Here is a 72,089-nt window from a genome sequence, read left to right as displayed (position 1 = left end):
AATTGGCCTTAGGATGATGCCCATACACACAAAGGAAGGGAGAGATCCCTGTAGCAGAGTGAGCCGCATTGTTATAGGCAAACTCCGCCATGGACAGATGAGCAACCCAGTCAGTATGACACTTGGAAACATAACATCTGAGGAACTGCTCCAAGGACTGGTTCACCCTCTCAGTCTGCCCATTAGACAGTGGATGGTAGCCTGACGACAAGCTCACAGAAATCTGGAGATCAGAACAAAATGCCCTCCAGAATTTGGCCACAAACTGGGATCCACGGTCAGAGACCACATCAAGTGGCAACCCGTGGAGGCGCACAACATGCTGCATAAATAACTTAGACAGGCATCTGGCCGATGGCAACCCAACCAGTAGAACGAAATGCGCCATCTTCGAAAACCTGTTAACGACAACTCAAATGGCTGTCATCCCCGAGGATTTGGGCAAGTCCACCACAAAATCCATGGAAATGTGGGTCCATGGCTTAGATGGAATAGAGAGTGGATGTAATGGGCCGACAGGAACCCCTCTAGGAGTTTTATTTCGGGCACAAACGTCACATGCCCGAACCCACTGATCCACATCCCTAGCCACCGAGGGCCACCACACCGCCCTAGACAGCAACTTCCGAGTTCTGGCAATACCCGGATGCCCTGCCGACCTCTTGGCATGGAATTCCAGGAACACTCGCTGTCTTAACCTAGGAGGCACAAACAAGAGACCTACCGGAAGGTCTGGAGGAGCCTGCTCCTGTGCTCTAAGGACTAATGACAAGAGGTCCTGGGTAATACCCACTTTAAATACATGATGGAGACACAATGGGCAATGGCTCCTCGGTGGTCTCTTGGACTGGAGCAAAACTCTGCGAGAGCGCATCAGCCTTGATGTTTTTTGACCCAGGGCGATAGGTTATCAAAAAATTAAAGCAAACAAAAAACAAAGCCCATCGTGCCTGCCTGGCATTGAGCCGCTTCGCTGACTCTAAATATGCCAGATTCTTATGGTCGGTGAGCATTGAGACCACAAACTTAGCCCCCTCAAGTCAGTGTCTCCACTCCCCGAGTGCATCCTTTATAGCCAACAATTCCCGGTTACCCACATCATAATTCATCTCGGCAGACGAAAATTTACGGGAAAAGTAAGCACAGGGATGAAGGTAAACAGAAAAAAGCTCAACAATAGCGCTCAGTGTAGTTTCATGAAAGATAACTGAAATAATGATACTTATAGTCCATATAAACAATACTGGTCTCAAGACAAATCCTCCTGTAGGGGTCCAGGGACAATCTTCTGCTCCAAATGGCGTGTCAACAGTATATGTGAACAGAAGAAATACATATCATGGTGTAGTACTTCTTAAAAGATGTTATGAATACATAAAGCAGCCCAGATTGACTATCAAACAAGATGGATGGCGTACCCCACTCACAATAATGGGAATAATTCTCCACACATAAGGGTATCTTTAAATCCACCAAATGGTCACAAGTGGGGTGTAAGGTGCAGTGCGTACCGTTACTCACTCAGGGTATGCTGCGAATCCTCACGTAATGGTATCTTTATGCCGAGCTCCAGAAATGGCACCAGGAGTAGATAAATAAAATCACTTTTAATAACATGCAAATACAAACAGTGGACCTTTACACATGCATGGTACAGGGCGGACAGTGAAAAAAATTGCTGATGGGGCTGCTGGCCGAAAACAGCACCACCTAGCAAGATGGTAAAACCACAAATCCAACCTCAATAACCAAGTCGTGCAGGAACCACCTGTATGCACTCATCCAACGCGTTTCTCCCCGCAAATGGGGCTTTTTCAAGGATCAAGAGTGCTATACTAGTCAACATATTTATAGGGAAAAAAACGGAAATTGAAAAAACGGAAATCAGGGACAAGAACAGCTGATTGCAGGTAACAATCACAGTTGTCATGGTAACACGTTTCCACGTGTACCCAGCATCCTATGCAAGTGTGAATTGACTGCTAGGATTACTGTGGCCGTCGTAAGGACACTTCCGCCCTCAATGAGGTCACTTCCTGACCAGGTTCCCATAGCTACCACTCGCAAATATGCAAAATAAAAATGAAAATCAATTTTAGCAATCAATAGTGAGAAACAACTTTGATTGCCCTAGTAGCGCGTTTAAAAGTGGGTGTATTCACCTATATAAATAAAAACGGCTTTTGCGGTGATTATCCCCGTAGTGAATGGGCACTTCCGCCCTTACTGAGGTCACTTCCTGGCCTCGTTCCTATGGTAACCGCTCGTAGCAACGAACGGGCCAAGGGTCCCTAAGCTACCTCTGTGTCCTGTTTTAACTATTGTGTCCGTTCCTGTATGGTCATAAACACTAAAGCGGACATGGGCTAATCTTTATAATAATCAATTTCTGTATGATCGCCTACACTAAGAAGCGGACATGGGCTGATCTTTATAATCATATATAACCCATTTTAGATGGGCACTTCCGCCCACACATGGTTGCCCTAACTTACTGAGGTCACTTCCTGGCCTCGTTCCCATGGTAACCGCTCGTGGCAACGAACGGGCCAAGGGTCCCTAAGCTACCTCTGTGTCCTGTTTTAACTGTTGTGTCCGTTCCTGTATGGTCATACACACTAAAGTGGACATGGGCTAATCTTTATAATAATCAATTTCTGTATGATCGCCTACATTAAGAAGCGGACATGGGCTGATCTTTATAATCATATATAGCCCATTTTAGATGGGCACTTCCGCCCACACATGGTATCCCTGACTTGACTGTCATAAAATAAAAATAATTGTGAGGATATAGTACGGAGTTTCGGAGGTTGGCTCATGATACCCAGTGGAATGACCCAGCCCTGAGAAACCAGTACCGAAGGGGCCTCTCTGACCAGATAAATGACCAACTGGTACAATATCCCTCGCCTGATAGCTTGGATCAGCTCATGCAGTTATCCATCCGGGTGGATAGACGGCTGAGAGAGCATAGGCTTGAAAGGGAGACAGCAGTTTCCTTTTTTCCCAAGGGAACCTCAGACTCTGAGGAATATTCCGAGGAGCCTATGCAGATTGGGGCGTGAGAAGACGCGGAGGAGACAGCAGGGTTTGTGTTTGTACTGTGGGAATAAAGGTCATTTTGTAGTATCATGCCCAGAAAAGCTGGAAAACTTCAGGGCCTGAGGGTGATGGGAAATATCCTGTCAGGCCAGAAGTCAGAATTTCCCAAAAAGACTTTTCTCATTCCGGTGACTTTTGAGATCCTCGGTCAAACTGTCAAGACTGAGGCCTTTGTTGACAGTGGGGCCGATGGGGTTTTCATGGACCGTCAATTCGCCCTGGAACACTCTGTTCCCTCAGTACCTTTGGCATCAGAGATTGAGATCTGTGGGTTAAACGGGGAACCATTATCCCAGGGTAAAATTACCTCCTGCACCAGCCAAATTCCTTTGTTTATTGGAGCCACACACTCTGAAAAATTGTCTTTCTATGTGACTGTCTGTTCTTTTGCCCCATTGGTTTTGGGGTTACCCTGGTTAAGGGCCCATAACCCTCAATTTGACTGGGTCTCTGGGGAGATTCTTAGTTGGGGTAGTGATTGTTTCAGGAGTTGCTCAAGCCTTCCAGTCAGGCTCTCGCAGCTAAGTTTGCCAGGATTGCCGGGATGTTATGCAGATTTTGCGGATGTGTTCTCCAAAAAAGTTGCGGAGGTACTACCTCCCCATCGCCCCTATGACTGTGCCATTGATTTATTGCCGGAGGCTAAGCTTCCCAAGAGCAGGTTGTACTCCCTGTCACGTCCTGAGACTAATTTCAGGAGAACTTGGCTAAGGGATTTATCAGACCCCCACAGTGGCTGTCACAGTGTCCCTGTCAGCCCGTGCTCTGTACTCCACAATTATCTACAACAATCTGTGAGCGGCGCTGCTGACAGCCACTCTTTCCTCTCTTCATACGGCATTTGGATCCAGAGAGGTGGATGCTCCTTCTCCCTCCGCTGCACCAGATATTGGGAAGTTTATTGCTATTGAACTCCAGCAGCGGTGAGCATCAGATTTACTTCTAAAAAACCATCATTCTGTGGAACTCTATTCAAACATAGTAGAAAAAGCTACCAACATTTGAGACAGTGATTGATTTACAGGCAATTACCGGATCAGTTACAGGTTGTGGAACCCTCTGGGGGGGTGTCAAGCACCAATAATCAATTTGACTTTTTAGAATAACCTTTTAGAATAACTTTGTTTTTAATTTTGTCTAATATATGTTGTGCATGTATTAAAGTATTTACTATATTTTTAATTGCAATTGCGCTCTCATTTATTTCCAAATATTGGGTTTATTAGATTGTTTCCTACTGTAATGTCTTACTGACCTATAGTTTCCTTCTGTATTGTCTTACTGACCTATAGTTTCCTACTGTATTGTATTACTGACCTATAGTTTCCTACTGTATTGTCTTACTGACCTATAGTTTCCTACTGTATTGTCTTACTGACCTATAGTTGCTTACTGTATTGTCTTACTGACATATAGTTGCTTACTGTATTTTCTTACTGACCTATAGTTTTTACTGTATTGTCTTACTGACCTATAGCTTCCTTCTGTATTGTCTTACTGACCTATAGTTTCCTTCTGTATTGTCTTACTGACCTATAGTTTCCTTCTGTATTGTCTTACTGACCTATAGTTTCCTTCTGTATTGTCTTACTGACCTATAGTTCGTACTATATTGTCTTACTGACCTATAGTTTCTTAAGTCTTTAGAATGCTGACGTGATGGAGAATGAGAATAATTACACTGTCACTTTTGCCAGAGAAGTTTAGTATCACCTAATTTGTCTCCAGAAGACAGGGCCCCTATAAATGGGTATCAGCCAGGTATTTTATTTGACCAAGCATCTGCTGCCCAGGTGCTTATATCCAGGTTGTTTCCCTAGCCCAGGGGCTTATAGCCAGGCCCTTCCCCTAGCCCAGGGGCCTATATCCAGTTAATTTCCCTAGCCCAGGGGCCTATAGCCAGGCCCTTCCCCTAGCCCAGAGGCCTATAGCCAGGTTGTTTCCCTAGCCCAGAGGCCTATAGCCAGGCCCTTTCTCTAGCCCAGGGGCCTATAGCCAGGCCCTTCCCCTAGCCCAGAGGCCTATAGCCAGGTTGTTTCCCTAGCCCAGAGGCCTATAGCCAGGTTGTTTCCCTAGCCCAGAGGCCTATAGCCAGGCCCTTTCTCTAGCCCAGGGGCTTATAGCCAGGCCCTTCCCCTAGCCCAGGGGTCTATATCCAGTTAATTTCCCTAGCCCAGACGCCTATAGCCAGTCCCTTCCCCTAGCCCAGAGGCCTATAGCCAGGCCCTTCCCCTAGCCCAGAGGCCTATAGCCAGGCCCTTCCCCTAGCCCAAGGGCCTATAGCCAGGCCCTTCCAGTAGCCACTCTAGCTGATGCTGTAGATCCGAAAATACAAGGTGCTCAAATAAACCACTGACAATGCTAAATTCCTTTGTCGTATAAACAACCCTTTATGAAGCTAAGAACACTGTACGCTGTTTGCCTAAGAAGTACCGTAAAGGTACGCTATTTGCGTAACGATCGCTCAGCAGTAAGCGAGACGCTCAAGCGTCACGTTCGCTCACGGCCCAGTGATCACAGGACACGTTATTGGTTATGTCTAGGGGAATGATTCGCTGTAGCGTAGCGTACACTCGAGACCAAGAGGAGGTCACCAGCGATGCAGACGCTCACAGCACTATAACTTTATGTTAAGACCTTATACCAATGAAATACACTGAATACCTTAATGTGAGTACAGGGTGTAAGTGCAACCTTGTGTAACCTGACTAACTACAAAGCTGCTTGTGCGTCACCGACGCTCAAGTGAACACTTAACACTATAGAAAATACACAGATACTGGTTTAGGTTCCAAAGCCTATTAACTGTATTATATCTAATATACTTGTAAAAGGGGATAACAGTACAAATGATACGCTACAATATAACAGAGACTTCCTAACCACAGATCTAAACAATAAATACAAAAAGACAATACTACACTGACCTAAATGCAATACAATACGATGCTATAATACTATGTGATATATAAGAGAAAAGAGGAGAGAGATATAGAAAGAGAGAGAGAGAAATTGGCTCACAGAAAGACAATGATTATGGAGAGAAACTTACGCACAAAGGGTATGATCGCCTGCGCCTCGATATCCAGCTCCCGATTATCAGCAGATAACCGTTGGTGAGAGTGAGAGAGTTGGATATGGTCGGCCTGCCTATTTATGCCCCACACACAATGCAATCTCATAGTCCCTACAATCCCATTGTCCATTGGCCGAAGGAATTCGGCCCTGCATCATAACAAAAGGTCATAGGGTGATTCATACAGGTGGGCTGTGACGATTTCCAACAGCTCAGGTGGGTGGGAAACTGGGTTTCCCGCCGCATACCTGAGTATGTGCAAATCATAGAAATGGACATAAACTTCTTATGTCCATAACTATTCGCACGAGCGATTAATACGCTCCAAACCAACACCAGAATATTGCTAATTAAATACTCTTCCGATGGGTACCAAACACTGCAGTATGATTCCTGTTAGACCCTTCGTACGATGCAAAGAGGGATTCCTCAGGTCTGGGACATTGTATTTTAACCAAACTTTCAGAAACTATCAAAGGGATCATGATCTATAAACTACATTAATTGTGAACTTTTGTAACGAATGAGTCGCATGCTACGATCACATAAACTCTACCGTAAATACGCATACCGCGCCTGCGAGTGCACGCTATTGCGGGTATGCGCTTCCACGGGAGAGCGTACGCACGCGCAGCACGGACCAGTGTGCGGTGCAAATATGGCAGTGTGCATAGAGACATTTTTCTGACTTTGACAGTCCACCCTTTGGCAGTCAATAATAACTGCCACAAAACATTTAAGGAGAAAAATGTAAGTCAGGGGTTAATTGATTTCCATGGTGGGGTAAGGAAGAAGAGAGGAGTAGGTGTGAAAAGGGTATGACCTAGTGAGAAAGCAGAAGCATGTGTGTATGAGTCCATGTTTGGGGGGTCATGTATCATCGTGCCGTACGTGTGGTAAATCAAGTTTCGAGGTATTGCGAAGTATACATTTGAATTCCTTCTTATCCCGTACTAAGGGTCTGTGGATGGGCTGTCAAACTCTACCGAGCTCATTTCGGCTATGGTTGTAACAAAATGGGGATGCACATTTTAGTTGATGATACATGAATGGGGGAAGTATGTGGTTGCTGATATCTGTGCCTGTATTCCCTATCGACTATGTGTGTCATTACCTGAGGGTTGTAGAGATGAAGATAAAGAACACTTATGGAAAATGCAATGGTATTCTATGTCAGGGAAATGTACATCTGTCGTCGAAGTTGTTTTCGGTATCTGTTGAGAGTCGTCTTCTTTGCGCTGTATTGCTCCTTGGGCATGAGCAAATAGCTTTGTCTAAGCCATCAGATTTACAAAAAAATGTTGGGCTAGCGTGAGTTTAAAAATACTAGGGAAACTGGGGATCCATGGCAAAGTTCATCAAGTGTCCATTTCTCAAGTGGTCAAAATCCTTCATCTTTGGTCTTGTCTGTTGTCTTGTCTGTATACCGTCTCGTCAGCTTCCTCGTCCAAGGGGGTCTTTGCATCTTGGAGAAAAGCAGAAAAACAGGTGAAAGAAACGGACCGTATAATCGCATTTTCATCACATTCTGGTTTCTATCATTGGGTCATAAATCAAATCCAGGTTAATTACGGTTTCCTCACTCCTCAAGCTCATCACTTTTGTACTTTGTTTGCACCTCATCAAAGCCTGCCCGCATCTAAATATCAATCCAAACGATATAACGACACCCAAGATACAAAGTAGAAACTTTCCAACATTCATTATGACTCCTTGAGCCCATTCTCCCAAACCGGAGAACCAATTTCGCGGGTTCAACCATGACACCCAACCAGTCAGCTCATTACCTACAGCAGCAAGGGTGAGATTGTGTTTTCGACGAAATTCCCACTTCAATTGGAGAATATCATCCATCTTTTGGTCTATGACCTCTACCGGATCCTCGGTGCTATTTGTGATATACGTGCAACACTTTATGCCGTACTGTGTTGCCAATGTAACACAATATCCGCCTGTTACTGCTGTAAGATAATTAAGAACCATCCTATGCTGAACTAGTTCTGTTTTATAAGCTTGAAGTTCTCTTCCAGTGTATCTAAACGTGTCATCATACATTTCAGTGATATTATCTAACAAATTGGCGAGTGCGGAAATGTATCTATAATTCATCACTCCTCGAGCGGTACGAGTGAAATCTAACGCTACCAGAACCTGAATCCCGGTGGATTCATGGATAAGATCAGAGGCCGGATGCTCTAACCTTTCTGACAGTTGTCTTTTAACTCGGTGCTCGTAATGAGTGTGAGTATAAGGAGCTTGGGCACCACGGTGTATGTCCTTCATTTTGTCATGTGTAACAGTCATCACTTCAGGCAATACTTTTCCAATATAACACAATCCTTCAGAGTTTGGGGCAAGCCATTTGTACGCCTTTCTCCCGCATATGAAATATGCATCATCGGGGAGAACATAAGGGACGGAGAAGGACATGACCATGTTACAAACCTTCCAGGTGAAATCTCCTGACCCTAATTCTTCCATCTGCTTAATGCACGTATCAGTTTGTACGATATGTGCACAGTATCCTGGTGATACCTCTCCAACTCTAGTAATCCTATTTCCTAAGGTATATCGATACCGGAAAGATTTTCCTCTACTAGCTATGTGGCGTACGAGCTCTGTATCTGTAGGCATTCTATCTGCTCTATGTGAAAAGGTCATGGTTTGGTTGCTCCATGACACTTCCCAATTTCCCGGTTTTCTAGGATTGGAGATGTTAAAACATAAGAGGGACCTATCCACATGGTATTGGTGGAGTTTCAAACTAGGGGGGCTGGAGATATTAAACCTCCGGTCCACCGGTCTCCCACCACTTAGCTCAAGTACCTCCCCTAACGTTAAAGGAAATGGTACTAGCCCTGATTTGCTGTGACCCTGAGGTACTTGAGAGCATACCCAACAATCTGTTTGGTTCAACACGTTACCCACTAGAGAGTGATAGTCACTCAATGGATGCCGGTCCATATGGATATTAAAACTAGATTGGCATTTCTTTATGCATCCATCTTCAACCAGATTATCACAGAGCCTACAGATACAATTTTCCTCAGCTAACAATCCATCACAATTTCTTCTATCGGATCGTTTTCTGATACTCGCCTTTGCTTGTTGGTTTGGTTGATCTTGGAAAACTACGCTTCCATCATCATAATCGGAACCCATTCCAGAACCTTTCTCGACCTCTATGGTACTCTCGCCGGAACAGACTGCTCTGGTCAACATCATGGTTAACATCAAAATCCGGATTACAGTCTCTTGGGGCAAGTCCATCTTTGAGGAGGAAATAGAGAAGAATGAGAAGGGGGAAAAAGAAATTTTCAAGGGAGAGGGGATGGGAAGTGGAAAAAAACAATAAAAGGGAGAGGGGAGTCGACAACTGCTTCCGGTCTTCAAGGCTCAGGTGCTGCCTCAGTCCTCCTGGAACAGACACTCCAGTGATACAACCTCTACCGTCTGTTCCTTATCACGGGACTTCTCTGGATCAGCAACCTTTTTGCAGTGGGATGAATGGACCCAAGTCTCTCTCTCAGCAACCTTCAATGCTGTGGTGCTAGTCAATAAGACCTGGTATGGTCCTTCCCATCTATCAATAAGACAACCTGAGCGTAGAAAATTTCGTATCATTACATAATCCCCAGGTTCAATGTCATGACAATTACTATCTGGTAAATCAGGAATCACCAACTTCAGATTATCATTTTGATTCCTCAACTGCTTACTCATGTTAATCAAATATTTTACAGTTACTTCATTGTTACATTTCAAATCATCCTGAGGGTTAATCATGACATGCGGTTGTCGACCAAACAGAATTTCAAAAGGAGACAGATTAAGAGGGGACCTGGGAGTGGTTCTGATGCTATACAAAACAATGGGTAAAGCTTCTGGCCACGTCAATCCTGTCTCTGCCATTACTTTACTCAATTTATTTTTAATAGTGCTGTTCACTCTTTCGACCTTCGCGCTCGCCTGTGGACGGTACGGAGTGTGCAGCTTGCTATCAATTCCCATCAACTTACACATTCCTTGAAAGACATCACCTGTAAAATGGGTACCCCTATCACTTTCAATAATTCTAGGGATACCATATCTACATACAAATTCCTGTACAATTTTCTTAGCTGTAAACATAGCAGTATTTGTAGCTGCTGGAAAAGCTTCGACCCAATTCGAGAAAACATCTATACAGACAAGTACATACTTCAAATTTCTACATGGGGGCAATTGAATGAAGTCAATTTGTATTACTTGGAAAGGGCCGCCGGCAGGTGGGATATGGGATGGTTCTGTAGGTATTGCTTTTCCAATATTCTTTCTCAGACAGGTAAGGCATGACATTGCTCTTTTACCCGCATGAGAGGAGAATCCCGGGGCGCACCAGTATGCTCTTACCAATTTGCACATCCCTTCCTTGCCTAGATGAGTCAGCCCGTGAGCTGCTTCAGCCAGACATGGAAGGTATGCCCTGGGGGCCACTGGTTTACCATGTCCATCCGTCCAGAGCCCTGAGGACTCCTGGCCATATCCCTTTGCCTTCCAGACTGCTCTCTCCTGAGTGGAACACAAATTCTGCATCTCACACAACTTTTGTGTGTTGATGGTATTAAATACCATCAATTGTGTGGTGTCTGTCCGTATGGGGGTAGCAGCTGCAAGCTTTGCAGCTTCGTCTGCTCGGCTGTTACCAAGGGATACTGGGTCTTGGCTATATGTATGTGCTTTACATTTGATAACAGCCACTCTGTCGGGTTCCTGTATCGCTGTTAGAAGCCTTTTTATATGAGCTGCATGCGCTATCGGTGTACCAGCTGCCGTCATGAAATTTCTGAGCCGCCATAGGGCTCCGAAATCATGGACTACCCCGAACGCGTATCTAGAATCGGTGTAGATATTGGCAGACTTACCCTTAGCCAATTCACATGCTCTGGTTAGGGCGACCAGTTCAGCAACCTGGGCTGAGTGAGGTGGGCCTAGCGGTTCCGCTTCTATGGTGTCTTGGTCATCTACGACTGCGTATCCAGTACACAAGTCTCCCGAGTCTGACTGTCTGTGACAACTACCGTCCGTGTAGAACGTAAGTTCCGCATCTTCCAGTGGATTGTCACTGATGTCAGGCCTTGCGGTAAAATTTTGGGTCAAATATTCCATACAATCATGTGCATCTTCCTTTGCATTAAATCCTCCTTCCCCATCACTCTCACCTTCCACCCTTTGTGCCTGACCAGGCACACCTGGGAGAAATGTTGCAGGGTTTAATGCACTGCATCTCTTTATGGTGATGTTTACGGGGGCCATTAATGCCAATTCCCATCTTGTAAACCTTGCTGATGAGACGTGTCTGGTTTGGGCAGAATTTAATAAGGCTGATACTGCATGTGGCGTATGGATTGTGAGGTTGTGGCCTAGCACGACATCTTCGCTTTTTGTCACTAGCAATGCTATCGCCGCAACGCTACGCAAGCATGTGGGGAGGGACCGCGCTACCGTATCTAGCTGAGCGCTGTAGTATGCAACTGGCCTGCTGGCGTCACCGTGTTTTTGTGTTAGTACACCTGCTGCGCACCCAGCACTTTCTGTTCCGTATAGTTCAAAGGGTTTCCCATAGTCTGGCATACCTAGTGCTGGTGCCTGCGTTAGACACTGTTTGAGTCTCTCAAATGCTGTTTCAGATTCGTCTGTATGCAAAATCCGATCAGGTTTGTTTGAGGAGACCATTTCCTGCAAAGGTAGCGCCAATATGGAAAACCCTGGGATCCAATTACGGCAATACCCACACATTCCTAAAAACGTTCTGATCTGTTGCTGGGTTTGTGGCAGTGTCATGTCTCTAATGGCTTGGATTCTATCAGCGGTCAGGTGTCTCAGTCCTTGTGTTAGACAGTGTCCCAAATATTTCACCTTAGTCTGGCATAATTGCAACTTGTCTTTGGAAACCTTGTGACCTGTGTCTGAAAGATGAAACAGAAGCTGTTTCGTATCCTTCAGGGAAGCTTCCAGTGAATCTGAACACAGCAGTAAATCATCCACATACTGTATCAATACTGATCCACTCTCTGGTTGGAAAGACTGTAAACAATCATGCAAAGCCTGGGAAAATATACTTGGACTATCTATGAAACCTTGGGGTAATCGAGTCCACGTGTATTGGACTCCTCTGTATGTGAATGCAAACAAATATTGGCTGTCAGGGTGCAGAGGTACCGAAAAGAAAGCGGAGCAGAGGTCAATAACAGTGAAAAATTTGGCAGTGGGAGGAATATGCATTAGGATGACAGCTGGATTAGGCACTACGGGGAACTGACTCTCGACTATTTTGTTAATCCCCCTTAGATCCTGCACTAGCCTGTAACCCCTCCCCCCACTCTTTTTAACAGGGAAGATGGGACTATTTGCTGTGCTGGACGTTCTTACTAGAATGCCCTGTTGTAGCAAGCGCTCTATTACGGGAAAAACTCCTAGCTCCACCTCTGGCTTCAGAGGATACTGTGGGATTTTTGGAGCTGTCCTACCATCTTTTACTTGTACTACTACTGGAGCTACATTTGCCATTAATCCAGTGTCCTGTCCATCTTTTGTCCAAAGTGACTCTGGTATCTGAGATGTCATCTCTTCTACCTGGGATGGGTTCTTATTTGTTATAATGGTGTGTGACATTTATTTTGATGGGGAGTCTAACATGTCTCGTACTTCCTGAGCGTGATTCTCAGGTATGTCCAAGAATACACCTTCGGGAGTACAATAAATGACGCAACCCATTTTACATAGTAAGTCTCTTCCCAGGAGATTGGTTGGTGCCGATGCAGCTAGCAAAAAGGAATGCTTGGTATGCAAAGGCCCTATTGTAATCTCGGCTGGTTTGCTAACAGGGTAGTGCTGGACTACTCCTGTTACTCCCATGGCTGGAATTGTCCTACCAGTGGTTCTCATGCCCACTGTCGAATTTATCACTGACTTGGCCGCCCCTGTGTCTACAAGAAAGTTTAAAGTTTTACCAGCTACATTGATTGCAATCTCTGGTTCGCTTTCGAGACTGGCAATCAATTTAACTGGCTGCAGATTACAGGTATGGCCACACCCCTAGTGGGTATGCTGACCTCCCTGAATCCCATTGGCAGCAACTACTTGTGGGGGAGTTAGCTGGGAACTACCAGAGGCATGCCAGTCTCTGTTCGGGGGATATCTTTTTGTTTCCCCTGTATGTGGCTCAAAACTCCGCCTCTGTGGACCCTGCTCCCAATGTCGTGTGTTGTGTTGTTGTCTAGGGGGTTGAAAAGATCTTTGTACATTCTTTGTTCTACATTCTCGTGCAAAGTGTCCCGGTCTGTTACAAGAAAAACATGTTATTACACTTGCCTTACCCACAGGATTCGGTGGTACATACGCAGGCTGTCTTGTGGTCAGCGCCTGTATACTTACGGACATCAACTTATCACTTTGCGCCTCCCTATGCCTAGTGATATTTCTGTCGTGATCAATAGCAGCCTCTCTCAATGTGGACACTGACAGACCTCGCCAGCATGGTTGCGTGGTCTGTACCCTAGCTTTTAATGTTTCTTTCAAACCATCCATCAGTACAGATACTGCTACTTCTCGATGGTTTGGGTTGGTCTTTATGTCTTCTATACCAGTGTACTTTGCCATTTCTAATAGTGCCCGGTGAAAATATTCTATTGCCGTTTCGGACTCCTTTTGCTTAATGGAGAATATCTTGTTCCATTTAACAACGGCTGGGAAATACTCCTTTAGCTGTAAATTTATCCTTTTTACATTATCCTTGTTGTACACGTCTGTAAGCGGTACATCTTTATCCAATGCACAGTCAGCTAAGAACTGAGTTGCATCAACATTGGAAGGTAAACAAGCTCTTAGTAGTATCTGCCAATCCTTGTTGTTGGGTTCTACAGTGTTGCCTAGATCCCTAATGTATTTTTGGCTAGCAACTAAGTCCTTCCTGGGGTCAGGAAATTCGGACACTATTGTTCTTAATTCCATTCTTGAAAATGGAGTGTACATGGCAATGTTCCTTATGGGAGTGGCTCCAGACACATCTGTTTTTCCATTGGGAACTGCTATTACCCTTACAGGAGCAATTCTAACAGCCTCCTCATTCTGTATAGATTCTACAACTTGTGGTACAATTGTTTCAGTGTAGTGCATGGTGCCGTACTTACCCGTTGACACGACCTCACCTATCCCTCCGCTAGGGGCTTTCACTAATCTCGTGGGTGTTGCAGTGCCTACTGTGGTCTCTGCTATGGTGGCCGCAAGAGAGAGAGCCGAAATTGTTGCCGAATCTTCTTCTTGATCACACTCCTGAGGAAGGTTCAAAACAGGGTACAACTTGCACGGGTTAATACTTGCATGAGTTATTTGGTTAACATCATTAACATTTACAGTGTTACTAAGAGTTTGTGTTTTACAACCCAGTGCGTTTCTCTCCACAATCAACCTCTCTCCTGCAATGTATGGTGGAGGAGGAGCTGTGGCTATCAACTTCCTGACTGCCCCAGATCCCGCCGCCAGAGCCAAACCTCTCTGTATCTCACCTTCCTGGTGCCATAACTGTAAGTAATCATGATGCTGAATTCGTCTCTTTGTTGATTTTACGAGACATATCCTCCTCCTTAAATTTTGTAACACCTCTGGACTAAAGCTACCTATTCTTGGGAATTTGTCCCTGTCTTGTACAGTCATTCTCTCCCATTCATCACATAAAACCTCTGTGTGACTACCGTATTTTTCACACATGATGTATCTTGCCGACCCGACTGGTCGGTTCTCTGAATCAACCTGAACCTGGGTTGATCGCCCCCTACCTGAGCAACTGGCCCCCATAGTCTGTAGGTGTTGCTTACTACTCCTTGGATTTCTGTATCAAGGTTTTCAGCAAGCCTTTACAGACAACCAAATTACTCCACAGTAGGCCGGCGGTGGCGGTTTACCGAGTACCCCACTCACTCGCCCACCTCGACCAATACGACCTGTAAACACCGTTATGATGCCAGCGTACTCGATACAGGGCCCCTATGGAACCTTCAGTTTACTGGAACATATGAGGGTTACCCGCAGGACACTTACTCTTTCCAGTAAAGTTGGGGTTGTTAGATAGTTCCTGAGTGACCAGCGAACTTCCCTTCCAAAAATAAAAAATTACACAAATCACGTCAGAATGTACAAATAGCGTTTGTGACCACTTTACTCTAATGGTATTAGGTCAGATTACTAACTACTGCACACAATTACGTGTGGTCCAATCGTTCAGTACACGAGCACTACTTGTCATGTACTGAAAGATCAATGGAATCGATGTTTCCGGCCGCGATTCCTTCAGCAAGAGCTTATGGCCTATATGGGTTCTGCACCAACACCCCAGGCGTTGTGCCACTGGACTTTTATAGCGGACCTTTTACCTTACGACCTCCTGGTCTTGTTACCTTATGACCTCCTGGTCTTGTTACCTTATGATCCGCTATACTCTAAATGCTCAAATATTATTTAACCAGGGATGCCTCCCTAGCCACCGTATATGTCACTTACACGTATGTACCTTGACGAGTACCCGGCTTTTCTTTTGGTTCCACCTTAAAGTTGTATACAAAACCACACTCACTCAACACATGTACACTTTGTTTCTATATCTATTTCTGCGCAGAAATTGTCTTTAGGCCAAAAGTGTTACCAATTAGGAGCAGGATCTGTTAAACTAAATTTCAGATTTTCCAAAAAATAGACTTGCGTTATTTACCGCGTCGCGTTATCTACCGCTGTGCGTTACTTATCGCCTTTGCGTTACTTCACTTTATCACCGCTTGAGCTACGTGGGCGTAACCAGACGCTACGTTGCGTAATGTACGCTGCGTGCGTCTGCCTTTTGGATTGCGTACGCTAGTCTTTGTTAGCGACACGTGTACGCAATGCAAAGAAATCCACCGTAACACAATATATTTTTATCAATGTAAATGATCCTTGATCATCTACTGCAATCCACACTGGCTGCCTCGTATATCAGACAAGCCGTGTGTTGTTCTATACTTTAACTATCACCTCTACTATGAAATAACAGCAAATCTCTTTTAGCACTTTCTATCAACTATAAAATTGGCAAACAGGAATAGTGATATACGAAAATGAAACAGAAAATGCAGATATATGTATGCGTGCGTGTATACGCAAGGCAGAAGAGAAATAAAACAGTTTTAAAAAGACACAAGCGTTTTGTTCTTACTTCCGGTTACCGGATTCCTTCAGCACTCTTTACCTAAGCGAAGCAGACGCTTATCCCGTCAGCAACTGCGAGACAACCTCCCACCCTTTTGCTGGAGGGATAATGTCTGCTGATCTACCCAGTGCAGATATGAGAAGGATCGGACGAGTCCCCAATTGACAATGCTAAATTCCTTTGTCGTATAAACAACCCTTTATGAAGCTAAGAACACTGTACGCTGTTTGCCTAAGAAGTACCGTAAAGGTACGCTATTTGCGTAACGATCGCTCAGCAGTAAGCGAGACGCTCAAGCGTCACGTTCGCTCACGGCCCAGTGATCACAGGACACGTTATTGGTTATGTCTAGGGGAATGATTCGCTGTAGCGTAGCGTACACTCGAGACCAAGAGGAGGTCACCAGCGATGCAGACGCTCACAGCACTATACCTTTATGTTAAGACCTTATACCAATGAAATACACTGAATACCTTAATGTGAGTACAGGGTGTAAGTGCAACCTTGTGTAACCTGACTAACTACAAAGCTGCTTGTGCGTCACCGACGCTCAAGTGAACACTTAACACTATAGAAAATACACAGATACTGGTTTAGGTTCCAAAGCCTATTAACTGTATTATATCTAATATACTTGTAAAAGGGGATAACAGTACAAATGATACGCTACAATATAACAGAGACTTCCTAACCACAGATCTAAACAATAAATACAAAAAGACAATACTACACTGACCTAAATGCAATACAATACGATGCTATAATACTATGTGATATATAAGAGAAAAGAGGAGAGAGATATAGAAAGAGAGAGATAAATTGGCTCACAGAAAGACAATGATTATGGAGAGAAACTTACGCACAAAGGGTATGATCGCCTGCGCCTCGATATCCAGCTCCCGATTATCAGCAGATAACCGTTGGTGAGAGTGAGAGAGTTGGATATGGTCGGCCTGCCTATTTATGCCCCACACACAATGCAATCTCATAGTCCCTACAATCCCATTGTCCATTGGCCGAAGGAATTCGGCCCTGCATCATAACAAAAGGTCATAGGGTGATTCATACAGGTGGGCTGTGACGATTTCCAACAGCTCAGGTGGGTGGGAAACTGGGTTTCCCGCCGCATACCTGAGTATGTGCAAATCATAGAAATGGACATAAACTTCTTATGTCCATAACTATTCGCACGAGCGATTAATACGCTCCAAACCAACACCGGAATATTGCTAATTAAATACTCTTCCGATGGGTACCAAACACTGCTGTATGATTCCTGTTAGACCCTTCGTACGATATAAAGAGGGATTCCTCAGCTCTGGGACATTGTATTTTAACCAAACTTTCAGAAACTATCAAAGGGATCATGATCTATAAACTACATTAATTGTGAACTTTTGTAACGAATGAGTCGCACGCTACGATCACATAAACTCTACCGTAAATACGCATACCGCGCCTGCGAGTGCACGCTATTGCGGGTATGCGCTTCCACGGGAGAGCGTACGCACGCGCAGCACGGACCAGTGTGCGGTGCAAATATGGCAGTGTGCATAGAGACATTTTTCTGACTTTGACACCACCAACAGGAATTGTCTCCCTCTTTACATGATCCGCACTCTGTACACAGGGATGGTCTGGATACCTTCTCCAGGACATCCGTACAGAATGCCCATAATCATTGGTTTCCTCATGAATTATGAAGCAAATCTCTACCTATGAGGTCTCTATACTAGCAATGCCAGTACCTTACGGACCAATTTTGTATTTCTTCATCCTTTAATGTATACAGATGTTACATACAGGTCCCATTACTCTGCTTTAGAAATTGGGAACTATGAAGCGGTTCTGGGTCCTATCTACAGTATAGTCCCCTGAAGCCAGCGACCTCCCATGGTGCATTGTGCATGCATGCGCAGAATACCATTGGCGACATCCAGGACTGATACAAAGATCGGACTGGTGATCTCTGGTAGTGAGCTCAGTTCTCGGTTTGCCTTCATGTGGCAGAGAACCAACAAGTAAGCTACAGAAAAAGGAGAGTTATGGTAAAACTTACCTTTGTTTACTCTCTTTGAGGTCCATGGGGTCCACAGGGATTACCATGGGGGATGCAGGTGGTGAAGGACCTGGGCAACAAGCAGTTACGTTTCTGGTATCTCAAGAAGCATTGGTCCTTCCCCCCTATACCACACCTCCATACTCAGGCATGCTCAGTTTTGCCAACAAGCCCAAGGCAGGAGCAGGACAGGAGAGAAGGGAGATTGTGGCACACACAAGAACACACACTTTCTGATAAGAGTAGGGAACCGGTGACTACGAAGAGTCGCCCACAGAATCCAGGTGTGTCAGGGTGGGCAACCTGTGGACCCTATCGACCTCGAAGAAAGAATTAACAAAAGGTAAGTGTGGCCGGAGACCCTGGGGGCCATATGGTTAATGGCGGCCACGGCACATAAGGGGTTAACCCTTAAGTGCAGAGCGCCATTTTAAGGACAACTGGTGCTAGGCACCATATTTGAAATGTACTAAGGGCGCTGGGCGCGGACTGCTTAAAAATATGTTTAATGATGTGTTTTACCATGTTATATGTAGTGCCCTGTGCACAGTTGTAGGATTGCATGTTTACATGTATTTATATGTAAGATGTGGTCACATGTATTTTAAAGGGAAAAATGCACTTACTATATAGGACTGAATAAGGATCCCCTACCTTCTGTGATCAGGAAATGGGCTGATAATTGCCCTCTCCTAGCAGATCTTGTGAATGAAAAACGAGTTTTATGGTAAGAACTTACCTTTGTTCAAACTCTTTCTGCGAGGTACACTGGGCTCCACAAGGATAGACATTGGGGTGTAGAGTAGGATCTTGATCTGAAGCACCAACAGGCTCAAAAGCTTTGCCTTCTTCCCAAAATGCATAGCGCCGCCTCCTATATCACCCCGCCCCCGTGCACAGGAGCTCAGTTTTGTTACCAGCCCAATGCAGTAGCAAGTAAAAGAGACGACAACTGCCAATTGCAACAAACACACTCACCCGACAGAAGAAGTGTCAGCGGCTAATGCCATACCAACCCAAAGAAGCTCAGTGCGTCAGGGTGGGCGCCTTGTGGAGCCCAGTGTACCTCGCAGAAAGAGTTTTAACAAAGGTGAGTTCTTACCATAAAACTCGTTTTCTGATGCGTGGTACACTGGGCTCCACAAGGATAGACATTGGGGATGTCCTAAATGGGAGGGGACTCACAGTAGCGGGCACAAGAACCCGGCGTCCAAACGAAGCATCCTGGAAAGCGGCGGTATCGAAGGCATAGAACCTAATGAAGTGTTCACTGAGGACCACGTAGCCGCCATGCACAATTGTGCAAGGGTCGCACCACGGCGGACTGCCCTAGAAGGTCCAACAGACCGAGTAGAATGGGTCATAATGTGAGCAGGAGCTGACAGACCAGCCCTCACATAAGCATGTGCAATCACCATTCTAATCCATCTCGCCAAAGTATGCTTGTGGGCAGGCCAGCCCCATTTGTGAAATACAAACAGAATAAAGAGAGAATCAGTTTTCCTAACAGAAGCAGTTCTCTTCACATAGATACGGAGAGCCCGTACCACATCCAAAGACCGCTCTTTGGGAGACAAATCAGGAGACACAAAGGCCGGAACTTCAATCTCCTGATTAAGGTGGAACGAAGAAACCACCTTAGGTAAATATCCGGGACGAATCCTAAGAACCGTCCTGTCACGGTGAAAAATCAGATATGGGGAACTACAAGACAAGGCAACCAAATCCGACACTCTTCTAGCAGAGGCAATAGCCAGCAAGAACACCACCTTAAGGGAAAGCCACTTAAGGTCAGCTGAACCAAGAGGTTCAAATGGAGGCTCCTGCAACGCCTCCAAAACCACTGGCAAGTCCCATGGAGCCACAGGCGGGACATAGGAAGGTTGGATACACAACACACCCTGAGTGAAATATGAACATCAGGCAAAGTCGCAATTTTTCTCTGAAACCACACCAACAAGGCAGAAATATGAACCTTTAGGGAGGCCAGACGCAGGCCAAAACTCTAGGCCTTGCTGCAAAAAAGCCAAAAGCTTGGCTGTACTAAACTTGGAAGCATCATAATTGTTAGATGCGTACCAAAGTAGGAATGCCAGACCCTATGGTAAATCCGAGCAGAAGCTGGTTTCCGGGCCCGCAACATAGTTTTAATGACCTCTTCAGAAAGCCCTTAGCCCTCAAGATGGAAGCTTCAAGAGCCACGCCGTCAAAGACAGCCGGCTAGGTCCTGGTAGACACAGGGGCCCTGAACAAGGAGGTCTGGGCGTTGTGGAAGTAGAATAGGACGCTCTGACAATAGACCCTGAAGGTCTGAGAACCAATGCTGTCTGGGCCATGCCGGAGCTATGAGAAGCAGATTTAGTTTTTCTTGTTTGAACTTCCGAATTACCCTGGGCAGGAGTGACACCGGAGGGAACGCATACGGCAGCCGAAACCTCCATGACACCGCCAGCGCATCCACGAATGCTGCTTGAGGATCCCTTGTCCTTGCTCCGAAGACCGGAACCTTGTGATTGTGTTGAGACGCTATCAGATCCACGTCTGGAAGACCCCACTTTTCTACGAGGAGTTGAAACACTTCTGGATGGAGGCCCCACTCGCCGGCATGCACGTCCTGACGACTGAGAAAGTCTACTTCCCAATTCAGGACTCCCGGAATGAAGATTGCCGATATGGCCGGTAAATGGGGTTCCGCCCAACGTAGAATCCGTGAGACTTCCTTCATTGCCAAACAGCTTCGAGTGCCGCCTTGATGATTTATGTAAGCCACCGTGGTGGCGTTATCCGACTGTACTTGAACAGGATGGTTCTGAATTAAATGCTGGGCCAGGTTCAACGCATTGAAGACTGCCTGCAATTCCAGAATGTTGATCGAGAGGAGAGATTCCTCCTTGGTCCACCGACCTTGGTCCAGCACCATGCCCCAACCTCTTAGACTGGCATCTGTCGTCAACAGGACCCAGTTGGATATCCAGAAGGGACGACCCCTGCACAATTGTAGGTCCCGGAGCCACCAGTGTAGCGACAGACGGACCTCCAGAGTCAATAATATCATTTGAGATCTGATTTGGTGAGGCAGGCCGTCCCACTTGGCTAGAATCAGCCTCTGGAGGGGGCGAGAATGGAATTGAGCATACTCCACCATGTCGAATGCAGATACCATTAGGCCCAGCACCTACCTTGCCGAATGTATCAACACTTGCGGACGAGAAAGGAAGCTACAAATCCTGCCCTGAAGCTTCAGGACTTTCTCCTGAGACAAGAACAACCTCTGGTTGTGACTGTCCAACAACGCTCCCAGGAGCACCATGCTCTGAGCAGGGACCAGGGAGGATTTCTTCCAGTTGATGAGCCACCCGTGGGCTTGTAGAAACCGGACCGGCATATCCAGATGACGTAGGAGAAGATCTGGGGAATTTGCCAGGATTAGCAAGTCGTCCAGATACGGCAGTATCCTGACCCCTTGACGGCGGAGTACCACCGTCATCACCGCCATGACTTTGGTGAAGACTCGCGGAGCCGTTGTTAAACCAAAAGGTACCGCCCGAAACTGGTAATGGAAGTTGCCAATAGCGAACCTCAGGTATTGTTGATGTGACACTGCTATAGGAATATGCAGGTAAGCATCCTGTATGTCCAGGGAGACCATGTAGTCCCCAGGTTCCAAGGCCAGAACTATAGAGCGAAGGGTTTCCATACGGAACTTGGAAACCTTCACAAACCTGTTCAATGCCTTGAGGTTGAGAATGGGCTGGGAGGACCCATTCGGTTTCGGGACTAGAAACAGCGGAGAATAGTACCCCCGGCCCCTCTGAGAAAGAGGCACCTATACTACGACTCCTGTATCCAGGAGGGTCTGTACCACCGAGTGTAGAGTTTTTGCCTTTGTCTGGTCCAAAGGGACGTCTGTCTGGAAAAATCGATGAGGGGGTCGGTATTTGAAGGCTATGGCGTAACCCCGAGTGACGACTTCCCGTACCCTGGCATCTGAAGTGGTCTTCAACCATTCCTGGGTATACCCTAGAAGCCGGCCCCCCACCCTGGGATCCCCAGGGGGAGGCCCGCCCCGTCATGTGGCAGGCTTATCGGTCTTGGAGGCTGGCTGACGGGCAGCCCAGGCTCTTTTGGGCTTCGGCTTACCAGGTTTAAAAGTACGGGCCTGCTTATGGTACGCCTGACCTTTTGCTTTACCTGAAGGACGAAAGGACGTACCTTTAGCCTTTGACACAGAAGGAGCGGTATTTGGCAGACAGGCAGTTTTGGCAGTAGCCAAGTCAGCCACTATCTTATTTAAGTCCTCCCCAAACAGAATATCTCCCTTGAAAGGGAGTACCTCCAGGGTTTTTCTAGAATCCAGATCCACAGACCAGGATCTCAGCCACAATAGTCGGCGAGCCAGGACTGACGTAGTAGAAGCCATGGCTGCCAGAACACCGGCATCAGAAGCCGCCTCTTTAATATATCAAGAAGCTGTGACAATATATAACATTGTCTAGCATGGTCAGAAGAGATTTCAGCTTCTAACTCTTGGGCCCATGCTTCAATAGCCGCTGCAGCCCATGTAACTGCAATAGTGGGCCTTTGTGCAGCACCCGTGAGGGTGTAAATCGCTTTCAGACAACCCTCCACACGTTTATCCGTAGGCTCCTTTAGAGACGTGACGGTAGTGACAGGTAGAGCTGAGGAAACCACCATCCTAGTCACATGTGAGTCCAATGGAGGAGGTGTTTCCCAATTCTTAGACAGCTCTGGCGCGAGGGAATAGCGAGCCAGTATCTTCTTTTGAGGTACAAACTTCGTACCCGGGTTTTCCCAGGGTTCCTGACGTATATCCACTAGGTGATCAGAGTGAGGTAAAACTTGTTTAACCACCTTCTGACGCTTGACAGCAGTGGATTGTGAGGAGATAAGCGCTCGCTTAGAGGACCTCTTGGACTTAGGCGAGCGTTGGTCAGACTTTTTAGTAGTTAAGGACTGGTTCAACTTCTTTAATTGAGCAGATAAATCGTCCGCCCACAGCGGGTTAGCTGCAGGGACCACATATGGTTGTACCAGCATTGGGGGTCCCCTAGGGGTAGTTAGTTTATGAACTAGCATATGCAGAAGCGTGGAAAAAGCGGCCCACGGTGGGTCAGTATGTGCCTCCGTTGCCACAGTCCCACTGGGGGGCAAGGAGCCCCCAGAACCAGAGCCCACAGCTGCTATATTCTCCTCATATGGCCCTGTGGCTTCAGCAACACCAGCAGTGTGTTCAGCCCCAGAACCGTTACCCTCAGAAGCAGACATGATATAACTTGCAGTATAAGGTAACACAGTACAATTATCAGCAGCACTATACCTCTAACCCAAACCCCTGCGCAGTGTAGTCAGCACCAGCAGAGATAAAGGAGAGATATGGTGACTAAATCACAGAGAAAAATACGTAATACAGTATATCTTTGTGAAAATCCGATATTAGATAACACCTGACGCACCAATCCCCCTCAGGTTATAGAATATAGGGATAGCAGGTTGAGTGAAAGACATGAAATGGACACCACTCAGCTATCAATGCACACACAGAAAGTCACAGTCTATACAATGCAGAGGTTATTACTGACAATAATACTGCACTGGACTAGGTTACACAGCCATATAACAATAGATATAACACTACACAGTATGAACTGGATGTATATCACAGGGTAATTGTACTATAAAACCCTGACTAAATGCACTCTTTCTTACTAACACTGACTAATAGGCAGGTAGAATACTTAAGTGTCATGTAAAGTCACAGCGCTGACAACCAGGCGGCTTTATACAGGAGGATTTGCTCAAGCAGTCCCAGGAACAGTGAGCTGAGGGATAATGGCGCCGCAGACACTGACAGGGAGTGAGGAAAGGCAGAGATGCAGCTCCAGGGCGGGAAAACTTGCTGGAAACGGCGCCCTGGGGCTGGGGGAGGGGCTTCAGGTCTAAGCCCTATCCCCTCTGCTGGCAAAACCACCGGGTACTGTGGGCGATAATAAGAATTTACTCACCGGTAAATCTATTTCTCGTAGTCCGTAGTGGATGCTGGGAACTCCGTAAGGACCATGGGGAATAGCGGCTCCGCAGGAGACTGGGCACAAAAGTAAAGCTTTAGGACTACCTGGTGTGCACTGGCTCCTCCCCCTATGACCCTCCTCCAAGCCTCAGTTAGGATACTGTGCCCGGACGAGCGTACACAATAAGGAAGGATTTATGAATCCCGGGTAAGACTCATACCAGCCACACCAATCACACCGTACAACCTGTGATCTGAACCCAGTTAACAGTATGATAACAGAGGAGCCTCTGGAAAGATGGCTCACAATAATAACCCGATTTTTGTAACAATAACTATGTACAAGTACTGCAGACAATCTGCACTTGGGATGGGCGCCCAGCATCCACTACGGACTACGAGAAATAGAATTATCGTTAAGTAAATTCTTATTTTCTCTGACGTCCTAGTGGATGCTGGGAACTCCGAAAGGACCATGGGGATTATACCAAAGCTCCCAAACGGGCGGGAGAGTGCGGATGACTCTGCAGCACCGAATGAGAGAACTCCAGGTCCTCCTCAGCCAGGGTATCAAATTTGTAGAATTTTGCAAACGTGTTTGACCCTGACCAAGTAGCAGCTCGGCAAATTTGTAAGGCCGAGACCCCTCGGGCAGCCGCCCAAGATGAGCCCACCTTCCTTGTGGAATGGGCAGCCGTCCTGGAAATATATATTTTCAGGGCCCTGACAACATCTAGCAGCTTGGAATCCTCCAAGTCCCTAGTAGCCGCAGGCACCACAATAGGTTGGTTCAGGTGAAAAGCTGACACCACCTTAGGGAGAAACTGAGGACGAGTCCTCAGTTCTGCCCTGTCCGAATGGAAAATCAGATATGGGCTTTTGCAAGACAAAGCAGCCAATTCTGACACGCGCCTGGCCTAAGCCAGGGCCAACAGCATGGCCACTTTCCATGTGAGATATTTTAAATCCACAGATTTAAGCGGTTCAAACCAATGCGATTTGAGGAACCCCAAAACTACGTTGAGATCCCAAGGTGCCACTGGAGGCACAAAAGGAGGCTGTATATGCAGCACTCCCTTGACTAACGTCTGGACTTCAGGAACTGAAGCCAGTTCTTTCTGGAAGAAAATCGACAGGGCCGAAATTTGAACCTTAATGGACCTCAATTTGAGGCCCATCGACACTCCTGTTTGCAGGAAATGCAGGAATCGACCCAGTTGAAATTCCTCCGTTGGGGCCTTCCTGGCCTCGCACCACGCAACATATTTTCGCCAAATGCGGTGATAATATTTTGCGGTCACATCCTTCCTGGCTTTGATCAGGGTAGGGATGACTTCCTCCGGAATGCCTTTATCCTTTAGGATCCGGCGTTCAACCGCCATGTCGTCAAACGCAGCCGCGGTAAATCTTGGAACAGACATGGTCCCTGCTGGAGCAGGTCCCTTCTTAGAGGCAGAGGCCACGGGTCCTCTGTGAGCATCTCTTGAAGTTCCGGGTACCAAGTCCTTCTTGGCCAATCCGGAGCCACGAGTATAGTTCTTACTCCTCTCCGCCTTATAATCTTCAGTACCTTGGGTATGAGAGGCAGAGGAGGGAACACATATACTGACTGGTATACCCACGGTGTTACCAGAGCGTCCACAGCTATTGCCTGAGGGTCCCTTGACCTGGCGCAATACCTGTCCAGTTTTTTGTTGAGGCGGGACGCCATCATGTCCACCTTTGGTTTTTCCCAACGGTTCACAATCATGTGGAAGACTTCTGGATGAAGTCCCCACTCCCCCGGGTGGAGATCGTGCCTGCTGAGGAAGTCTGCTTCCCAGTTGTCCACTCCTGGAATGAACACTGCTGACAGAGCTATCACATGATTTTCCGCCCAGCGAAGAATCCTTGCAGCTTCTGCCCTCCTGCTTCTTGTGCCGCCCTGTCTGTTTACGTGGGCGACTGCCGTGATGTTGTCTGACTGGATCAACACCGGCTGACCCTGAAGCAGAGGTCTTGCTAGGCTTAGAGCATTGTAAATGGCCCTTAGCTCTAGTATATTTATGTGAAATGATGTCTCCAGGCTTGACCACAAGCCCTGGAAATTTCTTCCCTGTGTGACTGCTCCCCAGTCTCTCAGGCTGGCATCCGTGGTCACCAGGACCCAGTCCTGAATGCCGAATCTGCGGCCCTCTAGAAGATGAGCACTCTGCAACCACCACAGGAGAGACACCCTTGTCCTTGGAGACAGGGTTATCCTCTGATGCATCTGAAGATGCGATCCGGACCATTTGTCCAGCAGATCCCACTGGAATGTTCTTGCGTGGAATCTGCCGAATGGAATCGCTTTGTACTAAGCCACCATTTTTCCCAGGACCCTAGTGCATTGATGCACTGAGACTCGGCCTGGTTTCAGGAGGTTTCTGACTAGCTCGGATAACTCCCTGGCTTTCTCCTCCGGGAGAAACACCTTTTTCTGGACTGTGTCCAGAATCATCCCTAGAAACAGCAGACGTGTCGTTGGAATCAGCTGCGATTTTGGGATATTTAGAATCCACCCGTGCTGCCGCAGCACTACTTGAGATAGTGCTACTCCGACTACTAACTGTTCCCTGGATCTTGCCCTTATCAGGAGATCGTCCAAGTAAGGGATAATTAAAACGCCTTTTCTTCGAAGAAGTATCATCATTTCGGCCATTACCTTGGTAAAGACCCGGGGTGCCGTGGACAATCCAAACGGCAGCGTCTGAAACTGATAGTGAAAGTTCTGTACCACAAACCTGAGGTACCCTTGATGAGAAGGGTAAATTGGGACATGGAGGTAAGCATCCTTGATGTCCAAAGACACCATATAGTCCCCTTCTTCCAGGTTCGCGATCACTGCCCTGAGTGATTCCATTTTGAATTTGAACCTCCGTATGTAAGTGTTCAAAGATTTTAGATTTAAAATAGGTCTCACCGAGCCGTCTGGCTTCGGTACCACAAACAGCATTGAATAATACCCCTTGCCCTGTTGTAGGAGGGGTACCTTGATTATCACCTGCTGAGAATACAGCTTGTGAATGGCCTCCAATACCGCCTCCCTGTCGGAGGGAGACGTTGGTAAAGCAGACTTTAGGAACCGGCGAGGGGGAGATGTCTCGAATTCCAATTTGTACCCCTGAGATACCACCTGAAGGATCCAGGGGTCTACTTGCGAGTGAGCCCACTGCGCGCTGAAATTCTTGAGACGTGCCCCCACCGTGCCCGAGTCCGCTTGTAAAGCCCCAGCGTCATGCTGAGGACTTGGCAGAAGCGGGAGAGGGCTTCTGTTCCTGGGAACTGGCTGTCTGCTGCAGCCTTTTTCCCCTTCCTCTGCCACGTGGCAGAAATGAGGAGCCTTTTGCCCGCTTGCCCTTATGGGGACGAAAGGACTGCGCCTGGTAATACGGCATCTTATTATGTTGAGAGGCGACCTGGGGTAAAAATGTGGATTTCCCAGCCGTAGCCGTGGCCACCAGGTCTGATAGACCGACCCCAAATAACTCCTCCCCTTTATAAGGCAATACTTCCATATGCCGTTTGGAATCCGCATCACCTGACCACTGTCGCGTCCATAACCCTCTTCTGGCAGAAATGGACAGCGCACTTACTCTTGATGCCAGTCGGCAAATATCCCTCTGTGCATCACGCATATATAGAAATGCATCTTTTAAATGCTCTATAGTCAGTAATATACTGTCCCTATCTAGGGTGTCAATATTTTCAGTCAGGGAATCCGACCAAGCCACCCCAGCACTGCACATCCAGGCTGAGGCGATTGCTGGTCGCAGTATAACACCAGTATGTGTGTAAATACATTTTAGGATATTCTCCTGCTTTCTATCAGCAGGCTCCTTAAGGGCGGCCGTCTCAGGAGAGGGTAGTGCCACCTGTTTAGACAAGCGTGTGAGCGCTTTATCCACCCTAGGGGGTGTTTCCCATCGTGCCCTATCCTCTGGCGGGAAAGGATATAATGCCAATAACTTTTTAGAAATTATCAATTTTTTATCGGGGGAAACCCACGCTTCATCACACACCTCATTTAATTCCTCAGATTCAGGAAAACTACAGGTAGTTTTTTCTCACCGAACATAATACCCCTTTTGGTGGTACTCGTATTATCAGAAATGTGTAAAACATTTTCCATTGCCTCAATCATGTAACGTGTGGCCCTACTGGAAGTCACGTTTATCTCTTCACCGTCGACACTGGAGTCAGTATCCGTGTCGGCGTCTGTATCTGCCATCTGAGGTAACGGGCGCTTTAGAGCCCCTGGCGGCCTATGAGACGCCTGGACAGGCACAAGCTGAGTAGCCGGCTGTCTCATGTCAACCACTGTCTTTTATACAGAGCTGACACTGTCACGTAATTCCTTCCATAAGCTCATCCACTCAGGTGTCGACTCCCTAGGGGGTGACATCACTATTACAGGCAATTGCTCCGCCTCCACATCATTTTCTCCTCATACATGTCGACACAAACGTACCGACACACAGCACACACACAGGGAATGCTCTGATAGAGGACAGGACCCCACTAGCCCTTTGGGGAGACAGAGGGAGAGTATGCCAGCACACACCAGAGCGCTATATATATATATATATATATATATAGGGATAACCTTATATAAGTGTTTCTCCCCTTATAGCTGCTGTATTGTTAATACTGCGCCTAATTAGTGCACCCCCACTCTTTTTTACCCTTTTCTGTAGTGCAGGACTGCAGGGGAGAGCCAGGGAGACGTCCTTCCAGTGGAGCTGTGAGGGAAAATGGCGCTTGTGTGCTGGGGAGATAGGCTCCGCCCCCTTCTCGGCGGCCTTTTCTCCCGCTTTTCTGTGGAATCTGGCAGGGGTTAAAATTCATCCATATAGCCCTGGGGCCTATATGTGATGTATTTTCGCCAGCCAAGGTGTTTTTATTGCTACTCAGGGCGCCCCCCCCTAGCGCCCTGCACCCTCAGTGACCGAAGTGTGAAGTGTGCTGAGGAGCAATGGCGCACAGCTGCAGTGCTGTGCGCTACCTTGGTGAAGACAGGATGTCTTCTGCCGCCGATTTTCCGGACCTCTTCTTGCTTCTGGCTCTGTAAGGGGGACGGCGGCGCGGCTCTGGGACCGGACTCCGAGGCCTGGCCTGTGTTCGGTCCCTCTGGAGCTAGTGGTGTCCAGTAGCCTAAGAAGCCCAATCCGGCTGCAAGCAGGCGAGTTCGCTTCTTCTCCCCTTAGTCCCTCGATGCAGTGAGCCTGTTGCCAGCAGGTCTCACTGAAAATAAAAAACCTAAAGCTAAACTTTTCCTAAGAACTTAGGAGAGCTCCTAGAATGCACCCTTCTCGGCCGGGCACAAAAATCTAACTGAGGCTTGGAGGAGGGTCATAGGGGGAGGAGCCAGTGCACACCAGGTAGTCCTAAAGCTTTTACTTTGTGCCCAGTCTCCTGCGGAGCCGCTATCCCCATGGTCCTTTCGGAGTTCCCAGCATCCACTAGTACGTCAGAGAAATAAGAATTGGTTTAGAGAGAAAACCTGACCTGCGCCCATGCCCTGGTGATCTAGTGGGATCGCCTGTACTGCCACAGTGTCCACCGCCAGCGCGCGCGGCCCGCCTCCCACTGACCGCGCCAGATCGCGATAAAGTGCGAGTCCCGCAAGCGGGACCCACTTACCACCTCCCGAAGCGCGGCCACGCGATCCCGGAGAGCCCCAGCCGTGTGTGTCTAACGTGAAGAAAACCGGAGCCTCCGCTGTAGGTACCCGGCCACCAGGGCTCGGGAGTGTACAGCGCCGCTGGGGGAGAGATGGAGCTGCAGCAGGCAATGTCTACTGACATCCAGCACAATCTGTGCCTCTGCTGCAGCCCTTGTAGTCTTCTTTTTTCCTCAGAAAAAGCTTTTTCTAGAGCTGCTGAGCAGCCCCTCCTGTTACATGCTTGCACTGCAAGCACCAACTACAAACTGAGCTCCTGTGCATGGAGGCGGGGTGATATAGGAGGCGGCGCTATGCATCTTGGGAAGAAGGTCAAAGCTTTTGAGCCTGTTGGTGCTTCGGATCAAGATCCTACTCTACACCCCAATGTCTATCCTTGTGGAGCCCAGTGTGCCCCGCAGCAGAAAAACCTTTTTGATGTTGGACAGTACCCGGCAGGTAAATGCTGAGACTGTGTGAATATGTAAATTGGTATGGATTGGTATGGGTTTGGAACCTGTATTTATTTATGTAGCTGGTTTGATTGATATACGAATCCTGAATGGTATATGTAGGAAGGATGAGGAACATTTGTTTGGGAAATCAAATACAAACCGTATCTTGAAGCTATGTGATAAATATATCATAGGCGAATTGTAAACTCCCTGCTGGTAAGGACTGGACTTTAAAGGACACCAAACTGTGTGTGTGACAGGAAGGAGGAAATTGCGTCATGTACTTATATCCTTTTAAAATGTAATTTATTTATATTTTGTAAGATATCCTGATTGGATGGAAAGGACTCGGGGGGGACTACCCCCTGAGATGCAGTGTGGTTTTACTGTATAAAAAGAGGAGGCCACTGAGCTTCAGAGTTGTATTATACCAACTACTTTCTGCTGTAACATCTTGCTGTATTGCTGCTGCCCCTAGCAATAGGGAAGAATCTTTTTGAAGGCTATTTGAGCAAATAAACATCTGCCTCAAGACGACCGCTTCATCTTGTGACCTGCAGAGCTAGGCCAAACCTAGCTCCATTTTGCAGCTGTCCTGGGAGCACCCAGTGTCTTCAAGCTCTGCCTCCAGCCAGCTACTGGGTAGAGGCCTAGTCAAGCAACTAGTGGGGATTCGTCAGCACCACACAGGTGTGGTAAGACAGTGTGTTGACGCATACAGAGCAGAACCGTGGTTCCAGACACCATGGCTATGATGAGTCTGGTGGTGGCAGCATAGTATCGGCCCACTGCACAGTGGGTGGAGTCAGTAACAGGCGGCTACTGACGATAAGCGGGAATCCCCTATGTGGCCAGGTCCCGTGTGACCTAAAACTCCATTCTGTGACTGGGGACGGGACACGAAGCGGTGAGGGCTGTCATACGGGACCGTCCGGTCATAGAAAGTTTTACCATAACTCTCATTTTCTTCTTTGGGTTCCATATGGCTCCACAGGGATTACTATGGGGATATCCCAAAGCAGTTATTTAAGGGAAGGGATGCTCATGAGTGGATAAAAGAATCCAGCATCCAAATGAAGCATCTTGGGAAGTGAATGTATCAAAGGCATACAACCTAAGAAAGGATAGAAGACCATGTACCCACCTTGCACAATTGTCCTGCAGACACGCCACGGTGGCTGCCCACAAAGGACCCACAGAGTGAATAGAATAAGCTCAAACTGTAGTCGGTACAGGAAGGTCAGCCTGAGTGTACACTTCTGATATAGTCATACAAATCCATCTGGCCAGAATCTGTTTGTCTGCTGGTCACCCCCTCTTGTTGAGGCCACAAAGGACAAAGAGGGAGTCTGATTTCCAAAGGGAACTGGAACGATCCACATAACTCCTTAGAGCAATGACCACATCAAGGGAGGGCTCCCCAGTCAAAAGTTTGGAGAGAGGAAGGCCACTACCACAATTACCTCATTAATATGTGACTGGGACATTACCTTAGGAAGGAAATTGGACCTAGTACGTAGAACAACCCTGTCCCTATGAAAAATAAGAAAGGGGGAGCGAGAGGACAGCACTCCCAAATCTGATACCCAGCGGAAGCAATAGCTAGCAGGAATACGGCTGTTGTTTTCGTTAACCACTGTAGTTCCACTGATTCCAGAGGTTCAAACGGAGGCTTCTGAAAAGCTTTGAGGACCACTGATAAATCCCATGGCACTACCTGAGTTACATATGGAGGTTGAACATGGAGTACACCTTGGAGAAAGGTACGAACATCCGGTAGTGAAGTAATTTACTGTTGGAACCAGATGGAAAGCGCCGAGATGTGCACTTTCAATGTTGTTAAGCGAAGTCCAGCTTGGAGGAAGGTGAGAATCCTAGATACTCTAAAAAACTGTTGGTTTTAGCACATTGTAGCGCACCACTGAAGGTATATATGCCACACTCGATAATAGATACGGGCAGATTCCAGCTTTCTCGCTTTAAGCATGGTCTGGACAACCGACTGAGAATCCTTTTGCTCTTAGGATGGATGACTCAAGAGCCACGCCATCAAATTTAGATGAGCTAGGTCTGGAGGTAGACAGGGACCCTCAGACAACAAGTCTGGTAGCTGGGGAAGTGGAAAGGGAGCGTCTATGGATAGGTTCTGTAGATCGAAGAACCAATGACATATGGGCCTTGTCGGGACTACCACTTTGATGGTACCTCCTTCTTGTTTGAACTTCCAAAGACTACTCGGAAAAAGTGGTCAGGAAGAGCCTCTGGACTCGAGATTACAAAAGTGCTCTCTGATGTATCATACACTGTGAAGGCGTGAGGGATGACTTATTCCAGTTGATGAGCCATATTTGTTGTAGGAAGGAAAGAGTCAGCTGGAGACAGTTGTTTAGTACCTCCAGGTCATCCAGATAAGGAAGAATTCTGACTCCCTGACAACGTATATGTGCTGCCATAACCGCCATAATTTTCGTGAAGACCCTGGGCACAGTGGAGAGTCCAAAAAGGCAATGCCTGAAATTGGTAATTTTGGTGAATAATATCAAACCATAGGAATTTTTGGTGGGAAGGTACTATAGGAACTTGCAAGTAAACATCCTAAATGTCTAGTCACCATGAAATCCCCGGCTCCATTGCTAGAACAATGGAGCATAGTGTTTCCATATGGAGCTTGGGTACTCTGACAAATTTGAGAGACTAAGGTTTACCATAGGTCGATGAGATCCATTCGGTTTCTGCATCAGGAATAGTGTTGAATAGAACCCGGTCCCATATTGAGAGCAAGGGACTGGTATCTTCACTCCTGATTGCAGGAGGGATTGAATAACCTTTTGTAGGGCCAAAACCTTGCTGGGGTCTGAAGGGAGGCCTGTACAAAAGAACTGTTGAGGGGGTCGTCTCTTGAAGTAGCCAGCGTACCCATGAGAGATAACTTCTTGCACTCAGGCGTCTGTTGTAGTTAGGCACCAGGCGTGCACAAACTAAAGAAGTTGGCCTACCACCCTGTGGTCCCCCAGGAGGAGGCCCACCCTGTCATGCTACAAGCCTGTCATCACATTTGGCTGGTGGCCTGCTTGGACCTAGGTTTGTAGTCTCAGTAGACTTTTTTGTCTAAGGAAGGTCTGGCTTTCCCTTGTGGGCAAAAGGTACGAAAATTGGATGTCTGAGCCCTTGGCGTAGGAGCCAAGGGCAGGAAAGACGTCTTGGTAGCCGCTAGTGTAGCCATTATTTTATCCAATTCCACTCCATATAAGATATCCCCCATGAAGGGTAAGAATCCCAATGCCTTCTTAGAATCCATATCCTCTTTCCATAAGCAGAGTGAGGAGATGCGTCTAGCAAGGACAGAGGTAGCCGACGCTTTGGAGGCCATTCTGCTATCCACAGTTTTCTTTAAGGAAGACGTTGAAGGAATAGGCAAGGTGGGTGATTTCACCAAACGTGCGCAATGAGAATCCACCAGTGGGGGAATCTCTCACTTTGTACAGTCAGTAGCTGGAACAGTGTGGAAAGAAGTTCATTGCTTAGGCAGCGGAAACTTCTTTCCCGGAGTATTCCAAGCATCACGCCTGAGTTCCATAAGGTGTTCAGGCTGAGGAAACTCCTCCTTGGAGCTTAAAACGGTGCAAGGTTTTCGGTTCAGGAGGAGGCTCATCATCCTCCACTTTCAGGATGGATTTGACCAGTACTCAGTGCAGCCACATCCAGGGCGAGTGAACCTCCTACCCTCCTGAGGGGGACCATTTGAGAGAGACATCTGCCTCTTCTTCACCAGATGATGCCTCTGAATCTGTAATTTGTGCAGATGAGAGGATGAGACAGTACGCCTAGTGGCCCTAGAGGGTTAAGGCCTGTCATTCAGTAACATCTGCTGGAAGGCCATAGAGGTTTGCATCAGGCTCTGTACTGAGGTAGATAGCACGTCCACCGAAGGGGATTAATGGCTGTGACTGGCATAGCCGGAGACATTGGGGACTGATATAGCAGTATATACCTGCTGAGGAACTCCCACAGGGGGAATAACTGCAGCAGTAGCCAGGTGGTCAGTTATATGACCCAGTAACTGAGAAAAAGGAAGCCCATGGGGGTTCCTGCCCAGAGACTGAAGGAGAAACTGAGGTAGGTGGACTATAAAACCCGTCCTGTATAATGTCCTGATGTGACACACCTGCAGAACAGGACTTGCATGAAATAACAGAGATGCCTCAGCCTCTTTGTGACCCTTGCCTTTACCATACAATGCTACTAGGGAATTACTGCACACAAGTCCTAATTCAGACCTGATCGCAGCAGCAAAATAGTTTTCTAATGGGAAAAACCATGTACACTGCACAGAAACAATATAACCCACCCAAACCTCTCTCTCTGCACATGTTAGATTTACCCCACCGGCAGTGCACATGGTCTTGCCCACTAGAGAACAATTTTGCTGCTGTGATCAGGTCTGAATTAGGCCCACAGTATGGTAATAGTTACTGAGCAACGCTCACAGATCTGTGACTATTTGCACTAGCTCTATAGAGCAGTGAATATTTTAGAACCCTTTAACCTGCACAGCGAAAATACCCTCCCCCTGTAGGTGGCGACTTTCTGATCGCAGGGCGGCAAAACTCGCTGCGTAGCGCTCAGGTCTGAATTCCCCCCTTTGTCTGTGCGACAGGAAGGAGGAAACTGATTCATGCAGTTATCTCCTTTTACAGTGTAATTTATTTATCATCCTGATTGGATGGAAAAGACATGGAGGGCTCACCCCCGGAGATAGTGTATTACTGTATAGAGTGCTGTGACCCCTGTGTAGGTATTATACCATCTTCTTTCTGTGTGAACATCTGGCTGTATGATATCCCCTGGGAACAGGGAGGGGCCTTTTCAGGACTTGATTTGAGCGAATAAACAACTTTTGCCTCAAGACGACCGCTTCATCTTGTGACCAGCAGGGGTATGCCAAACGTAGCCCCGTTCTGCTGTCCAGGGTAACCCTGGCATCTCCAAGCTGCCTTCAAACAACTACCATGCAGAACCCTGGTCAGGTGACCAGAGGGGATCAATCATCGCCACACAGGTGTGGTAAGATAGCGTGTCAACGTATACGGAGCAGAACCGAGCCACGGGAACCAGGAGTCTGGTGGTGGCAGCATTGTACCCGCCCACTGTCCAATGGGTGGAGTCAGTAACAGGCGATTGTAAGCGTGAATCCTCTAATTGGCCAGGTCCCGTGTGACCTAAACCCATTCCGTGACAGTAGGACGCGCGGCCTTAGGAAGCGTCTGGTCACAGCGCTCTGTTCCTCTCCACTAACTATATTGTCTCATGTGATCACTGACTAAGAAGCTGCAATTCACATACGAAATGAGTGTCATATAGCCATTATTACAGGAGATTGTCTTCTCATATATATTTCTCTACACGTGTGTTACACAGTTACCTGTGCACCTCTGCATCCACTACTATACATAATCCTTTATTATTATTATTAACTTCTGCTTGTTATTTTGAATAACATTATAGTAAAGTGCGTAATAACTCTCCATGTGATATTTGTCATGGATAAACTTCTGTTATAAACACCCAACTGAGAACAGGGCTGATGGCGGAGGAGGGTGTAGGATAAGAGATTGCTGTAGTGACTGAGCAAGGAGAATATGTGACTTCTGTAATAAGTGTTTATTACTCACCTGTGCTGATATCTGTAGGGATCTCCTCCTCCTTACACTGCTGATCACCCCTCACATACGTCTCTTCTTCTCCCTCTATATCTTCTGCCTTTATATCAGTCACATACGTCTCTTCTTCTCCCTCTATATCTTCTGCCTTTATATCAGTCACATACGTCTCTTCTTCTCCATCTATATCTTCTGCCTTTATATCAGTCACATACGTCTCTTCTTCCTCTATATCTTCTGCCTTCATATCAGTCACATACGTCTCTTCTTCTCCCTCTATATCTTCTGCCTTCATATCAGTCACATACGTCTCTTCTTCTCCCTCTATATCTTCTGCCTTTATATCAGTCACATACGTCTCTTCTTCTCCCTCTATATCTTCTGCCTTTATATCAGTCACATACGTCTCTTCTTCTCCCTCTATATCTTCTGCCTTTATATCAGTCACATACGTCTCTTCTTCTCCATCTATATCTTCTGCCTTTATATCAGTCACATACGTCTCTTCTTCCTCTATATCTTCTGCCTTCATATCAGTCACATACGTCTCTTCTTCTCCCTCTATATCTTCTGCCTTCATATCAGTCACATACGTCTCTTCTTCTCCCTCTATATCTTCTGCCTTTATATCAGTCACATACGTCTCTTCTTCTCCCTCTATATCTTCTGCCTTTATATCAGTCACATACGTCTCTTCTTCTCCCTCTATATCTTCTGCCTTCATATCAGTCACATACGTCTCTTCTTCTCCCTCTATATCTTCTGCCTTCATATCAGTCACATACGTCTCTTCTTCTCCCTCTATATCTTCTGCCTTTATATCAGTCACATACGTCTCTTCTTCTCCCTCTATATCTTCTGCCTTTATATCAGTCACATACGTCTCTTCTTCCTCTATATCTTCTGCCTTCATATCAGTCACATACGTCTCTTCTTCTCTCTCTATATCTTCTGCCTTCATATCAGTCACATACGTCTCTTCTTCTCCCTCTATATCTTCTGCCTTTATATCAGTCACATACGTCTCTTCTTCTCCCTCTATATCTTCTGCCTTTATATCAGTCACATACGTCTCTTCTTCTCCCTCTATATCTTCTGCCTTTATATCAGTCACATACGTCTCTTCCTCTCCCTCTATATCTTCTGCCTTTATATCAGTCACATACGTCTCTTCTTCTCCCTCTATATCTTCTGCCTTTATATCAGTCACATACGTCTCTTCTTCTCCCTCTATATCTTCTGCCTTTATATCAGTCACATACGTCTCTTCTTCTCCCTCTATATCTTCTGCCTTTATATCAGTCACATATGTCTCTTCTTCTCCCTCTATATCTTCTGCCTTTATAACAGTCACATACGTCTCTTCTTCTCCCTCTATATCTTCTGCCTTTATAACAGTCACATACGTCTCTTCATCTCCCTCTATATCTTCTGCCTTTATATCAGTCTCATATGTCTCTTCTTCTCCCTCTGTATCGTCTGCCTTTATATCAGTCACATACGTCTCTTCTTCTCCATCTATGTCTTCTGCCTTTATATCGGTCACATACGTCTCTTCTTCTCCCTCTATATCTTCTGCCTTTATATCAGTCACATACGTCTCTTCTTCTCCCTCTGTATCTTCTGCCTTTATATCAGTCACATACGTCTCTCCTTCTCCCTCTGTATCTTCTGCCTTTATATCAGTCACATACGTCTCTTCTTCTCCCTCTATATCTTCTGCCTTTATATCAGTCACATACGTCTCTTCTTCACCCTCTGTATCTTCTGTTTTAATATCAGACAGACGTTCTACCTAAAAAGAAAAAAAATAAGAATTTACTTACCGATAATTCTATTTCTCGGAGTCCGTAGTGGATGCTGGGGTTCCTGAAAGGACCATGGGGAATAGCGGCTCCGCAGGAGACAGGGCACAAAAAAGTAAAGCTTTACTAGGTCAGGTGGTGTGCACTGGCTCCTCCCCCTATGACCCTCCTCCAGACTCCAGTTAGGTACTGTGCCCGGACGAGCATACACAATAAGGGAGGCATTTTGAATCCCGGGTAAGACTCATACCAGCCACACCAATCACACCGTACAACTTGTGATCTAAACCCAGTTAACAGTATGATAACAGAAAGAGCCTCTTAAAGATGGCTCCTTTAACAATAACCCGAATTAGTTAACAATAACTATGTACAAGTATTGCAGATAATCCGCACTTGGGATGGGCGCCCAGCATCCACTACGGACTCCGAGAAATAGAATTATCGGTAAGTAAATTCTTATTTTCTCTATCGTCCTTGTGGATGCTGGGGTTCCTGAAAGGACCATGGGGATTATACCAAAGCTCCCAAACGGGCGGGAGAGTGCGGATGACTCTGCAGCACCGAATGAGAGAATTCCAAGTCCTCTTTTGCCAGGGTATCAAATTTGTAGAATTTTACAAACGTGTTTTCCCCCGACCACGTAGCTGCTCGGCAGAGTTGTAATGCCGAGACCCCTCGGGCAGCCGCCCAAGATGAGCCCACCTTCCTTGTGGAATGGGCCTTAACAGATTTAGGCTGTGGCAGGCCTGCCACAGAATGTGCAAGTTGAATTGTGCTACAAATCCAACGAGCAATCGACTGCTTAGAAGCAGGTGCACCCAACTTGTTGGGTGCATACAGTATAAACAGCGAGTCAGATTTTCTGACTCCAGCCGTCCTTGAAATGTATATTTTTAAGGCTCTGACAACGTCCAACAACTTGGAGTCCTCCAAGTCGCTAGTGGCCGCAGGCACCACAATAGGTTGGTTCAGGTGAAATGCTGATACCACTTTAGGGAGAAAATGCGGACGAGTCCGCAGTTCTGCCCTATCCGAATGGAAGATTAGATAAGGGTTTTTATAAGATAAAGCCGCCAATTCAGATACTCTCCTGGCAGAAGCCAGGGCCAGTAACATAGTCACTTTCCATGTGAGATATTTCAAATCCACCTTTTTCAATGGTTCAAACCAATGGGATTTGAGGAAATCTAAAACTACATTTAGATCCCACGGTGCCACCGGAGGCACCACAGGAGGCTGTATATGCAGTACTCCTTTGACAAAAGTCTGGACCTCAGGGACTGAGGCCAATTCTTTTTGGAAGAATATTGACAGGGCCGAAATTTGAACCTTAATAGATCCCAATTTGAGACCCATAGACAATCCTGATTGCAGGAAATGTAGGAAACGACCCAGTTGAAATTCCTCCGTCGGAACACTCCGATCCTCGCACCACGCGACATATTTTCGCCAAATGCGGTGATAATGTTTCGCGGTGACTTCCTTCCTTGCCTTAATCAAGGTAGGAATGACTTCTTCTGGAATGCCTTTCCCTTTTAGGATCTGGCGTTCAACCGCCATGCCGTCAAACGCAGCCGCGGTAAGTCTTGAAAGAAACAGGGACCCTGTTGGAGCAGGTCCCTTCTCAGAGGTAGAGGCCACGGTTCGTCCGTGAGCATCTCTTGAAGTTCCGGGTACCAAGTCCTTCTCGGCCAATCCGGAACCACTAGTATTGTTCTTACTCCTCTTCGCCGTATAATCTTCAATACCTTTGGTATGAGCGGCAGAGGAGGAAACACATATACTGACTGGTACACCCAAGGAGTTACCAGCGCGTCCACAGCTATTGCCTGTGGATCTCTTGACCTGGCGCAATATTTGTCCAGTTTCTTGTTGAGGCGAGACGCCATCATGTCTACAATTGGTCTTTCCCAACGGTCTATTAACATGTGGAAGACCTCTGGATGTAGACCCCACTCTCCCGGATGAAGATCGTGTCTGCTGAGGAAGTCTGCTTCCCAGTTGTCCACGCCCGGGATGAACACTGCTGACAGTGCTATCACGTGATTCTCCGCCCAGCGAAGAATCTTGGCAGCTTCTGCCATTGCACTCCTGCTTCTTGTGCCGCCCTGTCTGTTTACATGGGCGACCGCCGTGATGTTGTCCGACTGAATCAACACCGGCTTTCCTTGCAGGAGAGGTTCCGCCTGGCTTAGAGCCTTGTATATTGCTCTTAGTTCCAGAATGTTTATGTGAAGAGACTTTTCCAGGCTCGTCCATACTCCCTGGAAGTTTCTTCCTTGTGTGACTGCTCCCCAGCCTCTCAGGCTGGCGTCCGTGGTCACCAAGATCCAATCCTGAATGCCGAATCTGCGGCCTTCTAATAGGTGAGCCTTCTGCAACCACCACAGAAGAGACACCCTTGTCTTTGGTGACAGGGTTATTCGCAGGTGCATCTGAAGATGTGACCCTGACCATTTGTCCAACAGATCCCTTTGGAAAATTCTTGCATGGAATCTGCCGAATGGAATTGCTTCGTAAGAAGCCACCATTTTCCCCAGGACTCTTGTGCATTGATGTACTGACACCTTTCCTGGTTTTAGGAGGTTCCTGACTAGGTCGGATAACTCCTTGGCTTTTTCCTCGGGAAGGAAAACCTTTTTCTGAACCGTGTCCAGAATCATTCCTAGGAACAGCAGACGAGTTGTCGGGATTAATTGGGATTTTGGAATATTCAGAATCCACCCGTGTTGTCTTAGCACCTCTTGAGATAGTGCTAATCCTGTCTCCAGCTGTTCTCTGGACCTTGCCCTTATTAGGAGATCGTCCAAGTATGGGATAACTAATACGCCTTTTCTTCGAAGAAGAATCATCATCTCGGCCATTACCTTGGTAAAGACCCGAGGCGCCGTGGACAATCCAAACGGCAGCGTCTGAAACTGATAGTGACAGTTTTGAACAACGAACCTGAGGTACCCCTGGTGTGCGGGGTAAATCGGAACGTGGAGATACGCATCCTTGATGTCCAAGGATACCATAAAGTCCCCTTCTTCCAGGTTCGCTATCACTGCTCTGAGTGACTCCATCTTGAACTTGAACTTTTTTATGTAGAGGTTCAAGGACTTCAGATTTAGAATAGGCCTTACCGAGCCATCCGGCTTCGGTACCACAAATAGAGTGGAATAATACCCCTTCCCTTGTTGTAAGAGGGGTACTTTGACTATCACCTGCTGAGAGTACAGCTTGTGAATGGCTTCCAAAACCATCTCCCTTTCGGAAGAGACGGTTGGTAAAGCAGACTTCAGGAAACGGTGAGGAGGATCCGTCTCTAATTCCAACCTGTACCCCTGAGATATTATCTGCAGTATCCAGGGGTCTACCTGCGAGTGAGCCCACTGCGCGCTGTAATTTTTGAGACGGCCGCCCACTGTCCCCGAGTCCACTTGAGAGGCCCCAGCGTCATGCTGAGGTTTTTGCAGGAGCCGGGGAGGGCTTCTGTTCCTGGGAAGGAGCTGCCTGTTGCTGTCTCTTCCCTCTGCCTCTGCCTCGTGGCAGGTACGACAAGCCCTTTGCTCTCTTATTTTTATAGGAACGAAAGGGCTGCGGTTGAAAGGTCGGTGCCTTTTTCTGTTGGGGAGTGACTTGAGGTAAAAAGGTGGATTTCCCGGCAGTAGCCGTGGCCACCAAGTCTGATAGACCGACTCCAAATAACTCCTCCCCTTTATACGGCAAAACTTCCATATGGCGTTTTGAATCCGCATCGCCTGTCCACTGTCGTGTCCATAAGGCTCTTCTGGCTGAAATGGACATAGCACTCACCCGTGATGCCAGTGTGCAGATATCTCTCTGTGCATCACGCATATAAATAAATGCATCCTTTATTTGTTCTAACGACAGCAAAACATTGTCCCTATCTAGGGTATCAATATTTTCAATCAGGGATTCTGACCAAACTACTCCAGCACTGCACATCCAGGCAGTTGCTATAGCTGGTCGTAGTATAACACCTGCATGTGTGTATATACTCTTTTGGATACCTTCCATCCTCCTATCTGATGGATCCTTAAGTGCGGCCGTCTCAGGAGAGGGTAACGCCACTTGTTTAGATAAGCGTGTTAGCGCCTTGTCCACCTTAGGGGGTGTTTCCCAGCGCGCCCTAACCTCTGGCGGGAAAGGGTATAATGCCAATAACTTTTTAGAAATTATCAACTTTTTATCAGGCGCAACCCACGCTTCATCACACACGTCATTTAACTCTTCTGATTCAGGAAAAACTGTTGGTAGTTTTTTCACACCATACATAATACCCTGTTTTACGGTATTTGTAGTATCAGCTAAATTTAACGTCTCCTTCATTGCCAAAATCATATAACGTGTGGCCCTACTGGAAAATACGTTTGAATTTCCACCGTCGTCACTAGAATCAGTGCCTGTGTCTGGGTCTGTGTCGACCGACTGAGGCAAAGGGCGTTTTACAGCCCCTGACGGTGTTTGAGGCGCCTGGACAGGCATTAATTGATCGTCCGGCCGCCTCATGTCCTCAACCGACTGTTTAAGTGAAGTGAGACTATCACGTAATTCCACAAATAAAGGCATCCATTCTGGTGTCGACCCCCTGGGGGGTGACATCTGCATGTTTGGCAATTGCTCCGCCTCCACACCAGTATCGTCCTCATACATGTCGACACACACGTACCGACACACCCAGCAACCACACAGGGAATGCTCTAATGAAGACAGGACCCACTAGCCCTTTTGGGGAGACAGAGGGAGAGTCTGCCAGCACACACCAAAAAACGCTATATATGACAGGGATAGCCTTATGATAAGTGCTCCCTTATAGCTGCTTTTTATATATATATAAATATAGCCAATAATCTTGCCCCCCCTCTCTGTTTTACCCTGTTTCTGTAGTGCAGTGCAGGGGAGAGACCTGGGAGCCGTCCTGACCAGCGGAGCTGTGAGAGGAAATGGCGCCGTGTGCTGAGGAGATAGGCCCCGCCCCTTTTTCGGCGGGCTCGTCTCCCGCTATTATTTGAGTTAGGCAGGGGTTAAATATCTCCATATAGCCTCTGTGGGCTATATGTGAGGTATTTTTAGCCTTTAGTAAGGTTTTTATTTGCCTCCCAGAGCGCCCCCCCCCAGCGCTCTGCACCCTCAGTGACTGCCGTGTGAAGTGTGCTGAGAGGAAAATGGCGCACAGCTGCAGTGCTGTGCGCTACCTTTTGAAGACTGAGGAGTCTTCAGCCGCCGATTTTGGACCTCTTCTATCTTCAGCGTCTGCAAGGGGGCCGGCGGCGCGGCTCCGGTGACCATCCAGGCTGTACCTGTGATCGTCCCTCTGGAGCTAGTGTCCAGTAGCCAAGCAGCAAATCCACTCTGCACGCAGGTGAGTTCACTACTTCTCCCCTAAGTCCCTCGTTGCAGTGATCCTGTTGCCAGCAGGACTCACTGTAAAATAAAAAACCTAAGCTAAACTTTCTCTAAGCAGCTCTTTAGGAGAGCCACCTAGATTGCACCCTTCTCGTTCGGGCACAAAATCTAACTGGAGTCTGGAGGAGGGTCATAGGGGGAGGAGCCAGTGCACACCACCTGACCTAGTAAAGCTTTACTTTTTTGTGCCCTGTCTCCTGCGGAGCCGCTATTCCCCATGGTCCTTTCAGGAACCCCAGCATCCACAAGGACGATAGAGAAAAACCCACTATAATGACATTTGCATACAGTCACATTAAACTGAGGTGAGACAGTATAATATCAGTGTATAAGACACACAGCTCCTCTACAGATCATATAGTGACAGTCACTTTGGTATATTCGGGAGACCCTAAATCCCACCTACCTGATCCTCCTGTGGGATCCTGTGATTCTCCTCTGTACAATCCTGGGAATACAGAGGACGGGGACATCTCTCTGGGGTATCTCTGTTACTGGGCCCATCTGTAGGAGACACACAGTGACTGAGTACAGTGTATATATGTGATTATCAGATGATGTGTGTATATAGGGGCCCCCATACCTGCTCTCCCCTGTACAATACATGACAGTCTCCTCTTACCCAGTGATGTGAGGGGCCGGTGATTCTCCATCATCACGTCCTTGTACAGAACCCTGTGTTCCTCTATATACTGCCCCTCCTGCATGGAGACATAGACAGTGACATCCTGACACCTTATAGGAACCTGACACACACAGTGATACAGTCATCACCCAGACACGTCCCCTGGTGTTACTGTATAATGCCCCATTCCCAGCAGTCACCTCTCCAGTCATCACCCAGACACATCCCCTGGTGTTACTGTATAATGTCCCATTCCCAGCAGTCACCTCTCCAGTCATCACCCAGACACATCCCCCCGTGTTACTGTATAATGACCCATTCCCAGCAGTCACCTCTCCAGTCAGAAGCTAAATGATCTTGTTGGTGAGTTCCAAGCTCTTTTGGTCATTGTGTCTCTCATGTATCAGTGAGTGAGGTGGAGGCACCGTGATGGGGCTCTGGGTCCTGCTCAGTCCTCCTGATACACAGGGACGGCTGCTGGATGTCTTCTTCACTACTGTGTAATCCTGCAAAATGAGGGAAACATCAATATCATTGTAAATACTCCCAGATCACCTTCCCAGTCATGTTCCTGTATTATTACCTTAGATAAAAGTGACGTCACTGTGACGCTCCCAGATCCCCTCACCTCCCCAATCATGTCTCTATATTATTACTTTAGATATATGTGATGTCACTGTGACGCTCCCAGATCACCTCACCTCCCCAGTCATGATCCTGTATTATTACTATAGATATAAGTGATGTCACTGTGATGCTACCAGTTCCTGTATTATTACTATATATAAGCGATGTCACTGTGTCGCTCCCAGACTCCCTCACCTCCTTAGTCATGTCTATGTATTATTATTATTATTATAGATATAAGTGATGTTACTGTGAAGCTCCCAGATCCCCTCACCTCCCCAGTCATGTCCCTGTATTATTACTATAGATATAAGTGATGTCACTGTGAAGCTCCTAGATCCCCTCACCTCCCCAGTCATGTCCCTGAATTATTATTATAGATATAAGTGACGTCACAGTGACACTTCTAGATCCCCTCACCTCCTTAGTCATGTCTATGTATTATTATTATTATTATAGATATAAGTGATGTCACTGTGATGCTTCCAGACCCCCTCACCTCCCAGTCATGTAAATGTATTATTACTATAGATATATGTGATGTCACTGTGACACCAAAAAGGAAAAAGAAAAAAGAAAGACTCTATGTTGGGGCACTCTTATGATTGTAGTCAAACAATAAAACGTAACTTTTAATTCAATATTAAAATAATATTAAGTAGCACACAACTTCAAAGCGTTATTTTATGTATATATGCAAATTAACAGTTTATTTTGCATAATTGGCACCCCATAGATGGAGTTGCACTTGATAATGAATAACTGCCTAGGTGAAAATAATAAGAATTTACTTACCGATAATTCTATTTCTCGGAGTCCGTAGTGGATGCTGGGGTTCCTGAAAGGACCATGGGGAATAGCGGCTCCGCAGGAGACAGGGCACAAAAGTAAAGCTTTTACAGGTCAGGTGGTGTGTACTGGCTCCTCCCCCTATGACCCTCCTCCAGACTCCAGTTAGGTACTGTGCCCGGACGAGCGTACACAATAAGGGAGGATTTTGAATCCCGGGTAAGACTCATACCAGCCACACCAATCACACCGTACAACTTGTGATCTAAACCCAGTTAACAGTATGATAACAGAGGAGCCTCTGAAAGATGGCTCCCTAAACAATAACCCGAATTAGTTAATAATAACTATGTACAAGTATTGCAGATAATCCGCACTTGGGATGGGCGCCCAGCATCCACTACGGACTCCGAGAAATAGAATTATCGGTAAGTAAATTCTTATTTTCTCTATCGTCCTAAGTGGATGCTGGGGTTCCTGAAAGGACCATGGGGATTATACCAAAGCTCCCAAACGGGCGGGAGAGTGCGGATGACTCTGCAGCACCGAATGAGAGAACTCCAGGTCCTCCTTTGCCAGGGTATCAAATTTGTAAAATTTTACAAACGTGTTCTCCCCTGACCACGTAGCTGCTCGGCAGAGTTGCAATGCCGAGACCCCTCGGGCAGCCGCCCAAGATGAGCCCACCTTCCTTGTGGAATGGGCCTTAACAGATTTAGGCTGTGGCAGGCCTGCCACAGAATGTACAAGTTGAATTTTGTTACAAATCCAACGAGCAATCGACTGCTTAGAAGCAGGTGCACCCAACTTGTTGGGTGCATACAGTATAAACAGCGAGTCAGATTTTCTGACTCCAGCCGTCCTTTAAATGTATATTTTTTTAAGGCTCTGACAACGTCCAACAACTTGGAGTCCTTCAAGTCGTCTGTAGCCGCAGGCACTACAATAGGCTGGTTCAGGTGAAACGCTGATACCACCTTAGGGAGAAAATGCGGACGCGTCCGCAGCTCTGCCCTATGTCGAATGGAAAATTAAATAAGGGCTTTTATAAGATAAAGCCGCCAGTTCAGATACTCTCCCGGCCGAAGCCAGGGCCAGTAACATAGTCACTTTCCATGTGAGATATTTCAAATCCACATTCTTTAGTGGTTCAAACCAATTGGATTTGAGGAAATCTAAAACTACATTTAGATCCCACAGTGCCACCTTAGGCACCACAGGAGGCTGTATATGCAGTACTCCTTTTATAAAAATCTGGACCTCAGGAACTGAGGCCAATTCTTTTTGGAAAAATATTGATAGGGCCGAAATTTGAACCTTAATAGATCCCAATTTGAGACCCATAGACAATCCTGATTGCAGGGAATGTAGGAAACGACCCAGCTGAGATTCCTCCATCGGAGCACTCCGCTGCTCGCACCACGCAACATATTTTCGCCTAATACGGTGATAATGCTTCGCGGTGACTTCCTTCCTTGCCTTTATGAAGGTAGGAATGACTTCTTCTTCTGGAATGCCTTTTCCTTTTAGGATCTGGCATTCAAACGCCATGCCGTCAAACGCAGCCGCGGTAAGTCTTGAAAAAGACAAGGACCCTGCTGAAGCAGGTCCCTTCTTCAGAGGTAGAGGCCACGGATCATCCGTGACCATCTCTTGAAGTTCCGGGTACCAAGTCCTTCTTGGCCAATCCGGAGCCACTAGACTTACTCCTCTTTGCCGTATAATCCTCAATACCTTTGGTATGAGAGGCAGAGGAGGAAACACATATACTGACTGGTACACCCAAGGTGTTACCAGCGCGTCCACAGCTATTGCCTGCGGATCTCTTGACCTGGCGCAATACCTGTCCAGTGTTTTGTTGAGGCGAGACGCCATCATGTCCACCATTAGTTTTACCCAACGGTTTAATAGCATGTGGAAAACTTCTGGATGAAGTCCCCACTCTCCCGGGTGAAGGTCGTGTCTGCTGAGGAAGTCTGCTTCCCAGTTGTCCACTCCCGGGATGAATACTGCTGACAGTGCTATCACGTGATTCTCCGCCCAGCGAAGGATCCTGGCAGCTTCTGCCATTGCCCTCCTGCTTCTTGTGCCGCCCTGTCTGTTTACATGGGCGACTGTCGTGATGTTGTCCGACTGGATCAACACCGGTCTTTCTTGAAGCAGAGGTTCCGCCTGGCTTAGAGCATTGTAGATTGCTCTTAGCTCCAGAATGCTTATGTGAAGAGACTTTTCCAGGCTCGACCACACTCCCTGGAAATTTCTTCCCTGTGTGACTGCTCCCCAGCCTCTCAGGCTGGCATCCGTGGTCACCAGGATCCAATCCTGTATGCCGAATCTGCGGCCCTCCAATAGATGAGCCTCCTGCAACCACCACAGAAGGGATACCCTTGTCCTCGGCGACAGGGTTATCCGCAGGTGCATCTGAAGATGCGACCCTGACCATTTGTCCAACAGATCCCTTTGCATGGAATCTGCCGAATGGGATTGCTTCGTAAGAAGCTAACATTTTTTCCCAGGACTCTTGTGCATTGATGTACAGACACCTTTCCTGGTTTTAGGAGGTTCCTGACCAGGTCAGATAACTCCTTGGCTTTTTCCTCGGGAAGAAAAACCTTTTTCTGAACTGTGTCCAGAATCATCCCCAGGAACAGCAGACGAGTTGTCGGCATTAATTGGGATTTTGGAATATTCAGAATCCATCCGTGCTGCTTTAGCACCTCTTGAGATAGTGCTAAACCCATCTCTAGCTGTTCTCTGGACCTTGCCCTTATTAGGAGATCGTCCAAGTATGGGATAATTAATACGCCTTTTCTTCGAAGAAGAAATATTATCTCGGCCATTACCTTTGTTAAGACCCGAGGTGCCGTGGACAAACCAAACGGCAGCGTCTGAAACTGATAGTGACAGTTTTGTACAACGAACCTGAGGTACCCCTGGTGTGAGGGGTAATTGGAACGTGGAGATACGCATCCTTGATGTCCAAGGATACCATAAAGTCCCCTTCTTCCAGGTTCGCTATCACTGCTCTGAGTGACTCCATCTTGAACTTGAACTTCTTTATGTACAGGTTCAAGGACTTCAGATTTAGAATAGGCCTTACCGAACCATCCGGCTTCGGTACCACAAAAAGAGTGGAATAATACCCCTTCCCTTGTTGTAGAAGAGGTACCTTGACTATCACCTGCTGAGAATACAGCTTGTGAATGGCTTCCAAAACCGTCTCCCTTTCTGAGGGGGACGTTGGTAAAGCAGACTTCAGGAAACGGCGAGGTGGCTCTGTCTCTAATTTCAACCTGTACCCCTGAGATATTATCTGCAGGATCCAGGGATTTACCTGCGAGTGAGCCCACTGCGCGCTGTAATTCTTGAGACGACCGCCTACCGCCCCCGAGTCCGCTTGCGAAGCCCCAGCGTCATGCTGAGGCTTTTGTAGAAGCCGGGGAGGGCTTCTGTTCCTGGGAAGGAGCTGCCTGTTGCTGTCTCTTCCCTCGTCCTCTGCCTCGTGGCAGATATGAATAGCCCTTTGCTCTCTTATTTTTAAAGGAACGAAAGGGCTGCGGTTGAAAGGTCGGTGCCTTTTTCTGTTGGGGAGTGACTTGAGGTAGAAAGGTGGATTTCCCGGCCGTAGCCGTGGCCACCAAATCCGATAGACCGACCCCAAATAACTCCTCTACGCATCGCCTGTCCACTGTCGTGTCCATAAAGCTCTTCTGGCCTAAATGGACATAGCACTTACCCGTGATGCCAGTGTGCAGATATCTCTCTGTGCATCACGCATATAAAGAAATGCATCCTTTATTTGTTCTAACGACAGTAAAATATTGTCCCTGTCCAGGGTATCAATATTTTCGATCAGGGACTCTGACCAAATTACCCCAGCACTGCACATCCAGGCAGTCGCAATAGCTGGTCGTAGTATAACACCTGCATGTGTGTATATACCTTTTTGGATATTTTCCATCCTCCTATCTGATGGATCTTTAAGTGCGTCCGTCTCAGGAGAGGGTAACGCCACTTGTTTTGATAAGCGTGTTAGCGCTTTGTCCACCCTAAGAGGTGTTTCCCAGCGCTCCCTAACCTCTGGCGGGAAAGGGTATAAAGCCAATAACTTCTTTGAAATTAGCAGTTTTTTATCGGGGCACCCCACGCTTCATCACACACGTCATTTAATTCTTCTGATTCGGGAAAAACTACTGGTAGTTTTTTCACACCCCACATAATACCCTGTTTAGTGGTACCTGTAGTATCAGCTAAATGTAACATCTCCTTTATTGCCAAAATCATATAACGTGTGGCCCTACTGGAAAATACGGTTGATTCGTCACCTTCACCACCGGAATCAGTGCCTGTGTTTGGGTCTGTGTCGACCGACTGAGGCAAAGGGCGTTTTACAGCCCCTGACGGTGTTTGAGGCGCCTGGACAGGCACTAATTGAGTGTCCGGCCGCCTCATGTCGGCAAACAACTGCTTAAGCGAGTTGACGCTATCCCGTAATTCCACAAATAAAGGCATCCATTCTGGTGTCGACCCCCTAGGAGGTGACATCCTCATATTTGGCAATTGCTCCGCCTCCACACCAATAACGTCCTCATACATGTCGACACACACGTACCGACACACAGCAGACACACAGGGAATGCTCTATACGAAGACAGGACCCACTAGCCCTTTGGGGAGACAGAGGGAGAGTCTGCCAGCACACACCAAAAAGCGCTATATATGACAGGGATAGCCTTATGATTAAGTGCTCCCTTATAGCTGCTTTTATATTAATATATTGCCATTTATTTTGCCCCCCCTCTCTGTTATACCCTGTTTCTGTAGTGCAGTGCAGGGGAGAGACCTGGGAGCCTTCCTGACCAGCGGAGCTGTGACAGAAAATGGCGCCGTGTGCTGAGGAGATAGGCCCCGCCCCTTTTTCGGCGGGCTCGTCTCCCGCTATTTAGTACATTTAGGCAGGGGTAAATATCTCCATATAGCCTCTGGGGCTATATGTGAGGTATTTTTAGCCTTTTTAAAGGTTTTCATTTGCCTCCCAGGGCGCCCCCCCCCAGCGCCCTGCACCCTCAGTGACTGCCGTGTGAAGTGTGCTGAGAGGAAAATGGCGCACAGCTGCAGTGCTGTGCGCTACCTTAAGAAGACTGCAGGAGTCTTCAGCCGCCGATTCTGGACCTCTTCTTGCTTCAGCATCTGTGAGGGGGCCGGCGGCGTGGCTCTGGTGACCATCCAGGCTGTACCTGTGATCGTCCCTCTGGAGCTTCATGTCCAGTAGCCAAGAAGCCAATCCATCCTGCACGCAGGTGAGTTCACTTCTTCTCCCCTCTGTCCCTCGTTGCAGTGATCCTGTTGCCAGCAGGAATCACTGTAAAATAAAAAACCTAAGCTAAACTCTCTAAGCAGCTCTTTATGAGAGCCACCTAGAATTGCACCCTTCTCGGCCGGGCACAAAAATCTAACTGGAGTCTGGAGGAGGGTCATAGGGGGAGGAGCCAGTACACACCACCTGACCTGTAAAAGCTTTACTTTTGTGCCCTGTCTCCTGCGGAGCCGCTATTCCCCATGGTCCTTTCAGGAACCCCAGCATCCACTTAGGACGATAGAGAAATTTGACTTAATAAATAATTACTTGAATGTCACTGTCTATACTCAGCATCACAAGACAGATTAATTATCCCCACAGGGTTCATCGTTCAGCGGTCTGTATAGTTGCAAATAATTCCTTACTATTATCACTCTCAACGGAACAAGTCATAGATCTCAGTGAGTAAAAGTGTTGTCTCTATGGGTACTTAAACACCTGCTGCTCTACGTTGAGACAGTGGTGTTAGCATAAGGTTTTTTAATTCAAAGGATTAGTACCTCCTTGAGGTAGTGTTCATTCTAGCACCCTGCACCTTTCAAAATCAATGCAGTTCCTCTTTCCTGCCTGGGGTGTCGCTCTCTGCTGTGGTGCTTCTCAGCATACTCTGATCTGTTAGTCAGTGCTGTGATACAGGCCTGTGTGTGCTGAGAAGCACCAGAGCAGAGAGCGACACCTCAGGCAGCAAAGAGGAACTGCACAGGAAGGTGCAGGGTGCTAGAATGAACACTATTGAGGTGTGAGCATCAAAAAGACATTGGTTACAAAGCCCGTATCTCTCAATGCCCCTTGCAGAAGGGGGGCTATTAGTATGGGGTATCCCCTTTGTTGTGGGGGTTCATGATACCTAAAACGGATCCATATCACATACCCCTCGTATTTTTATCAAGAAGGTCTCACATAGAGTGTCCAGGTAGACAGTGAAAATTAGATGGAAAATAGATGGTAGGTGGGTAGTTTCCTTCTGCTGTTCAGCATATAGGTTTACTGCACCTAGTATTCATTGCAGGTCTCCCCATCAATTACTGACCAGGCCTACCGGAGATTGGCTTCCAATATCGGAAAAGATTGGGCTTGTCCTATGGAGTATGGCAGTAATCTTTGCTGAATGAGTGAGTACTCTTACCAAGCAGGAAACAAGAGCTTCTGCTGTCCAACCGGATGAGAGAGCACGCTTAGAATAAAGAAAAGAGAAGAAAGAAGAGAAAGAAGATTAGAGAAAATGAAAGATGGTAATGCAGCTAGCCAAGTTTTACGGGTAAAGATATGCGTGAGGTTGGCAATCCAGGGTTACACAGTCTTATTGGCAACAAAATTACCAAATTGTGACATAAATTAAATTCAAGAATCATATAAAGAAACTGACCGCGAGTAACCTCACTGCTGACCGCAAAGTTCCCACCATTGGATACAATGGAGCGCATAGGCGCTACATTGTATCTCTGCCGTGTGCCGCTCACTGACACTACAGGAGCACACAGCCAATCAGGAGAGTGCCACGACGTAAGTATGTATGTATAGAGGTGTGCATGTATGTAATAAACTTTTACTGTCACGGTGTGTGTGTCCTGTTTTTTGTTGGGTATTTTTTTAGTAGTAGTACTACAGGTACCAGCGGGCCCGGGTTTTCCACCGCATGCTGGTACTTGTGGTTCTCCAACTACCAGCTTGCAGGGGGACTTGCTGGGACTTGTAGTACTGCTACTAAAAACAATATTCTGAATTTTGACACTTAGCTATCAGCCCCCCATCCGCCACCCTTGGATGGGGGGGACAGCCTTGGGCTTCACCCCTAGCCCTTGGGTGGCTGGAGGGGGGGACCCCTTGATTTAAGGGGTTTCCACTCCTCCAGGGTACCCCGGCCAGGGGTGACTAGTTGGGGATGTAATGCCAGGGCCGCCAGGACCACAATAAAAGCCACCCCCGGCTCTGGCATTATGTACCTGGCTAGTGGAGCCCGGTGCTGGTTCAAAAAATACGGGGGACCCCTACGCTTTTTGTCCCCCGTATTTTTTGCATCAGGACCAGGCGCAGAGCCCGTTGCTGGTTGATTAAATATGGGGGAACCCCAGTCATTTTTTTCCTCATATTTTTTCAACCAGGACCGGCTCAAAGAGCCGAGGCTGGTTTTGCTTAGGAGGGGGGACCCCACGCATTTTTTTTCCGACTTTAAACTATTTTTTATTTTTTTAAAGATGCACAATGAAACCCTGCACGGATCTCACAGATCCGTCCGAGTTTCATTGTTTTAATGTCGGCAGTGTTTTACTATTCACTCCCGTAAAACACTGCCAAAAAATACGAATGACATCGACATCGGAAAACACGAAAATGTAAAATACGACAGCTTAGTAAATTAGTTGAAAAAAATTCAAAAAGTTGCAGTTTAACACACTCGATGTAATTCGTGTTTGAACTTTAACCTCATTCTGAAAATTACGAATTTTAGTAAATATACCCCTGTATGTTGAAAATCTGCACCATGGATGCACCTGGTTGATAAATGAGACAGCTCCTATAATTGGGAGGCGATATATTTACTGAAAACAGAGGCTTATCCTGCCGCAGAGACATTCTGGTATATCACTCAAAAAACTAATCGTCCGAGTGCAGAAGAAGAAAACACTTATTTCTTACAGCTGAATTGCTGTTTACCAGCAAGGGTTAAGTGATAATAATAAGATTATAGGAGGACCTTTGTCCTGGAGTATGTGATGATCAGCTGTTGTATTACATGTCTGTTATACCAGAGAGTGAATGGTAACCTGTGAGATACTAATCATACCCAAATAGAAACATTCACATTGTACGACTTCTCAGTATCTACTAATTACTCAAATGTTACATCAGCAACTTCGGAAATTACACTTAAAAGTAATCATATAGAGTACAATCAAAAAAGCCCAAATGGGCGCTTACTGGACCGGGGAACCCCTGGAGTTGGTATGGGCTGCGCAGTCCCAATACCCACGTGGACCAAATGGACCGTTTCACCTCAAGTGGGCTTGTTCTTTTTTATTTTTCCTGTTTGCTATGCATTTTACTGACTCTGGGAACACCACCGACATTTGAAATCAACACACCATGTGTAAAATAAGATTTTACTTACCGATAAATCTATTTCTCGTAGTCCGTAGTGGATGCTGGGACTCCGTAAGGACCATGGGGAATAGCGGCTCCGCAGGAGACAGGGCACAAAATAAAAGCTTAAGGATCAGGTGGTGTGCACTGGCTCCTCCCCCTATGACCCTCCTCCAAGCCTCAGTTAGGATACTGTGCCCGGACGAGCGTACATAATAAGGAAGGATCTTGAATCCCGGGTAAGACTCATACCAGCCACACCAATCACACCGTACAACTCGTGATCTGAACCCAGTTAACAGTATGATAAATGCAAAGGAGCCTCTGAAAAGATGGCTCAAACAATAATAACCCGAATTTTTGTAACTATAACTATATACAAGTATTGCAGACAATCCGCACTAGGGATGGGCGCCCAGCATCCACTACGGACTACGAGAAATAGATTTATCGGTAAGTAAAATCTTATTTTCTCTGACGTCCTAGTGGATGCTGGGACTCCGTAAGGACCATGGGGATTATACCAAAGCTCCCAAACGGGCGGGAGAGTGCGGATGACTCTGCAGCACCGAATGAGAGAACTCCAGGTCCTCCTCAGCCAGGGTATCAAATTTGTAGAATTTAGCAAACGTGTTTGCCCCTGACCAAGTAGCTGCTCGGCAAAGTTGTAAAGCCGAGACCCCTCGGGCAGCCGCCCAAGATGAGCCCACTTTCCTTGTGGAATGGGCTTTTACTGATTTTGGCTGTGGCAATCCTGCCACGGAATGTGCAAGCTGAATTGTACTACAAATCCAACGAGCAATCGTCTGCTTTGAAGCAGGAGCACCCAGCTTGTTGGGTGCATACAGGATAAACAGCGAGTCAGTTTTCCTGACTCCAGCCGTCCTGGAAACATATATTTTCAGGGCCCTGACAACGTCTAGCAACTTGGAGTCCTCTAAGTCCCTAGTAGCCGCAGGCACCACAATAGGTTGGTTCATGTGAAATGCAGAAACCACCTTAGGTAGAAATTGAGGACGAGTCCTCAATTCCGCCCTGTCAGAATGAAAAATTAAGTAAGGGCTTTTATATGATAAAGCCGCCAATTCTGACACACGCCTGGCTGAAGCCAAGGCTAACAGCATCGACACCTTCCACGTGAGATATTTTAAGTCCACAGTGGAAAGTGGTTCAAACCAATGTGATTTTAGAAAACTCAATACAACATTGAGATCCCAAGGTGCCACTGGAGGCACAAAAGGAGGCTGTATGTGCAGCACCCCTTTCACAAATGTCTGAACTTCAGGTACTGAAGCCAGTTCTTTCTGGAAGAAAATCGACAAGGCCGAAATTTGAACCTTAATGGACCCTAATTTTAGGCCCATAGACAGTCCTGTTTGCAGGAAATGCAGGAAACGACCCAGTTGAAATTCCTCTGTAGGGGCCTTCTTGGCCTCACACCACGCAACATATTTACGCCAAATGCGGTGATAATGTTTTGCGGTTACTTCCTTCCTGGCTTTGACCAGAGTAGGGATGACTTCTTCTGGAATGCCCTTTTCCTTTAGGATCCGGCGTTCAACCGCCATGCCGTCAAACGCAGCCGCGGTAAGTCTTGGAACAGACAAGGCCCCTGCAGTAGCAGGTCCTTTCTTAGAGGTAGAGGCCACGGTTCGTCTGTGAGCATCTCTTGAAGTTCCGGGTACCAAGTCCTTCTTGGCCAATCCGGAACCACGTTAATAGTTATTACTCCTCTCCTTCTTATGATTCTCAATACTTTTGGTATGAGAGGCAGAGGAGGGAACACATACACTGACTGGTACACCCACGGCGTTACCAGAGCGTCCACTGCTATTGCCTGAGGGTCCCTTGACCTGGCGCAATATCTGTCCAGTTTTTTGTTTAGACGTGACGCCATCATGTCCACCTTTGGTTTTTCCCAACGGTTTACAATCAGGTGGAAGACTTCCGGGTGAAGTCCCCACTCTCCCGGGTGAAGGTCGTGTCTGCTGAGGAAGTCTGCTTCCCAGTTGTCCACTCCCGGAATGAACACTGCTGACAGTGCTATCACATGATTTTTCGCCCAGCGAAGAATCCTTGCAGCTTCTGCCATTGCCCTCCTGCTTCTCGTGCCGCCCTGTCTGTTTACGTGGGCGACTGACGTGATGTTGTCCGATTGGATCAACACCGCCTGACCCTGAAGCAGAGGTTTTGCTTGACTTAAGGCATTGTAAATGGCCCTTAGTTCCAGAATGTTTATATGAAGAGATGTTTCCATGCTTGACCACAAGCCCTGGAAATTCCTTCCCTGTGTGACTGCTCCCCAGCCTCTCAGGCTGGCATCCGTGGTTACCAGGATCCAATCCTGAATGCCAAATCTGCGGCCCTCTAGTAGATGAGCACTCTGCAGCCACCACAGGAGAGACACCCTTGTCCTTGGCGACAGGGTTATCCGCTGATGCATCTGAAGATGCGATCCGGACCATTTGTCCAGTAGATCCCACTGAAACGTTCTTGCATGGAATCTTCCGAATGGAATCGCTTCGTAAGAAGCCACCATTTTTCCCAGGACCCTCGTGCACTGATGTACTGAGACCTGTCCTGGTTTTAGGAGGTTCCTGACTAGCTCGGATAACTCCCTGGCCTTCTCCTCCGGGAGAAACACCTTCTTCTGGACTGTGTCCAGAATCATTCCTAGGAACAGTAGACGTGTCGTTGGAATCAGCTGCGATTTTGGAATATTTAGAATCCACCCGTGCTGACGTAACACTACCTGAGATAGTGCCACTCCGACTTCTAACTGTTCCCTGGTTCTTGCCCTTATCAGGAGATCGTCCAAGTAAGGGATAATTAAGATGCCTTTTCTTCGTAGAAGAATCATCATTTCGGCCATTACCTTGGTAAAGACCCGAGGTGCCGTGGACAATCCAAACGGCAGCGTCTGAAACTGATAATGACAGTTTTGTACTACAAACCTGAGGTACCCTTGGTGAGAAGGGTATATTGGGACGTGGAGATAAGCATCTTTGATGTCCAGAGACACCATATAGTCCCCTTCTTCCAGGTTCGCTATCACTGCTCTGAGTGACTCCATCTTGAATTTGAACCTTTTTATGTAAGTGTTCAAAGATTTCAGATTTAAGATTGGTCTCACCGAGCCGTCCGGCTTCGGTACCACAAACAGCGTGGAATAATACCCCTTTCCCTGTTGTAAGAGGGGTACCTTGATTATCACCTGCTGGGAATACAGCTTGTGAATGGCTTCCAAAACTGCCTCCCTGTCGGAGGGATACTTTGGTAAAGCAGACTTCAGGAACCGATGAGGGGGAAACGCCTCGAATTCCAGTTTGTACCCCTGCGATACTACCTGTAGAATCCAGGGATCCACTTGCGAGTGAGCCCACTGCGCGTTGAAATTCTTGAGACGGGCCCCCACCATATCTGAGTCTGCTTGTAAAGCCCCAGCGTCATGCTGAAGACTTGGCAGAAGCAGAGGAGGGCTTCTGCTCCTGGGAAGCGGCTGCATGGTGCAGTCTTTTTCCCCTTCCTCTGCCCCGGGGCAGAAAAGAGTGGCCTTTTGCTCGCTTGTATTTATGGGAACGAAAGGACTGAGTTTGAAAAGACGGTGTCTTTTTCTGTTGATGTGAAGTGACCTGGGGTAAAAAGGTGGATTTTCCAGCCGTTGCCGTGGCCACCAGGTCCGATAGACCAGCCCCAAATAACTCCTCCCCTTTATACGGCAATACTTCCATGTGCCGTTTGGAATCTGCATCCCCTGACCACTGTCGCGTCCATAACGCTCTTCTGGCAGAGATGGACATAGCACTTACTCTTGATGCCAGGGTGCAAATATCCCTCTGTGCATCACGCATATATAGCAATGCATCCTTTAAATGCTCTATAGTTAACAAAATACTGTCCCTATCCAGGGTATCAATATTCTCAGTCAGGGAATCCGACCATGCGACTCCAGCACTACACATCCAGGCTGAGGCGATTGCTGGTCGCAGTATAACACCAGTATGTGTGTATATACTTTTTAGGATATTTTCCAGTCTTCTATCAGCCGGTTCTTTGAGGGTGGCCGTATCAGGGGACGGTTGTCAGGAATCCACATTCTCCATTGCATCACTTCCAGTGAACAGGCGTCTCCTGGCTTCAGTCCTCTGTTTTCAGAGTATTCCCTGTGAATTGGACCTGTGGAACTACAGGTCCCAGCAGTTCCAGTCTTCAGTCTCCTGCAGCCCACAGCTCACTGTGTTCCACCTAGCCAGCTCTATCGTTTGGTAATCACTGGTTTCAGCTAGCAGCCTGGAGTACACAGTGATTCTAGGTAACCAGCATTAACTCCCGGTGCACTACTGATCCCAGCCAGCAACCAGCAGTGCATTGCATTAACTGTCTACAGAATCATTCTCCCGGTTAATCACCATCTCCAGTTAATTCTCAGCTGATCTGGGCACCCAATCCTGGAGGGTGTGTTCTCAGAGATTCATCCTATCCTCACAGAGCAAGGTGTATAAACTCCAGTTCCTAGCTCATTCACATTGCCTTGGACAACACGTCACATCCCGTGAACAGGTGGCTCCTGTTTGCAATCCTCTGTCTTCAGAGATTTCCTTGCGTATTAGACCTGTGGAACAACAGGTCCCAGCCGTTCCAGGTTCCAGCAGTTCCGGTGTTCCTGTGGAACTACAAGTTCCAGCAATCACTCCAGCTCTCCTGCTACATTCGGTGTGTCAAGTCTCCAGTGGTTCCCTGTGTTCCAGTCTCCAGATCCCCTGTGTTCCTGGATATTCTCCTGTACCTGTTACTTCCGTGGAACTACAAGTTCCAGCAATCACTCCAGCTCTCCTGCTACATTCGGTGTGTCAAGTCTCCAGTGGTTCCCTGTGTTCCAGTCTCCAGATCCCCTCTGTTCCTGGATATTCTCCTGTACCTGTTACTTCCGTGGAACTACAAGTACCAGCACCAGCAATACCTTTCTGGCTTCACACCTTCTACATCTGCAGTGTGCTCCAGCCTACAGCAGTAGAGACTCCCTCTCCAGGTGCATCCTGTCATCTCACCTGTGATTCAGCCTGCATGCTGATTGTGCACTTCCAACAGCACAGTGAACATTACCATCCAGTCTCCTGCATTTCTACCAGGTTTGCTACCATCATTTCACCTCTGCTGGCTCCACGTCTTAATTACTCTGGTTCCATTTCTGCATTACAAACTCTGCCATAGACTTTCAGTTTCAAACCATACTATTCAATTGTCATTACCATTGCCGTTACCATTGTCATTTCCATTGCATTCGTTTGTTTACTTTCTGCTGCATTATTATCTGGACTTTTCTGTTATTAATAAATCTACATTGTGCACATGCGCAGAAACCCAGTACTGCCTCCTCACTTCATTCCACCTACCTCCACTGACCCACTAGCGCCCCCTCCGGGGACACAAACCAGACCGAACCTGACAGTTTGTCCAAGGCACATGGACTCGGATGGTGGTCAGAATGTGGGGTCAGGGGCCTTACAAAATCTGGTCTCCCGTTTGGATGGTCAAGAGGCTGCGCAGCAGCAGATGTTCCAGTTCCTACAGGGAATGTCTATCCGTTTGGATACCTTGCAGCAATCCCTTCAAAGTTCTGTTGTTTCTCCAGTTCCTGTTCAAGTCACTCCTGCTCCAGTCATTTCAACTTTCCCTGCACAATCCGTTCCTGTGGATGGCTGTTGCTCAAGTCAGTCCTATGGCAGTCCCTTCGCAGCGAATTCTCCTGAGAGAGCGACTTCCTCCTTTGAAAGCTTCAAGACTCCTTTGTTGTCTGCTGTGAACTCTGAACCACTAAGCACTCTTTATCATCTATTGGAACAACTTCAAAGTCTCCTAACAAAAATCATTCCGATAATGCCAGAAATCCTGAGTGGTGCTTTAAACGCAGTGAAGAGTACTGCTCAAAGTATTGAAACTAGTGCGACCTCCGTGTCAACTTTTTTTCAAACTAAAGTCTCTCCTCTTGTGCAAAGAGAGGGCAGATTCCAGAGCTACCCGCGCTCCAAACTCACGGAAGCTGAACGCCGGCATCGCAAGCAGCTTCACCTCTGCTTCTACTGTGGAAGTTCTAGTCATCTTATTAAGGACTGTTCCTTCCGCAACTCAAAAGTTGGTGACAGGTCCCAACATCAAAGTGTTTTCACCTGCAAACCTTCCAACGTATCCTCTGCAGTTTCAAGTTCCTTTACCCGGGACAGGAGTGTCCAAAAAGTATACGATTGGGGTCCTGTGACAAATAGACCCAATCCCAAGTTCAGAAATCAACAGAGACTATCTATGTTGCCCATAACTAAAGTAGTTTCTGTGCCTACAGCCCGAGAAGGGGCGTCCGTGCCTACAGCCCGAGAAGGGGCATCCGTGCCTACAGCCCGAGAAGGGGCATCCGTGCCTACAGCCCGAGAAGGGGCATCCGTGCCTACAGCCCGAGAAGGGGCTTCCGTGCCTACAGCCCGAGAAGGGGCATCCGTGCCTACAGCCCCAGGTGGGGCATCTGATGTTGTGACCCCAGAAGGGGTATCTGATGTTCAGGTTCCAGAAGTGGCATCCGGGCATGCAGCTCAAAGAAGTGTGTCTGATCTATTAACCCCAGGAGGGGTCTTTAGAGTTTCAGCCTCAAGTGAGGAATCCAGGGCCAAGATCCCAGGAGGAATTCTTAAAGTCACAGATACAGACATGAACTTTTGTTTGCCAACTTCAGAGAGTGCTACCAGCTCAGTACCACTCCAAGAGGGATCATTAGAACATCCGGATTCTGTCTATACAGAATCAAGTATCAATGGACCTAGCCCGGTTCCAGCCGTTGGTCCAAAGTCTCCACTGGTTCCAGCCAGCCTGAGTGGCGCCAATGATGGGCTACCTCCTTCGGTTCCAGCCGATTCCAGAATCCTCGGAGCAAATCCGGTCCTATCTGTCAGTCCGAGGACTCCACCGGTTCCTACCGCTTCAAGCTCTTCCGGACCCAATCCGGTCCCATCTGTCTGTCCGGATCAGCCTCCTCTGGTTCCAGCCAGCCCGAGTAGCTCTGTTTCCAATGCTGAGCTACCTCCTGCGGTTCCAGCCGATTCCAGCATCCTCGGATCAAATCCGGTCCTATCCGTCACTCCGAGGACTCCTTCGGTTCCAGCCGATTCCAGTCTCTTCATATCAAATCCGGTTCCAGCCGGTTCAAGCTTATCTGGACCCAATCCGGTCCCATCCGTCTGTCCGGATCAGCCTCCTCTGGTTCCAGCCAGCCCGAGTAGCTCTGTTTCCAATGCTGAGCTACCTCCTTCGGTTCCAGCCGATTCCAGCATCCTCGGATCAAATCCGGTCCTATCCGTCAGTCCGAGGACTCCTTCGGTTCCAGCCGATTCCAGTCTCTTTGTATCAAATCCGGTTCTATCCGTCAGTCCGAAGACTCCTGCGGTTCCAGCCGGTTCAAGCTTATCTGGACCCAATCCGGTCCCATCCGTCTGTCCAGATCAGCCTCCTTCAGTTCAAGTCAAGTCAAGTAGTCCTGTACAAATCCCGGATCCATCCATTTGTCTAAAGTTGCCATCGGTCCCTGCCGATTCCAGTTCCTCTGAACCCGGTGTGGTTCTCTCCGGTGTTTCAAGTAAACAACTCCTGTCGCTATGTCCAGAGTCTACAGTTCTTGCAGATATTGCAGTTGCCTCAATCCAGATGGAGGCTCTAAGCATCTCACCCCAAGATGAAGCTTCTAGCGTTCGGTCAACCTCAGCTCAGAATTCCCGTCAGTCAATCCAGGAGATGACGTCCTCTCTCCACCCTCGAGCATTTCAAGTTGATTCTACTCCTGCTTCTGAATGCTTATTTCAGTCCTCAACTCTCAAGTGTCCTACATTGTCTTCCGAGACTTCAACTGACATTCAGCCTTCCAAGTGTCCACCAGATACAAAAGCTCCAGTCTACTTTGATGGTGACTATGCTCAGTTTCGTGCAGTGGCGAGCCAATACCTCGCTTTTACTGAATCTGAACCTTCAGTGACTATTTCTCCAGCCAATGCAATCAGATACTTCCTCCTGTTCTTCAAAGGTAGAGCACTGGACTGGGCGAATCCTCTCATTGAATGTAAAGATCCGCTACTGAGTGATCTTCCCGCTTTCTGCGAAGCCGTAAAACAGGAGTTTGCTCCAAAGTTTATGCAGTCAAAGTCATCTGGGCATTCCGGCCAATTTGTCAACAGTTTGTCTACTGCTAAATCCTCTCCAACATCTCTGTCTGTGCAAGATCAGGATACATTAGACCAAGCTATTAAAGATTTCCAAGCTGTAAAGTCAAGACAAGGTTCTCAGACTTCAGATTTGAAAGTTGCATATACTCCCGTGTCTCCATCCTACAGCAACACCTCTGAAAGTGAGTTTGTTGATGACGACTCAAGTTACTTTATGGGGGGTTCTATCCTTCCGAGCTTTGCCTTCTCCCAGGAAGAAAATTCTGTCTCAAATGACCATGAATGGTCTTCTTGTTCTGAAGATGAAAGTTGGGAAGACTTTTGAGGACCTCGGCTTTTGTGTATTCCTAAACTCTTTTTCAAGGATCCTCCAAGTTCCAGCGTGGGTGTTCGGTGCCCACCCATAAAAGGGGGGGTACTGTCAGGAATCCACATTCTCCATTGCATCACTTCCAGTGAACAGGCGTCTCCTGGCTTCAGTCCTCTGTTTTCAGAGTATTCCCTGTGAATTGGACCTGTGGAACTACAGGTCCCAGCAGTTCCAGTCTTCAGTCTCCTGCAGCCCACAGCTCACTGTGTTCCACCTAACCAGCTCTATCGTTTGGTAATCACTGGTTTCAGCTAGCAGCCTGGAGTACACAGTGATTCTAGGTAACCAGCATTAACTCCCGGTGCACTACTGATCCCAGCCAGCAACCAGCAGTGCATTGCATTAACTGTCTACAGAATCATTCTCCCGGTTAATCACCATCTCCAGTTAATTCTCAGCTGATCTGGGCACCCAATCCTGGAGGGTGTGTTCTCAGAGATTCATCCTATCCTCACAGAGCAAGGTGTATAAACTCCAGTTCCTAGCTCATTCACATTGCCTTGGACAACACGTCACATCCCGTGAACAGGTGGCTCCTGTTTGCAATCCTCTGTCTTCAGAGATTTCCTTGCGTATTAGACCTGTGGAACAACAGGTCCCAGCCGTTCCAGGTTCCAGCAGTTCCGGTGTTCCTGTGGAACTACAAGTTCCAGCAATCACTCCAGCTCTCCTGCTACATTCGGTGTGTCAAGTCTCCAGTGGTTCCCTGTGTTCCAGTCTCCAGATCCCCTGTGTTCCTGGATATTCTCCTGTACCTGTTACTTCCGTGGAACTACAAGTTCCAGCAATCACTCCAGCTCTCCTGCTACATTCGGTGTGTCAAGTCTCCAGTGGTTCCCTGTGTTCCAGTCTCCAGATCCCCTCTGTTCCTGGATATTCTCCTGTACCTGTTACTTCCGTGGAACTACAAGTACCAGCACCAGCAATACCTTTCTGGCTTCACACCTTCTACATCTGCAGTGTGCTCCAGCCTACAGCAGTAGAGACTCCCTCTCCAGGTGCATCCTGTCATCTCACCTGTGATTCAGCCTGCATGCTGATTGTGCACTTCCAACAGCACAGTGAACATTACCATCCAGTCTCCTGCATTTCTACCAGGTTTGCTACCATCATTTCACCTCTGCTGGCTCCACGTCTTAATTACTCTGGTTCCATTTCTGCATTACAAACTCTGCCATAGACTTTCAGTTTCAAACCATACTATTCAATTGTCATTACCATTGCCGTTACCATTGTCATTTCCATTGCATTCGTTTGTTTACTTTCTGCTGCATTATTATCTGGACTTTTCTGTTATTAATAAATCTACATTGTGCACATGCGCAGAAACCCAGTACTGCCTCCTCACTTCATTCCACCTACCTCCACTGACCCACTAGCGCCCCCTCCGGGGACACAAACCAGACCGAACCTGACAACGGTAACGCTACTTGTTTAGATAAACGTGTGAGCGCCTTATCTACCCTAGGGGGTGTTTCCCAGCGCGTCCTAACCTCTGGCGGGAAAGGATATAGTGCTAATAATTTATTAGAAATTAGCTGTTTTTTATCGGGGAAAACCCACGCTTTATCACACACCTCATTTATTTCATCTGACTCAGGAAAAACTATTGGTAGTTTTTTCACACCCCACATAATACCCTTCTTTGTGGTACTTGTAGTGTCAGAAAGGTTCAATGCCTCTTTCATTGCTGTGATCATGTAACGTGTGGCCCTGCTGGACATCACGTTTGTCTCGTCACCGTCGACACTAGACTCAGTATCTGTGTCTGGGTCTGTGTCGACCCACTGAGGTAACGGGCGTTTTAGGGCCCCTGACGGTGTCTGAGACGCCTGGACAGGCACTAATTGATTTGCCGGCTGTCTCATGTCGTCAACAGTTTTTTGCAAATTGCTGACATTATCACTTAATTGTTTAAATACAATCATCCAGTCAGGTGTCGACTCCCTAGGGGGTGACATCACTAACACAGGCAACTGCTCCGCTTCCACCTCATTTTCCTCCTCATACATGTCGACACACGCGTACCGACACACAGCACACACACCGGGAATGCTCTGATAGAGGACAGGACCCCACTTAGCCCTTTGGAGAGACAGAGGGAGAGTCTGCCAGCACACACCCAGCGCTATATATATATACAGGGATAACCTTATATAAGTGTTACTCCCTTATAGCTGCTGTTAATATATTTATTTGCTGCCAAACGTGCCCCCCCTTCTCTTTTTTTACCCTGATTCTGAAGCAGGACTGCAGGGGAGAGTCAGGGAGCCGTCCTTCCAGCGGAGCTGTGAGGGAAAATGGCGCTTGTGTGCTGAGGAGATAGGCTCCGCCCCTTCACGACGTCCTTATCTCCCGCTTTTTCTGTGTAAAATGGCAGGGGTAAAATACATCCATATAGCCCAGGAGCTATATGTGATGTATTCTTTTTAGCCACCTAAGGTATATACTGTAATATTGCGTCTCAGGGCGCTCCCCCCCCAGCGCCCTGCACCCTCAGTGACCGGAGTGTGAAGTGTGCTGAGAGCAATGGCGCACAGCTGCGGTGCTGTGCGCTACCTTAGTCTGAAGACAGGATCGTCTTCTGCCGCCGATTTCACCGGACCTCTTCGTCTCTTCTGGCTCTGTAAGGGGGACGGCGGCGCGGCTCCGGTGACCCATCCAGGCTGTACCTGTGATCGTCCCTCTGGAGCTAATGTCCAGTAGCCTAAGAAGCCCAATCCACTCTGCACGCAGGTGAGTTCGCTTCTTCTCCCCTTAGTCCCACGATGCAGTGAGCCTGTTGCCAGCAGGACTCACTGAAAATAAAAAATCCTAAACAAAACTTTTATTCTAAGCAGCTCAGGAGAGCCACCTAGATTGCACCCTTCTCGGCCGGGCACAAAAATCTAACTGAGGCTTGGAGGAGGGTCATAGGGGGAGGAGCCAGTGCACACCACCTGATCCTTAAGCTTTTATTTTGTGCCCTGTCTCCTGCGGAGCTGCTATTCCCCATGGTCCTTACGGAGTCCCAGCATCCACTAGGACGTCAGAGAAATTGGTAATATAGTCGGTTAGGGACTAATATCCATCAAAGGTTATAGTCTTATGTTTCAACCTGTTGCGGAACTACCCACTTTGTAGTCACTGTGACACCCCCAGATCCCTTCACCTCCCCAGTCATGTCCCTGTATTATTACTATAGATATAAGTGACGTCACTATGATGCTCCCAGAACCCCTCACCTGCCCAGTCATGTCCCTGAATTACTACTAGAGATATAAGTGACGTCACTGTGATGCTCCCAGATCCCTTCACCTTCCGAGTCATGGCCCTGTATTATTACTATAGATATAAATGACATCACTGTGATGCTCCCAGATAACCTCACCTCCCCAGTCATGACCCTGTATTAATACTATAAATATAAGTGATGTCACAGTGACGCTTCCAGATCCCCTCACCTCCCCAGTCATGTTCCTTTATTATTACGATAGATATAAGTGATGTCACTATGATGCTTCCAGATCCCCTCACCTCCCCAGTCATGTCCCTGTATTATTACTATAGATATTAGTGATGTCACTGTGACACTCCCAGATCCCCTCACCTCCCCAGTCATGTCCCTTTATTATTACTATAGATACAAGTGACATCACAGTGATACTCCCAGATCCCTTCACCTCCCCAGTCATGTCACTGTAATGATACGATCATACTGTAAATCTTGCATGCTAATGTTTCAAAAATAAATGGATACAAAGTATTTAGAAGAAACAACAATGGTGAATTGAATCAGTTAAAGAAAACAATTTAGTATTATCCTTTATTTATATGGTGCCATAAGGGATCTGCAGCGCCCCTTACACAGTACATAAACAAATGAGCAGAAAACACAGTGTGAGACAATATGGGACAAATACAAGGTTTATACAGAAAACCAGGGGTTAGGTGCCATCAAAGGGAGTATGGAGTATAAGATAGTGTAAGTAATAGTGTTCACTCTAGGATTTGGGCAGGGCGCCGGACTGTGAGAAGCACAAGCGTGTGTGCTGAAAAAGGGGTGTGGCCATGCAAAATAGAGGGCGTGGTCATTTCACGTAATAAAAGTGGGCGGGTCAACCCACAGACGTTAAAACGGGGCATTAGCGGCTGGCGGCGTCACTGTTTGCAGCACCTATGGAGGTGCTGGGCTTCCCCCAAGCTCTCTCACAGCGTGAATGGATGCTGCGTGCATGCGCATGGCATCTCTACAAACTGGGAGGGCAGGAAGCCGGCGGCTGTTCTAGCAGGGCGCCACAGAAATGTCAGGGCGGATTTTGCCCTTAAAAAAAAAAAATCGGGCAGGGCGCGGCGCCCTGCTAAAACAGCCTAGCGTGAACACTAAGTAAGAGAAGGCAAGGCACATGATGGAGAAGGCCCTGCTCTTGCGAGCTTACAATCTAAAAGGTGAAGGGCTAACACACCAGGGTGACATAGAAGGGGTAGACTGTGAGCGTGGACAAGAGGGTTAGGAGGATAGTTGGCTGGGGTTGGTGAGGAAGTGGGTCTTGAGAGCTCAATTGAAGTTTTGCAGGAAGGTGGAGAGTGGGATGGGGAGAGGTAGAGAATTCCAGAGAAAGGGAGCAGCACGTGAGAAATCTTGTAGTTAGGAGTGGGAGGAGGTAATCAGTTGGCAGGAGGCGGCGTGCATTAGCAGAGTAAAGAGGACGGGTGGAGGTGTAAAGGGAGATAAGGTCAGAGATGTAAATGGGAGAGGAGTGGGTGAGGGCTTTGTAAGTGAGTGTGAGAAGTTTGAATTGGATTCTGAAGGGGAAGGAGAGTGTCAAAGTCGAATATATTACAAACTTCACACAGATGGCCTCCGTGCGGGTACTTGTTCCACTGTGCGTGCGCATACTCGCAAGTTGCGTATGATCACTCCCGCGATCGTGCGTGTTAGCGCGAGGTATGAGTATTTAAGGTAGCATATGCATTCGCATGGAAAAGCCTCAAAGACATATTCTATATTTAAGTCACATAGCACAGAATTTACACATAGCCCACATGCACCCCACCAGCGAGTTTCATTTATGTAAAAGGTAAAACAACAAGGGATTCGACTTTACAGGATATGAGGGGACAGAATTAGGTTAGGAGGTGGTGTTTGGTATCCATCTGTAAGGTAAATTAAGAGCAATATTCCGATAGCAGTTTGCAGAAGGTAGCACGCTCCTGCGCATAATTATGCGCAGGAACAGAATATTAATATCTTACTGTATTTACTGTACACATGATATTCGGTGGGAACCCACTGGAGAACAACTGTAACTGCACCCGGACCAGGCATCGCCCACCTATTCAAACCGACCTATGACCCCTCCTGTACTGTAAATGACCATCCCAGTGACCTATAGGTGAAGAGATTACAGTTTCCATTGTATCATGTTTTGGACAAATGTATAAAAACCCAGCTGCCTGGCCGGCCACACACATTCTCTGAAGGTCATCTATCTTGATTGATTGAGGACCGGGTGGCGCTGGCGAACAAACGTATGTACCATTGATTGTAGCCTCTTCTCTTATTGTGTTTGTATTATTGTTGTAACCCCCTGCTAGTAAATAACCGTTGGTGGGTCGGACCCCAACATATTTTAAATACAATTGGTGTCGTGTTCCTTTCCTGCTAAAGGTTTAAAGTGTATCTCAGCCACTCGGGCTGCTGCATTGTGCTCACACCATGTAGGCTTGTGTACACAAAGTGTGTATTTATTACGCCCGTTCGGCATGAGTACGCATAGTGCATACACGGTGCTAGCTTGTGTACGTAAGGTGCGTAAACAGTACAGAGGTTAAGGATTATATTCAGCGGCCGCAGCGGCTGGAACTTTATTGAAATAAGGTGTTGCTTTTTCGTCCTGTAAGTTAATCAGCTTTAACAGGAGCCAGTGAAGGGCTTGTAGAAGAGGGGAGGTGGACGTAGTACATTTGGTGAGGAAGATGAGCCAGGCAGCAGCATTGAGGGTAGTTTGGAGTGGAGATATGTATGTGTTAGGGCTGCCAGTCAGGAGGAGAGTACAGGAGGAGGAGGGAAGGAAGGATTACACCAAGACAGCGCACTTGGCGGCTAGAGAAGATAGTAGTGCCATCAGTAGATAATGACATTGTGGGAGGTGAGGTTATGCGGGAGGGAGGGAAGATGATCAGCTCGGTCTTAGACATGTTAGGTGTAATAAAGCGCTGGGACATCCAAACAGAGACAGCAGTGAGACAGTTGGAGATTCGAGTGAGGAGAGCAAAGAGAGAGGTCCGGAGACAGGAAAGATAGATTTGAGTGTCATCAGCATAGAGATGATATTAGAAATCAAAATAATGAATGAGCTTACCTAGTGAAGACGTATAGAGAGAGAAAAGAAGAGGTCCAAGGACAGAACCTTGGGGGACATCTACAGTTAGTGGAAGAGGGAGGAGGTGGAGTCATGAGAGGAGATAGAGAAGTAACGGCCAGACAGATAGGAAGAGAGAGCAGTATCACGCAGACCAATGGAGTGAAGGATTTGCAGTAGGAGAGTGTGGTCCACAGTGTCAAAAGCAGCAGAGAGATCAAGAAGAATAAGTAGAGAGTAGGATTTAGCAGCATGGAGGTCATTGCAGACCTTTGTAAGGGCAGTTCACTGAAGTGGGGAGGACGGAAGCCAGACTGGAATGGGTCAAGCACTGAGTGTGAGGAAAGAAAGGAATATTATAACACAGGCCGCTCCCCCTGTAGAGTAGGATGCCACAGGCTGCTCCTCCCGTCTATTATGACAACACAGTCCAGTGGCGTAACTAGAAATTTTTCTCCCCCAAGCCAAAAAATCCTTCGGCGCACCCCCCCCCCTCCATACACTCCGTAATTGGCACTAGCAAAGGTAGAAAAATGCGTGCGCCGCAGGCGCGTGCTGGCAAAAAGGGGGTGTGGCTTTGTCGGAATGGGCGTGGCTTTGCGTGGAGGGCGTGGCATTGCAGGAAAAGACTACCTTATACCCCAGTTTTGCAACCTGCACGCCCAGACGTTAGCCACCACAGGAAAGAAAAATAATCCTGATTCATGCCCCTTACATTATTTGTCATTTTTCCTCCTTATAGTAATGCCCAGTATACATTATTCCACATACTGCAATGGCCCTTAGACATTATTCCACACACAATCAGTGATCGCGCTGAGCCAAAAAAAAAGTGGGTCCCAGGGACCCTTCACTTTTAAAAATTGGGGTCCTACCGGTCTTTTTCTGGGTCCCATCGGAATGAAGGTTCTTATTAATTTTAATCTTGTTTGGACACTACAAAAGTGTTGCAAGATGGGTGGGATGGGGTGACAATGCTGCTGGGCTGTGTAGCATGCAGGACACCCTGCACCAGAGCTGTAACTAGACATTTTGGTGCCCTTAGGCAGAAAGTGAATTGGTGTTAGACCACTGAGACCTTAAAGAACAGGTAGTGCGCGCCGTAGGCGTGGCTTCATAGGGAAGGGGCGTGACCACATAATAGTGTCAATTCACATTACACCACACAGTAGTGGCGCTTATACACATTGCACCAGGTAGAACCTCCTATGCACACTGATCCAGGTAGATCACGTCATACACTTTGCTCCAGGTACAGCACGTCATACACTTTGCACCAGGTACAGCACGTCATACACTTTGCACCAGGTACAGCACGTTATCATACACATTGCCGCTAGGTAGAGCACGTTATCATACACAGTGCGCCAGGTAGAACACGTTATACACACTGCGCCGGGTAGAGCACGTTATCATACACATTGCGCCAGGTAGAACACGTTATTATACACAATGCGCCTGGTAGAGCACGTTATTATACACAATGCGCCTGGTAGAGCACTGAGGCACATTGCAGTAACCACTCACTTATCACCTCCAGTTGCACGAAGGGGCCGTTTGACACAAGTGGTTCCGCCCCCAGCAGCAACTCACTGACACTTACCATTTTTTCTGACAGCACAGTGCAGTGAGTGCACTGGCACAAGTAGCCAGCCTGCGCCTGTAGTAGCCGCAGCCTGGAGGAGCTCTATGTGAAATCGCAAGCAGAGGCTGTTCTCTGGCAAGAAGGAGCTCGTCCAATCGCTTCCCCTGACGGGCTGGCCACTGCTAAATATACCGATAATCAGTTCCAACTGTGTCAAAGTAGTGGAGCCCCAGGTGCAATGGGAAAGTCAGTGTCACTGCACAGTTGTACTGATTACTGGTATATTTAGCAGTGGCCAGCCCGTCAGGGGAAGAGATCGGAGGAGCTCCTTCTTGCCAGCCTCTGCTTGCGATTTCACAGATAGCTCCTTCATGCTGCGGCGCCGGCTGGCTACTTGTGCCAGTGCACTCACTGCACTGTGCTGTCAGAAAAATGGTGTCAGTGAGGCCCTGACACTCTGAGCGGCCTCACATTGCACACACGGAGCTTGCAGCCCCGGACATCCCGCATCTGCACCAGCTACTCCAGGTGAAGCGGGGCGATGCAGCACTGTCTACTGCTTACCTACAGCGGGAGCTGCGCAGCCCGGCCGGCTCCTGCTGGAAGGTAGTTGTCGGGTCTCGGTGGGGCGTTGAGCGGGTCCCGGGTAGGGGGGTGGCGGCGGGCAGATCCGGAGCTGTACTCCCAGTTGCAGAGGAGGGTGCTGGCGGCAGAGCGGCAGTGGAGCTGGATGAGCGGGGCCAGTCTGTCAGCCCTGCAGCACAGATTCATGTGCTGGCGGGGAGCAGGATTCAAAGCGGGAGATGCTGCAGGCTGTGATTGGATGGAGACTACAGGAGGTGATTGGCCGAGGAAACAGCCAGTCACCTCCTGCATTCCGCTGACAGGCTTAACACATGCAAACACATATTCAGATGAGCGCATCCTGTGGGACCCGCTCATCTTCTAAATGTGAGTCCCGGGCGGCTGTTTCTGTGTAAAATACGCGCCATAGCGCGTTTTTGCGATCACTGACAATAATGCACATGACACAATATGCACACACCGTAATGCCCCCTACACATTATGCCACACACTGTAATGCCCCCAAAACATTATGCCACACACCGTAATGCCCCCGACACATTATGCCACACACCGTAATGCCTGTGACACATTATTCCACACACCGTAATGTGTGTGACACATTATGCCAGGAATCGCAATGCCCGTTATACATTATGCTACACACTGCAATGCCCCTGATACATTATAGCACATACAATGTCTGTGACACAGTATGACACACACCACAATGATCCTGAGACATTATACCACATACCACAATGCCCGTGACATAGTATACAACACACTGTAATGCCAGATACATTATGACACACACTGCAATGTCCGTGATACATTATGCCACACACCGTAATGCCCATTACACATTAAGTTCTACAGTAAGGCTTCCAATTACTTTTAAATTACCTGCTTGTTGCCAGGGGTTTCATGCACTTGGTTCCATGCACGGTGCCAGGATGTCATGCTCGTTGCCAGGGGTTTCATGCACTGGGTGTCATGCTCGTTGCTAGTGGGTAGTGCTTGTTGCTAGGGCCGTGCTCCCAGT

The sequence above is a fragment of the Pseudophryne corroboree genome (genome assembly GCF_028390025.1).
Source record: "Pseudophryne corroboree isolate aPseCor3 chromosome 3 unlocalized genomic scaffold, aPseCor3.hap2 SUPER_3_unloc_29, whole genome shotgun sequence".
In the NCBI taxonomy this organism is placed as follows: domain Eukaryota; kingdom Metazoa; phylum Chordata; class Amphibia; order Anura; family Myobatrachidae; genus Pseudophryne; species Pseudophryne corroboree.
The sequence above is the reverse complement of the archived record's forward strand: the minus strand, read 5'-3'. Positions refer to the sequence as shown.